At 43.4% G+C, this 72,089-nt stretch overlaps 1 protein-coding gene across 1 annotated transcript; it reads right to left on the reverse strand.

Annotated features, from left to right (window-relative positions):
• Positions 1-30,566: 30,566 nt before the first annotated feature.
• Positions 30,567-53,009, reverse strand: LOC126335747 (sterile alpha motif domain-containing protein 1-like). The gene is made up of 2 exons (XM_049999204.1): positions 52,834-53,009; positions 30,567-30,924 (listed from the first exon to the last, which is right to left on the reverse strand). Exons 1-2 carry the CDS (start codon positions 53,007-53,009, stop codon positions 30,567-30,569), a joined length of 534 nt encoding a protein of 177 aa, XP_049855161.1.
• Between the last annotated feature and the right edge of the window lie 19,080 nt (positions 53,010-72,089).

Genomic DNA, 72,089 nt, shown 5'->3' on the forward strand with positions numbered 1-72,089 from the left:
ACTTAGAACTACTTAAACCTAACTAACCTAAGGATATCACACACATCCGTGCCCGAGGCAGGATTCGAACCTGCGACCGTAGCAGTCGCACGGTTCCGGACTGCGCGCCTAGAACCGCGAGACCACCGCGGCCGGCAACCCCTTGTACAACTGTTTGTAGTATTCCACTGGATTCCTCTTCTAACTGGGTTCTGCTGTCTGCAGTGACTACAACTTATAGGTCATCTGCGTAGGCGACAATTCCGTCTGACCTGTCATCCTCATCCAGAAGTTGTAGGAGGGGTTCGATTGTTATGTCCCAGACGATGGGGCCGTAGATCGACCCTTGAGAACAGTCTTTGGTAATTCTTTTAATTACTTTCCGGCTGTCCATGTGCCATACGGCTACTCGGTCTTTACAGTAGTCTAGGAAACTGTTGTACAGTGACTGCGGTACCTCCAGATGTTTTAACCTCTGAAACAGTGCGGGCCACCAGAGACTATCGAATGCTCCGGCAATGTCAGTCATTATTGCCATGGCGTATTTCTGCTTTTCAGTAGTAACTATGTATAGGGCCTGGTTGACCGCATCATCCACTGATCTGCCAATTCTGAAGCCAAATTGGTGTTTGCTCATAACCCTGAGAGCTCTATGTGTTTGAATGCACTTACACAGTAGCTTCTCCTGAATCTTTGCTAGGGTGTTTATTAGGCATATTGGCCTGTAAGTCTTTGGATCTGAAGGATCCCTGTCCGCTGATTTCTTAATAATGACTGCTTTCCAGGTTTTCCATACTGTAGGTATCCTGCCCAGCCGTAAGGCGTCATTCACTAACATTGTTAGGAATGCGGAGATCTGGGGAGCTAGTTTTTCCAGTGTTCCTGCCTTAGCGTTCCCAGAACTAGTGGGATTTTTATCTTCTTTGTCAGTATGTTGTACGGTTCCCTCATATATTTCGCTCTGTGTTATTATAAATAGCTCCCATTATTGTCTACGCGTGTTGTATAGGGTCTGTCTGAATATGTCTTGTGCATGTCGATATGTTTCAAGTCTTATGCGTCTGTCCCTATCTGCTATCACCCTTTGATATAATTTTAGTTTGCGTCTGGCACATTGTTTGAGTCTTGTGAGTTCGTTGGTCCATGGTACTGGTGAGCGTTTTGTGTTCTTTGTTGTCGGTACTGATGTGTTTCGTGCATGTTGTATTACCTGTGTTAACTTGTGTGCTCTATAGCGTTACCTCCATTGATGTTTTCTAGATCGTGTTGTTGGATAATTTCCGTTAATTTGTTCCAGTCTGCTTTGTGTAACAGTAAGTGTCTGGCACGTGATTAGGTCGTTGTGTTCTGAGAGTGAGTTAGTGTGTATGTTATTCCATTGTGATCACTACTGGTTATGTTGTGTACAGTCCAGTTTGTTACGTATGCCACTGTTGAATTATTTGCTAGCGTAAAGTCGATATTACTGCTCGTACGATCGAACCCTGTTGGTATATATTATATGCTGGTATAGGTCCTTCTGTGTTAATTACATGTAATTGTGTTTCTTATATTAGGTCGGTGATTATGCGTCCTCTAACATCTGTTCTTTCTGGGTTCCAGAGGGTCTGAGTTCCAGAGGGTCACTAATTTTTTGCCTCTGGCATACATAACTAGGTCTCTGATGTCGTCTGCGTACGTCTGTATTTGAGGGCTGAATTGGGCATGCATGGATGCAATAACCCATGTGACGTTCCCATAATTATCTCTATGGTAACTAAGTGATGACTGCGTAACTGTGTTACCTTAATTATGTTAGACGGTCTATTTAAAATTACTACTGCAGGCTTATAGTCAGTGGTGCCTGTTATTGTGGTAGCATGTTTTGGTGGATACATTAATTTCCCATTTCTATTATTAGGTTCTTGTAAGCACATGTTACCTGCCTGCAAGTCTTGTGATATTTTAGAGATTTTCCCGCTGACTGTCGTGCTTGTTTTTATATTATGTTGTAAGACATTCATTTTCTAGCTATGTGTTCTGGGTGTTTTACGTGTACAAAGCATTTACTGCCTGTCTGTAAGTAATCGAAGTGTGTTCCTGCGTGTGCTCATACATGGTCTATACATATTTCGTCCAAGTCGAATGATTCTGATCTGCGCCTGCAGACCTGGAGCAGTGGTTCTACTGATGTAGGAATATTTTCTGTCCTTAGGATGATTCTGTCTGTCTGCTCAGTTACTGGTAAGCAGAGAGAGTCTCCCCTTGGATGGCACAATCTAACTAGCATCCACTGCGCTGTCTGAAGTATCTCTTTTTTTCTCTAACCCACTTAAAAGTAAGGTAAATTCTAAATTATCATAATTAGCTGTAGCTGACTTGCTGCTGTTGCTGGTTTTTGTTGCGGTTTCTGAGGTAGTACTAGAAGGATTGTGGCTTGGTGTTGGCCGCTGATTGCGAAACATTTTACGACCTCTTTGGGATCTCACACGGTTACACTACACTTTATCACACGCTTCTGCAATGCTTTTTACCTTCACTCGTTTTTCACTAATGGTGGTGGTGCTTGCTGGTGTGGTGTCGGCGATAGTGGTAATTTATGTAGGTCTGACTGTATGTGCTGTGTAGTCTTTGTTGATGATGGAGGAAGGTTGTTGCTAGACGCACGTTGACATAGTTGCAAATGTCACATGTGCCTCCCTCAAATTTGTCCTCATCTAATTTGTCTACTTTTGTAAGTCTGGGTCCGGTAGTTCTGACTTTTGTATTGATTTGTGGCCTGATTGTTTCGGTGTGTATTGATTCAGGGTCTACGTATCTGTCTATTCCTTGTTCCTTTCGCCCGGGGTAGAGAGTGCCTCCCGAGATAAATTTGACTGGTTTGACGTACTGTTCACATTTACGTGTATCGTAGGGATTTCCATGAGATGATGATTCTGGTTTGTGTTCATCGTGTGTGTGTGTGTGTGTGTGTGTGTGTGTGTGTGTGTGTGTGTGTGTGTATGTATGTATGTGTGTGTGTGTGTGTGTGATGTGTTGTTCTTCGGTTGGGAGAAATTGTGAATCACTATGTCGGTTTTGTTTGCACATTTTCTTGTTCACAATATATGTAAGCTCATCTTCCAGTTCATCTATCCTCTGCGTTAAAGTTATTTGGAAGTTTATCCAGTGGTGTAATTGTCTTTTAATTTGCTTTGCCACCTCGTAGTGGATATTGACACCGATTGTCATGTCCTCTATATATTCTATCGTATTAATACAGCTATCCCGTAACGTCGTTGAGGGTGTTAGGGGCGGAATGAGTTCGTTATCGTCGTAAGTATCCGGTAGAAGATTCATTTTTCTTCTCAAGGAAACCGCTCTTTGGTAGCTTCTCTGTAATGCTGACGGTGATTTGTATTTATGTGTTTTGGGGGTTTGCTTTGGATGTTCGTATTTCTTGTGTGTGTGCTGATTTTAGCTGCCACTGTCTATACTGTCCAGGAGCCGATCATGCAATTGTTTATAGGTCTGACAGTCACCTCCTTTCGTTTTATTGCAGACACGACCTCTATATTTGCAGGGGATGCAGACGCAAACCTCGGACGTGCACTCAGTGCGCTTGTGTCCTTGATTGCCGCACTTGGCACACGTTACGTCGGCCTTTCTGCAGAGTTTTGTTCTGTGTCCTAGGTCACAACACTTAAAACACTGGTTTACTACTGTACAGGTGTGGGCTGACCTTCAGTATCTGGTAACTCAAACCCCTTCCCATAGGCCCTGTTTTAAACCTTCTTTTGACTTCTCTGTTGAAGTCTTCTTTCGTGGTGTCACCGCTTAGATTCTCTTCGTAAAGGCTTTCTAGAAACTCCTCGTCGGTAAGTGTATCTGGCACGTGATATACCGCCACGAGTGGCTTGGGTTTACGCGGTCCTATACAGACAATGGTGTGAGGGTCTTTAGTCTTTTCTATTATTTTTCGACAATCCTTCTGTGTTTCCGTTTCTACTACAACTGCAGTCTGGGTGGTTCCGATTGACTTGATATGTATATTCTCTTTCCTGGGATTTATGTTCTTGGTGATTGTCTATCGAACAGCTTTGGCGTATTGATTTGCTGCGATTTGATCTATAGGGTTGTGGCCTGCTTTGTTTTAGCCTGTTCTGTTCTTCGAGCCTCATTGTGTTTGGGCTCTATTGTTAAAGTGGCAGCATCGGAAAACTGTACCTCGGCAAAGAACGTGGGGGTCGTTTGCATTTGTTAACGTGACCAATCACAGAACACTACCCGGTTATGGAAATCGGCGCCATGAATTTCTTGATGCAGTGACACATGGTGTGGTTGATACTTATGACGATGCAGTACTGTGACAGTACTACCTGCAGACATACCCGAATCGCAGTTTAATTGTCGAACACTTATCCGTGGGTTGTGGTGCACTACCACTGGTACAGCTATTTTATTAGCTTCTCCTTTAACATGTTTGCTTCGTTTCCTTTTGTGGTATCTGTACGCTGCCATCAGACATAAAGGCATTCACAACTTAGAAGAGGAATGATTGACAGAGAGCTTTCTCTGGAAAACGCTCGGCATCCAAGACAATAACAGCCTCCACATTTCTCCTACATTCTCTATAAACCAGGATCATTTCAGTTTTTGCTTCTATCGTTATAACATTCATCGTCGTCCAATTTACACTCCTGTTCTCCAAATGATAGGTAGTAGAGTTGTCGCGATTCGTGAATGAGTCGTTCATTTGAACGACTCTAAATAAAGAATCGTAAGAATCGAATTGTGATACGGACGAGTCGTCGTTCAAAAGAATTGTAAGAAGGATTGCGTGTTTTCGAGTCGTGATGCTTCCAAGTTCCAACGATTCATCGATTCTTAGTACGCTATGCTTCGAAGGCAACTTCCGAATCGTGCCGAATGAGTACGACCGCCAGATGGCAGTCAAGTGGGGGGTGGGTGTGAACATAGGATGATATGAGCCAAACCACGTCCGCCTCACTGCTAGATTTTGTTAATATAAAACAGACGTCTGTAGTTAGATACGTTCAAGCCACACAACCAAACTGGCATACCACGTAATTTTGGACCACCTTCCGCACAAATCCTCTTTCCTGGTATACTGAAATAAAACAATAGATGTAATCAAATCAAACGTGACCTTTCGTCAATTAAGGCATTACACGTATAAATCTAGAATCACACTTCAAACGTCATATGCATGTTTACTCACAAATAAACTATTTCTGGCATACCTTATCATGACACAGTTCGATTCTAACCCCATTGACACTTTCAGACATGTCCTACAATCTGTCAGTAAGATGTTGAACTTTTTTGCATTCCGCAAGAATGTTGCCATAGCAGACTAGAATGAATCGTGAACGAATCGTAGGAATCGATTCGCAATGTGAGATTGAATCGTAGGAATCGATTCGTAATGTGAGATTGAATCGTAGGAATCAAATCGGGAAAAAGAATCGTGTTGCCCACCTCTAATAGGTAGGTGTGCAGGCAGTAAAGACTGTCCAAGTACTGTAATGTTTAGAGACGTTCTACGTCTGCACGATACGCGAGATCCGGTCGCAGTGTACTGCCTGTTATGATACGTCGTAGTTCGGTACACGGCCACGATGGCGCGTCGGGTAGTCCCCTGTTCGATATGTCGGAGGTATGCAGCGTTGCGAAATGCGTTTCCGCTTATAAGTTATGACGCACTGTCCCCTCGTATCCTCGCAGCATGGAGGTGGGGTCCCATGTGTCATTCGATATTCAAAGTCATTGAGTACACGTCATAAATTAAGACTGTGTGCCCACTTCTGTCCCTCCGATTACAGCACCATGTGGGGCGAAACGAAGAAAACGCTTCAGACAGTAAAACAACGTGGGTTCCCATCGAAGAGTTCGAAGTTTCCGCGCACTATCTACGAACGGGGAGTGGTTGTAGGTCGAGTGTGGTAATTTTGGATGTCCTTATCCGAGAAAACAATTCAAAATTATAGCTTTGTTTGATCCAATACATAGTTTTCGAGACATTTCAACTCTTCAGTCAAAATGAACACCTTGTATATTCAAGGTAATCACATAAAACTTGCACCACAGATACTGCGGAAGTGGAAACTGCTATTGATGTGTGGTTTTCACAGAATGAGTGGTAGTCGGGGGATCATATTGTTAGCCTAGAGACAGATTGTAATAATACTTTGGAACTGTACTTTTAGTGCAACCATACATTTCCTTAAATGGAACAATGCCTTGTGGCATCAATAAACTAAAAGTAGGGTAATTTAGACTTTCAGTGGTGATTGTTGTATGATTTTAGTGCGAGCCGTTTACAAGATACCGTATTCTGAAAAGTTTCCACATCGTCGTTTGTTTGTGTCATGCCGGTGTAGATGTTAGGTACGATGTATTTATGGTTGCTTGCAGTGTGCTTGTGTGTATCTTGAGTGTATTAATACTTGATAGTCAGTTTGTGTGTGACAGTACAAGCTGTAGGTCGTGAGTCGACGATGAGATTTACCAGTGCAGAAAGAGGCAGACAAGCATATGGTGTATGGAGAGCAAAGAAAGAGTTCGTCTTAGTACGATGTTTGCAACAAGATAAACCTATAGACGTCAACTATATCGGCACTTATTTATCAACCTTATCAACCGTTTACGGGTAAGTAGTATTTTAACATACACATAAAGTAAGAGAAGGAAACAAGTGACGAAAGAAGAGGAAGAAATTGGTGTTGCTGCTGCTGTTACATTTGATCTGTACGTTAGCTCCCACAAAGTCGCACTAGACAGTGGTATGAGTCAGGAAAGTGTCCCACACATAGGTTCCACCCCTCTCCATCAAGGAAACAATTATGAGAGTCGTTTTAAGTCCTGTAAATAGGCATTAAGACGGGATGCTTCAATTGATTAAGCGACATTTACCGATCATGGCCATGTAAACCTCCTGTTGGTCTCTTGAATGTCCCAGTTGGCTTCGTTAGGTAAAATGTCTGCGTCCATGGAGGGTAAACGTGTGGAGTGGGACCATGAAACATCACCGTATGGACCTATTTCTCATAGGCAGAAAACTCAATGCGCGAAGGTGCTGCAGCCTCCTGACAGATCATCTTCCACCGATGCTAGAACAGGTTTGTAGACTAGGAGGAACCTCTGGTATCAACATGACAGTTGTCCAGTCCTTGTACAATGCATTATAACACTACTTCACTGATTGTTTTCAATTCGTTGGACTGGACGCAGAGGATATGAACCTTGAACGACTGTAGACGTTTTGTGTGGATAAAGCTGAAACGCGCAGTCTACAACGACATTCCAACTACATTTGACGATCTACAACGATATATTAATATAGTCTGCTCGGATATCTCCGCTGAAATGCTAACACGTGTGCAGCGATCGTTCCATGCTAGACTGGAAGCGTGTATTGCCGCTGCAGGTGGTCATTTTGACCACTGCATTTGATGGTCGGTTGTGTTGTTACTAGTCAGAACCTACATAACCAGTATATGCACTTGTGTGGTTCTTACGTGTCATCTACCACGGATATACAGGGTGGTCCATTGATAGTGACCGGGCCAAATACCTCACGAAATAAGCATCAAACGAAAAAACTACAAAGAATGAAACTCGTCTAGCTTGAAGGTGGAAACCAGATGGTGCTATGGTTGGCTCGCTAGATGGCGCTGCCATAGGTCAAACGGATATCAACTGCGCTTTTTTAGAAATAGGAAGCACCCATTTTTATTACATATTCGTGTAGTACGTAAAGAAATATGAATGTTTTAATTGGACCACTTTTTTCGCTTTGTGATAACATTCCGCAACATTCCGCCAGTTCGGACGGTATTTGCTTCGTGATACATTACCCGTGTTAAAATGGACCGTTTACCAATTGTGGAAAACGTCGATATCTTGTTGAAGTTTGGCTATTGTGATCAAAATGCCCAACGGGCGTGTGCTATGTATGCTGCTCGGTATCCTTGACGACATAATCCGTGTCCGGACCGTTCGCCGGATAGTTACGTTATTTAAGGAAACAGGAAGTGTTCAGCCACACGTGAAAAGTCAACCACGACCTGCAACAAATGATGATGCCCAAGTAGGTGTTTTAGCTGCTGTCGCGGCTAATCCGCACATCAGTAGCAGACAAACTGCGCGAGAATCGGGAATCTCGAAAACGTCGGTGTTGAGAATGCTACATCAACATCGATTGCATCTGTACCATATTTCTATGTTTGTATGCACCAGGAATTGCAAGGCGACGACTTTGCACGTCGTGTACAGTTCTGCCACTGGGCACAAGAGAAATCACTGGACGTTGATAGATTTTTTGCACGTGTTCTATTTAGCGATTAAGCGTTATTCACCAACAGCGGTAACTTAAACCGGCATAATATGCACTATTGGGCAACGAAAAATGCCCCATGACTGTGACAAGTGGAATATCAGCGATTATGGAGGGTTAGTGTATGGTGTAGAATTATTCGAGGAAGGATAATTGGACCCCATTTTATCGATGGCAATCTAAATTGAGCAATGTATGCTGATTTCCTATGTAATGTTCTACCGATGTTACTACAAGATGTTTCACTGCATGATATGCAGGCGGTGTACTTCCAATATGATGGATGTCCGGCACATAGCTCGCGTGCGGTTGGAGCGGTATTGAATTACATCTTTACTACTGCGATGTAGTTCAACACGGCACAAATAGTGAAAATTCTAGATGCCTCGAGCTAGTGATGAATGCTTGCGTTAGATACGTGTGCAATATTCGGTTGTATGATCATATCAGTCCTTCATACTCCAGCTAGGTTGGATACGCCCACATACGGCACGCGATCTCCACACGATGTGCTTACTTCATCGATTTCTTAGCCACTGGTGCCCCCAATACTTATCTTCTCACATTAAACACCTATCATCGTTCCATAATCGCAACACCAGATCGGATACGTCTATCATCTTGGCTGTACCTTTACATAACACAAAATCTTTCTCCGTGTCATTCTCCATCTCAGCCATACGACTATGGAACGCGCTCCCCTGTGATCTGCGTCTTATCCAGAACTACTCAACATTCAAGAGGGAACTCAAAACTTACATATTAGGGACAGTATAGCCACCATTCTTGTGCCCCTCCCATCTCTTTCTTTCTCCTCTCCATCACAGCTTCGAATTTTACCGTTCTATTTCTCTTCCTCTAACCTATCTACCTCTTATATATCTCTTTCACCCCATTCTATCGTCTTATGTCTCTGCTCGATGAGAATAACTCACAAGCTGCAAGAACATAACGAGAAAATTCCCAATTAACAATGGGACTGACATTCAGAAAAGAAAAGTATGTTTACTTTCATATACATAGTCATTATTATTATTATTATTACTATTATTATTATTATTATTATTAATTGTTATAATTATTTTTTATTGTTATAATTATCATTGTACTACTGTTATAATATCTATTTTTTTCTTTAACATCAATACTGCATAATAGGCTATATGCCCTTAATGTTAAGTAGAAACTGTAACTCGTTCAATCTGAGTATGCCTGGTTAGGTGTAAGAGAGGGCCTGAAGGCCCTAATCTTGCCAGGTAAAATAAATAAATAATAAATAAATAAATATTTCACGACAGGTGGATTGGTCGTCGAAGCCCGCACGTCCACCGGATCTGACGTCCCCGGATTTCTTTCTGTGGGGGAAGTTGAATGATATTTGCTGTCGTGATCAGCCGACAATGCCTGATAACATGCGTCAGCGCATTGTCATTGCATGTGCGAACATTACGGAAGGCGAACTACTCGGTGTTGCGAGGAATGTCGCTATACGTACTGCCAAATGCATTGCAGTTGACGGACATCATTTTGAGCATTAATGTGGTATATACAGGTAATCACGCTGTAACACCATGCGTTCTCAGAAATGATAAGTTCTCAAAGGTACATGTATCACATTGGAACAACCGAAATAAAATGCTCAAACGTACCTGCTTTCTGTATTTTAATTTAAAAAACCTACCTGTTACCAACTGTTCATCTAATATTCTGAGCCATATGTTCGTGACTATTACAGCGCGATCTATTACAAAGCGAAAAAAGTGGTACAACTAAAACATTCATATTTCTTTACGTACTACACGAATATGTAATAAAAAATGGGAGTTCCTATTTTAAAAAATGCAGTTGATATCCGTTTGACCTATGGCAGCACCATCTAACGGGCCAACAACAGCGCCATCTGGTTTCCCCTTTAAAGCTAGACAAGTTTCGTTCTTTGTAGTTTTTTCGTTTGACCCTTGTTTTGTGAAATCAATGGTACACCCACACACACCCACACACACACACACACACACACACACACACACACACACACACACACACACACAAACACATATATATATATATATATATATATATATATATATATATATATATATACAACATGTATCTATCGATGTTGTTAGATCGGTTACTGCTGCTACAGGGTCAGACTATTTAATTGTGTTTGAACGTGGTGTTATAGTCGTGGCACGAACGATGAGACTCAGCATCTCCGAGGTAGAGATGAAGAGTGGATTTTCCGTACGACCATTTCACGAGTGTACCTTGAATATCTGGATTCCAGTGAAACATCAAAGCTCCGACATTGCTGCCGCCCCAGAAACTTCCTACAAGAACGGGTCCAACGACGACTGAAGGGAATCGTACAACGAGACTTAATTGCAACGCTTCCGCAGATTGCTACAGATTTCAGTGCGGGGCCATCAACAAGTGTCAGCGCGGGACCCATTCTACGAAACATCATCGATATGGCATTTTGGAGCCAAAGGCACACTCGTGTTCCCTTGATGACAGCACGACACAAAGCTTTACGCCTCGCCTGGGTCCGTCAACACCGTCATTGGACTGTTGATGGCTGTAAACATGTTGTGTGGTCGGACGAGTCTCGTTTCAGATTGTATCGAGAGGAAGCAAGTGTACGGGTATGAGAAAACCTCATTAAACCATGGGCCCTGCATATCAGCAGGGGCTGTTCAAGCTGGTGGGGGCTCTGTAATGTTGTGGGGCGTGTGCAATTGGAGTAATATGCGCCTCTGATACGTCGAGATACGTCTCTGGTAGGTGACACGCACGTAAACACCCTGTCTAATCAGCTACATCCAGTCATGTCCATTTTGTATTCCGACAGACTTGCGAAATTTCAGGAGGATAGCGTCCAGAATTGCTACAAAGCGTCTCCAGGAACACTCTTCTAAGTGTAAACACTTCCACTGGCCACCAAATTCTCAGACAGGAACTTTACTGAGCATATCTTGGACGCGTTACAATGTGGTGTTCAGAAGAGATCTCCACCCCGTCGTACTCTTACGAAATTCTGGACAGCCGAGCAGGATTCATGGTGTCAGTTCCGTCCAGCGCTATTTTAGACATTAGTCAAGTCCATGCTACGTCGACTTCAGGGACGTATTCCCGACTGGGAATGGAGACAGAACGTCTTACGAACTTGTGTCTAGAAATGGAAGTTGATCGGGCAATAACTGCAAATCATCGAGGAACACAGTACAGAGCTACCTTGCGTCCACGTCAGAACTGATAGTCATATTGGCCTCCATGAACTTGCAGATAATAGGAGCGGGTTTCATGCAGTACGAACGTAAGATTACTTTAACTTACATCATTTTGGCGAACCACTTGCCTCGTGCTTGTAGTAGGTTTCGTCTCAATATCCTGTAGAACCCGGTCCTCCAAGCACGGTATACTCACAGACCGCCGCATGCTCGTCTCTCTGAAGGGACCCAGAAAGGGCTTGAAATGTTGTGTGATGTGGTTGATGTCTTTGAGGGTATCATTTTGGTATGTCCGTGCTATCTCTCGACTGTTTCCGTCTGCCTGGCCGTACACAAATGCCATCTCGTCTTGTTGTCGACTTGAATACCGGACAATCTGCTGCTCACTGCACGCTGCGTCAATCACTCAGCCTGCTACACACAAGGAACAAATGGCACGTAGTCAGAGGAACTGTCATTGGTCAGCACCGTCTACCGTGGCAAAGATGCATTACCGAGCACATGTACATAGGACCGTTTTCTCCTTCATTTCCAGTCAGGAATCCGCTCTTGCAGCTTATTGATTTTACCAGTTACGTAAGACATAACACCACTTTTATTACTGAAACGCGGTCCTCATCTAATGTTAGAACTCGGCGAGACACGTATGTTTCTGTTTTCTGTTTTGAAACAGAATTTTACACTTCTGTTAACTACATTCGATAACTCTTGAGAAGTCAGTTACAGTGATACAGCCCTTGTTGATGTTGACGTTGAAAGCGGTTCTAAACGAATTAGAGATATGTCCTAGAATGTGAGAGTATGGGCTATAATCTCGCACATGACAAAGGGCTTAGGAAAACTGTTTAACTTTCGTGTATGCTGCCAGATTTACGAGACAGGAAACAGAGGAATCAACCATTTATTGTTCAAAAATAAAGAGGTGCCATACGCTGCAAAAGTAACTACTGTAATAAATATCTAACTGTTAGAAGGAAGATTTGGCCCATATTTTCGTTCACGTGGCTGTGAGCTTCTTAGAGGGAAAATACATACTGCTTCTACAACACTGTTATAAATCCTGTCGTATGGTTTATATTCGTTGACCTAAACACTTTATGAAACAAATTTTGATGGCCTTCTGTACACCGCAGAATAAACATTCCTCTTAACGAAACATCGTTTCATGCTGAACGTAAGAGCATAATGACCGTGTTACCAGCTGCGACTTATTTAAAACTGCATTGAATTTCGTGCACCCGTAAAAGAAATAAAGAATTTACGAGCAATGATTTGCTAACAACGTAAACCACATAACATAAAATTTGCTTCCAAAAAATAACTTTATCCCTTATTTAAGAATGTATCCGAACTGTTGACCATGGAATGAGAAGCACTTTTGCGATCGCCCTTCGAAAGAACGATGAACAGGTGTAATTAAAGTGAATGATATGATAGCGATTCGACCTCAAAATCGTCTGGCGTAGTTGGGGTTTTGACATAGACTTCATCTTGGAGCGCTTCCCAAAGCAAGTCACCGAGAAGAGTCAAATCGGGAGACCTCGCAGGCCATTTGACAACAGAATTCTTCCTATCCAATATCCCGGAAAGTTATTACTCGGCCTTTGCTTTGAACCACGGGACGAGTGAGCTGGACAATCGTAATGTTGCAGTCACATAGACTTTAGAATATAAGGCGGTACCTCTTCTAGAAGAAGCGGCAGAATGTTCGTCAGGAAGTGCGGTTAGCAATGTCCATTTAGAACGTCTGAGTTGAATTTAGGACCCACAATGTAATTTCCTACGATCCCGCAACATACGTTTACGCTCCACGGCCGTTGATGTTGCACCTCACAAAGCCAGTGCGGAGTTTCGGATGGCCAGTATTGCATGTTATGCAAATTTACATTAGCATGGTTAGTGAACATTGCTTCATCGGTAAAGAGCACACGTTGAAAAAACATAGGGTCGTCTTCCAGATGATGAATAGTAAACCGACAGAATACTGTACGACGTTCTCAATCACAGTCGTTTAGTGCCTGACGTAGTGACAGACGATACGAATGGAAATTCTGTGGAAGCAGGTTGGGAGTGACATTTGTCTTGCTGATTCCATATTCGTGGCATATGTCTCGTACCACTGGGCGGATTCATTAGCGTCGTAGTTGGAACAGCTCCTTCGTGTTCTCTGTCAGTTGCGGTCTTCTTTCTTGTCCTCTTTTCAAGTTCAAGCAGCCTGTCCGCAATAGCGTCGTAATAATTCCTGCAATTGCCTGGCGCGTCGGACGTTGGCGATCCGGAGAGATAGTCCTATACTGCTTTACTGTTTATACGGCATTTTTTCTACAATCACCATATGAAAGTAGTATATCCACCTTCTCCTAATTGGTGTCCATGTCTGCACGCAATAAATGATGAAGCATAAAAGAGTGGCCTGCAATGCGGACAAGAAAACGGGTAAATGTCTTGATATTCTGGCACGACGCAGCACGAGAGCTCTGCTTGGCGGTTTTTGCACAGATAATCCCCACTGCGGGCAGCATGCTATCAATTTCTAGGTCATTTGTCGAATATCCTTACGACAGGTTCCATCGTCAACAAACGCTATAGCATTGTAATTATCTTTTCAAGAGATATCGAACTTTAACCGAACAAAACAAAAAGTGGTTCTCAACGATCTAACATTTACCGAAGAACGCCGTTTTAATATATGTAACCGTTGACTAAATTTCTTAAATTTCCCAGATTGTCAACGGTGGCGAACATTAATAAAACCGTCAACCTGCAGGGACGTATTCCTGACTGGAGATGGAGGGAGAAAGGTCCTATGAACATGTCTCATGTGTCCAGAAGTGGGCAGTGTGCGTGCAACAACAACAAATTACCCCAGAACACAGTATAGAACTACATCGTATCCCCGTTGAGCCGTAGTAGAGTTAACTTTGAAAAGCACGCCGCAGCACGTAGCGTGAAACAGTCGCCCTCCGTTTGCTGGCGGTGGCACCTTTGTCGCAATTGGAGGCTTCGGTGTCTCCCTCCAGCGAGAAAGGGGAAAAGTGGGCTGTTCGCGTGGGTTTAAGCGGTGGCTGTATGGGCTCTCGTGGGGAGTGGGCAGTCGGGGCATCAAGAAGCGACTTCTCTGCCGGTGCTAGAGTGACAGCACGCAGACCGCGGCATCAGCGTAAGCGAGGCGAGCAGCGGCTCCCTGGTATGGGGCGTTAACTGCTCGTCGCGAAAGGAATCTTCCTGACCGTGGGTCCGCGAGGGGCATAATCTGCAGTTTGGCCCTATGCTGTCGGCCGGCGAGGAGGTTCTGAAAATCGGTGCGCCTTCCTGCGTCCGTTGAAACGGTTGGCAGCGGGCGGCTCGGCAGAGCATTTGGAGGTGCTGCTTTGGTTCAGTCCTGGGAGTCGTAACGCACCAGAAGTTGAGTATTGATTTTTAGCAGATTTTATTAAGTCTAATTGAATTCAATTTACTTATTCTTTTTAGTTATACAAGCCGTATTTTTTTTTTGGGGGGGGGGGGGAGGGGGTTTCACGCCATTCATTTTCGTCTGCCCACCCGCGAGAAGTTTGTAATATTAGAAAGGGTGGTCCGTTTGTCCACCTTTGAGGAGGAAAGGGGGGAGGGAGTCAGAGTAAATTTATGGTTCGGATTGCTTCTTTTCCCTCCCAACTTACCTACGGGTTTATTCGACTGGTAGCCTCTGCCATGTCTGTGAAAGTCTAAGGCACCAATGACTGTACTGTTTGAAATGCAAAGCACTAAGACCTCATCCATTCTCTCGCCTGTCATGAATAGTGTTACTAGACTCGCGTGTTAAAGGTACTCTAAGAAAGAAGATAAATTTCTTTTGCCTCGTGGTAAGAACTAGTCAATTGCATAAAGAACTCCTGCTCATCTGGAAGCTGTAACTTACGTGAATTTGTGTTTATGTATATTTGGCTATAATACGCTAGGCTGTTAATGTATGCCGTAGTGGATTTGTTATATTGTTTCTAGTCAGAAAAAAGTGTTGTGTGTATTTCCAATTCAATACCTTTTAAGGCTTTTACTCAACGTGCTTATGTGTTTTATACAGGTACTTCGTTATTAGTGTGTTTTCTTGACATGAGAAAGTTTGACATTTCACTACGGGTAGAAATTGTTGCCTTGAAATGAGAATGTTGTAAAACTTCGCAAGGCTTACCTGGCGAGCGTATGTGTTTGCCGTAAGTTAACTGGCAGAAATTTGTAAAATTTGTTTTGATATATATTTTGGAAATGTTAATGTTATTAACTGTGAGTGTCCCCCCCCCCCATGTGCATGACTCATGCGTTTTGGTTTTTTTATTTTGAAAGTTTTTGTAAACAGGATTGTCTTTATATGTTGAGACAAGTTACATTCTGCGCTATTTAATGAATGGAGTGAAACTCACCTGTAATTTAGCTGAACTTGAAATATTATACAGCGTCGCGTAGTATATGTTAAATTGCTTGCCTGTACTTGCCTTTTACTGGAGTGAAATTTTTTATAATAATTTAATGGTCTTTTCCTATCGTAAATTGTGACTTATTTGTTAAATGATTGTTGTATTTTTAAAAAAAATATCATGAAGTCTTGTACCAAATTTGAATAAAAAGCCTTACTTAAAATTGTGTGTAATTTTACCAGTTATTCCTTGGCACATACTTTCACTTTACATTTTGTGTACTGATTGTGTAATAACCTCTGGTGAACCAGTAGTAATTTTACGGTTCACACGTCACAAGAGATGATCAGTATGGCCTCCTTGGAATGCAGTGATGCAGGATGTATATAATCTGACTTTGGCGTACAACATGTTGGCGAGCCACTTGCCTGGAGTTTGTAGTAACATTCGTGTCAAGATGCTACAGAACCTGGTCTTTCAAATCCAGTGTCCCCGCAGTTTTCCGCTTCCTTGCACGTTCGGTCTGCCTCAAATGATCCATGGCCACTCAAAAGCGCAAAAAGAACTTGAACTATAGTGTGATGCAGTTGGTGTTTGTGACAGTACTTTTTTTGGTAAAGCCGTGCTGCCTCTCGAGCGTTTCTATCTCCTGGCCGTACACAAATACCAACTTGTTCCCGACATGAATACCGGACCACTCTGCTGCTTACAGTTCACTGTGTCAGTCACACGGCCTGGAACACACAAGCAACACACGGCAGGTGGTCAGAGGAACTGTCATTCGTCAGCGCCTATCTACGATGGGAACGATGCATTTCCGGGCACATGTTCATAGGACCTTTTTTCCTCCGTTTCCCGTCAGCAATCTACTCCTGCATTTCGTCGTTTTATTTATGTTCAGCTCGTACGTGTCAAGTCCCGTAAGCACACAGTGTACCCTTAGTGAAGTCATGTTTAATGCTCGCACCATTGACACAGGTGGCTCTTGAACTCACGAAATCGCCTTCACTAGATGCTGTCACTCTCCTGACACCGACACCAAGCAGGGTTGCGAGCTAGGACGTGAACTCCGACCTCTCAACGTAGGGCCATCAACCTCACTGATTACCAAGGGTAGGTCACTTGAAGAACTCCATGAATTTCGAGTGTTATCAGGTGAGATGAGTACCACCTGTGTAGTAAAACAATTGTCACTATCGTAAGTAATTCAAATTTCGCATGATTGTGTCACAACTCCTTCACTACGATACATAAGGCAGGGGAAGAATACGATTCACTTGTAGCTACGCCAGGACTACGCGGTCACCATTTCAAACCTCACTTGCAAAAGTGATTATCTACTTGTGCATCGGTTACACTTGTCATTGTGTTGTATCATACATCATATGCTGTGTAGACTGTTATCGCATTATAACATTTCTACAGTTTCCGAATCACGTATTTTCTCTATTGAAAAATATCAGATGTTTACCGTAATGATGACTGGAGACAAAGACTGTGCTGTAAGCTTTTAACTCAGTCTATTTTGCAAATTCCCACGACATATTGACAGGATACGAAGGAACCAAATTTTCCAGTGCGGTTGGAAACGTCAAAATATGTTGTTCAAAATTCATATCAAATTTATTCACCCCGATAGCAGTTACTCTACGACACATTTAGAATATACGAAACATGTGACCAATCAATAATGTTTTATGGCGAATCGAATACTCCTTCACCGGTTCCTGACACAAGGTGGAGCAGCTAACTGTGTGTAAGCAACTCATCTTACTTATAAACGTTAGCTCGTACCTGACGCAATGTATGCAACCTCACACGTTCAGCGGAACGTATTACATGCATTGAGGGATCCAGATATACCATGTGATAACGAGGACGAAATAGTGATGAAAAGGGAGAGAGAGGAAATCAATTTTCATAGAAGAGGTTGCAATACTATGTGGAGCTTCTTTATCGACTCAATAACTTTAATTGCACGCGGCGTTGCTGTGCCCTGAGTTACTTGGTTGACTGTGTTGTATTTCATCACACGTAGACAACCATGAAATATGAAAGGAAACCTTGACGTCTACATATGACCTTCGCTACTTACATTCTTGCTTACATCATATTCGTTTTACAACGAATGTACAAAACATCACGAAGTAAGAAAAGGACCTACACTGAAATGACAACCACATACGGTGGTCATCGCATACAAAAGGTATAAAACGGCAGTGCATTGGTTGGGCTGTCGTTTGTACTCAGGTGATTGGTGTGAAAATATTTCCGGCGTGATTATGGCCGTACGAAGGGAATTAACAGCCTTTGAACGATGAATGGTAGTTAGATCTGGACGCATGGGACACTCTATTTCGGAAATTGATGTTGTTGTTGTTGTTGTCTTCAGTCCTGAGACTGGTTTGATGCAGCTCTCCATGCTACTCTATCCTGTGCAAGCTGCTTCATCTCCCAGTACCTACTGCAACCTACATCCTTCTGAATCTGCTTAGTGTACTCATCTCTCGGTCTCCCTCTACGATTTTTACCCTCCACGCTGCCCTCCAATGCTAAATTTGTGATCCCTTGATGCCTCAAAACATGTCCTACCAACCGATCCCTTCTTCTAGTCAAGTTGTGCCACAAACTTCTCTTCTCCCCAATCCTATTCAATACCTCCTCATTAGTTACGTGATCTATCCACCTTATCTTCAGTATTCTTCTCTAGCACCACATTTCGAAAGCTTCTATTCTCTTCTTGTCCAAACTAGTTATCGTCCATGTTTCACTTCCATACATGGCTACACTCCAAACAAATACTTTCAGAAACGACTTCCTGATACATAAATCTATATTCGATGTTAACAAATTTCTCTTCTTCAGAAACGCTTTCCTTGCCATTGCCAGTCTACATTTTATATCCTCTCTACTTCGACCATCATCAGTTATTTTACTTCCTAAATAGCAAAACTCCTTTACTACTTTAAGTGTCTCATTTCCTAATCTAATTCCCTCAGCATCACCCGATTTAATTTGACTACATTCCATTATCCTCGTTTTGCTTTTGTTAATGTTCATCTTATATCCTCCTTTCAAGACACTGTCGATTCCGTTCAACTGCTCCTCCAAGTCCTTTGCCGTCTCTGACAGAATTACAATGTCATCGGCGAACCTCAAAGTTTTTACTTCGTCTCCATGAATTTTAATACCTACTCCAAATTTTTCTTTTGTTTCCTTTACTGCTTGCTCAATATACAGATTGAATAACATCGGGGAGAGGCTACAACCCTGTCTCACTCCTTTCCCAACCACTGCTTCCCTTTCATGCCCCTCGACTCTTATTACTGCCATCTGGTTTGTGTACAAATTATAAATAGCCTTTCGCTCCCTGTATTTTACCCCTGCCACCTTTAGAATTTGAAAAAGAGTATTCCAGTCAACATTGTCAAAAGCTTTCTCTAAGTCTACAAATGCTAGAAACGTAGGTTTGCCTTTTCTTAATCTTTCTTCTAAGATAAGTCGTAAGGTCAGTATTGCCTCACGTGTTCCAACATTTCGACGGAATCGAAACTGATCCTCCCCGAGGTCTGCATCTACCAGTTTTTCCATTCGTCTGTAAAGAATTCGCGTTAGTATTTTGCAGCCGTGGCTTATTAAACTGATATTTCGGTAATTTTCACATCTGTCAGCACCTGCTTTCTTTGGGATTGGAATTATTATATTCTTCTTGAAGTCTGAGGGTATTTCACCTGTCTCATACATCTTGCTCACCAGCTGGTAGAGTTTTGTCATGACTGGCTCTCCCAAGGCCGTCAGTAGTTCTAATGGAATGTTGTCTACTCCGGGGGCCTTGTTTCGACTCAGGTCTTTCAGTGCTCTGTCAAACTCTTCACGCAGTATCGTATCTCCCATTTCGTCTTCATCTACATCCTCTTCTATCTCCATAATATTGTCCTCAAGTACATCGCCCTTGTATAAACCTTCTATATACTCCTTCCACCTTTCTGCCTTCCCTTCTTTGCTTAGAACTGGGCTGCCATCTGAGCTCTTGATATTCATACACATGGTTCTCTTCTCTCCAAAGGTCTCTTTAATTTTCCTTTAGGCAGTATCTATCTTACCCCTAGAGAGATAAGCTTCTACATCCTTACATTTGTCCTCTAGCCATCCCTGTTTAGCCATTTTGCACTTCCTTTCGATCTCATTTTTGAGACGTTTGTATTCCTTTTTGCCTGCTTCTTTTACTGCATTTTTATATTTTCTCCTTTCATCAATTAAATTCAATATTTCTTGTGTTACCCAAGGATTTCTAGCAGCCCTCGTCTTTGTACCTACTTTATCCTCTGCTGCCTTCACTACTACATCCCTCAGAGCTATCCATTCTTCTTCTACTGTATTTCTTTCCCCTATTCCTGTCAATTGTTCCCTTATGCTCTCTCTGAAACTCTGTACAACCTCTGGTTCTTTCAGTTTATCCAGGTCCCATCTCCTTAATTTCCCACATTTTTGCAGTTTCTTCAGTTTTAATCTACAGGTCATAACCAATAGATTGTGGTCAGAGTCCACATCTGCCCCTGGAAATGTCTTACAACTTAAAACCTGGTTCCTAAATCTCTGTCTTACCATTATATAATCTATCTGATACCTTTTAGTATCTCCAGGGTTCTTCCACGTATACAACCTTCTTTCATGATTCTGAAACCAAGTGTTAGCTATGATTAAGTTGTGCTCTGTGCAAAATTCTACTAGGCGGCTTCCTCTTTCATTTCTTAGCCCCAATCCATATTCACCTACTATGTTTCCTTCTCTCCCTTTGCCTACACTCGAATTCCAGTCACCCATTACTATTAAATTTTCGTCTCCCTTCACTAACTGAATAATTTCTTTTATTTCATCGTACATTTCTTCAATTTCTTCATCATCTGCAGAGCTAGTTGGCATATAAACTTGTACTACTGTAGTAGGTGTGGGCTTCGTATCTATCTTGGCCACAATAATGCGTTCACTATGCTGTTTGTAGTAGCTTACCCGCATTCCTATTTTCCTATTCATTATTAAACCTACTCCTGCATTACCCCTATTTGATTTTGTGTTTATAACCCTGTAGTCACCTGCCACCGAACTTCACTAATTCCCACTATATCTAACTTTAACCTATCCATTTCCCTTTTTAAATTTTCTAACCTACCTGCCCGATTAAGGGATCTGACATTCCACGCTCCGATCCGTAGAACGCCAGTTTTCTTTCTCCTGATAACGACATCCTCCTGAGTAGTCCCCGCCCGGAGATCGGAATGGGGGACTATTTTACCTCCGGAATATTTTACCCAAGAGGATGCCATCATCATTTAATCATACAGTAAAGCTGCATGTCCTCGGGAAAAATTACGGCTGTAGTTTCCCCTTGCTTTCAGCCGTTCGCAGTACCAGCAAGGCCGTTTTGGTTAATGTTGCAAGGCCAGATCAGTCAATCATCCAGACTGTTGCCCCTGCAACTACTGAAAAGGCTGCTGCCCCTCTTCAGGAACCACACGTTTGTCTGGCCTCTCAACAGATACCCCTCCGTTGTGGTTGCACCTACGGTACGGCCATCTGTATCGCTGAGGCACGCAAGCCTCCCCACCAACGGCAAGGTCCATGGTTCATGGGGGGAGGCGGAAATTGATAGGGAATTCAATATTCCGAGAACCACAGAGTCAACAGCATGATGATAATACCGAATTTCAAATATGACCTCTCACCACGGACAACGCCATAGCCGACGATAGAGAGCAGCGGCGTTTGCAGTGAATTGTCAGTGTTAACATACAAGCAACATTATGTGAAATAACCACATAAACCAATGTGGGACTTGCAACGAACGTACCATTTAGACAGTGTGACGGAATCTGGCTTTAATAGGCTAAAACAGCCGACAACCGGCACAAGTGCCTTTACGCGATATTGCCTGCAGACCCTCTCCTGGGCTCGTGACCATATCGATTGGAGCTTAGACGGACGTGTGCCGATTAGGCGACTCAGATTTCGGTTGGTAAGAACTGATGGTGCGGTTCGAATGTGGCGCAGACACCGCGAAGTCGTGGACCCAATTTGCCAACAAGGCACTGTGGAAGCTGGTTCCATAATGGTGAGGGCTGTGTTTACATAGAATGGAAGGGGTCCTCTGGTCCAACTGTATCCATCATTGGTAATGGTTGTGTTCCCCTACCTGGAGACCATTTGCAACCATTCATGGACTTCTTGTTCACAAACAACGATGTCGTGTCACTGGGCCACAGTTGTTCATGATTGATTTGAAGAACATTCTGTACAATTCGAGTGAATGATTTGGCCACCCAGTTCGCCCGAGATGACTCCCTTTGTAGGGGAGCAGCCTACTCACGCCACATAGAATGCATATACTTTCCACGGTGTACCAGCCTAATCCGCTGTAACTAGCTATGTTACGCAATGCTACGCAATACCTTAAAAGTAAAGTAAATAATCTGAAAAGTTAATAGCATGACAGGGGCGATGTTAAAATGATAATGTGTTAAGTTTCAGTTTAATAGCTTTAACAGTTTTTCGAAATTTGGACGTTTTACGTAAAAGTCATCGGCGCAGCAGGAAGGAGCTAGATACTCCAAAATTTATATTCGGTTCCTTATTTATTGTAATTTAATGGAAACAACATGATGGATCTCACAAAATAATAGTTTGGTTGAAAGTAATGATATTCTGTTTTTTTGTGTCCTAAAATACGAAAGCAAGATAGATTAAGTAAGTGATTAGATAAAGTTAGTATGTTAAGATTTAGGTAGAATGGAGATACGCTATAATAACAAAGATGTGAGAAGTTTCCAAAAGGTAACTATAAAACTATAGCTGTAGCGTCACTCCAAAGGGCCAGTTCAGAGCTCATCTATTGTGTGCAGTACAACTAAAATAATTCTCTCGCCAAAAGTATTTTACCTAGCTACATCAGAATTTTATTATAGATACTTAACTGTGTGCTGATTGTACAATTAAATTGAGAGCTTTAACGGCCTTCAGCGAATGAAGCAATTAATTATGTAGTAACTTGATCTGGTGCTCTACTAGCCTCACCGATTAGTCAGGAAGGCAAATTTTGTCGGCTGCGCTTTCGGCGGTCCGCACCGCGGCTATATAAATAAGAGCGCTACGAGCTATATTCAGGCCCCAGTTCTAGATTCGTATCAGCGCGCACTCCGTGTCGGAAGCTGCATCGCGTATGTACAGCTGTAAGGAACAGTCTTGTATGGCGTATTAAGTAACTCGGTATGCATGTAACAATGAGTTCGCATTGTGATAAAGTGTTAATTTCGGAAAAACCTCAGTGATTTATTCTCAGTTTGCATGTGCCGTATTTTCGTGTGTCACCACAGGACAGACCTTCTATTTTTACTAGTGTGGCGTTTGATGAGTCTTAACATCAAATTTTGGTGAGCATTCACTTTGAACATTTAAATCTATAAAGATTATTGAACAGTTTCGTTATCTATGAATAATAGGATCCGTGCAACAGGCTCTGAACAGCTCTGATAGTACATTGCTTGGGTAAACTTCTTTCTAGAACTTTACACTTCATCGTTTTCAGAATACAGTGAAAATTGTTAAGTAAACTACATTTTCTATGAATCCCAGACATCATCCTAAATCCTCAGCGTAATAAACTTCAATTATCAATAATTTCTCCATCAGAGTGGGCACAATGAACTTTAATTACAGGCATCACGTTTTTGCTAATCACTTTCTGGTTTGCCAACATTTCAGTGAGAGAGCCTGTGTTGAGAATGGCATAAGTAGAAAATTGCTACCCGCCGCCCCACATATGGTGCCAATCGCCCGGAAAAATACTGTTAAACTGAGTGAAAGTGATTTTAATTATGCGGTAACCCGAGGCCTGGCCACTGTGTACCCCTCACCACCACCGAGCCTGTGGGGCATAGGGAAGTGGCAGACACAGGAATCAACAGAAGTGGAAAGCGTTGTTGTTGTTCATTTATTTGCATTGTGTTTTTGTAATATTCACTATTATCCTGAAATTACGTGGAACACATCGTCCACAGAAAAAAAATCTAAATGAAGGGTAAAGAAAAAGAAAAGGACAAGGAAAAAACAAAGAAATAAAATTCCCGCAATCTGTAACGCGCTCTCCCATCCGCCGAGGTAAGAGGTAGAATCTATCATGAGTGGCTTAAAATCAGACACCGCTGTGGGAGGAGGGGTAGGTGCCCTCTCGGCTAGGCACCCCACAACTTAGTGGTGGTCTAACAAAGACCTCTCGAAGATAGATAGCAAATAATGTTCGGTAACGTGGCGTGTTTTCGAGAGCCGCATGGGCTGTTCGTAAATCGGTCCAGAAGTCGAGGCAGGATTTAGGTCCGACAGCCCACCCTTTGAACTATATAATAGCATGACATTTGGTGGCGGGAAAATGTTTGTCCTCCAGGTATAGAAACATTCGAGGTTCAGTTGTGTCTGGGGGCACTCGGAGATAGCAGGCAATGATTTGCGGCACGAAGTGCCATACATCTTGCGAAGAGGCGCATGTCAGACGGTGGTCATCCGTGTCCAGTTGCTGGCAAAGGAGCCAAGGAGGGGATTCTGACAAGCCAATATTGTGCAGTCGCTGTTTCGTGGCTAATTTCCTGTTGACTGTGTGATACCACAGTGCCCGGTCGTTCGTAGGGAGGAAGGGCTGGTGGACGGTAGTCCACACTGTGGCCCACTGGATGGAGGGATGTCTGGTCCCCATCACATTCCGAGGGCAGGAGCAGGCTCTAAAAATCCTTATCCTGGGTAGGTGCGTATCTGAGAGACTGGTATGTATGTAACTGTAGTCGAAGAAAAAGGTCGAAATTTGAGACAAATAAGGCACGATATGGCCGACAGACAACGGTGGTGAGGAGGAAGATGGCAGGAGGACCTCAAGCGTGTTAGAGATCTGCCCCGGTCCACTGTTTTCTCATGGTACTCATGCAAAAGGCTACAGCTCGCATACAGACACTGACGAGCCTGAGGCCACCAGCCCGTGGGGGAGGGTAAGTGTCTCATAACGGACTTTAAACATGGAACCAGCCATGTGATAATATCCAAACGCTGTCTGAAGGTTGCACCCAGTTGCAGTTGGCAGAGGAAGAACTTACACGATGTGGACCGGTATTGATGCCACATTAAGATTAAGAAACTCAAAGTGTTGAATTCTGTCCTGGCGGCGCAAGAGGTTCTGGCGGACGTCGTTGGGGATGACGTGTAACAGGCGACGGAAATTCGTTACCTCTGTGCGTGAGACCGTGGGGGTAAAGGTAATGCCCAGTTACCGGAAAGACCGCACACCTTCCTGGAGGCCTCGTCCAATGTGCATTGTAGAGGATTTGGCGACAATAATAGCACTGCCAACGGCAGCCCCATAATGGGTAATCAATTCGAGGACTGTTCGAATCTCAGAGGCGGAGCGAATGAGAAGGAGGAGTTCATCAGCATATGCCCAACGGCGAAAAGTGTGTTGGCGTAGGGTGAGGCCAGAGAGCTTCGTTGTCAAGCCTCCAATGAGTGGCTCAAGGGCAATGGCATACATGTTGGTAGAGAGGGGGCACCCTCGCCGTATGGAACGGCAGATGGGTACTGGCCCTGCTAAACGTCCACTGACTTGAACACGTGAACTGGCACAGTTGTAAAGACGCCGGAGGACGTCGAGGAACGGAGGGGGGATGTCGATTCGGGCCGCCACCGAAAACAGGAAACAATGGCGCACTTCAGCGAAGGCGCTGTCGAAGTCTATAGCGACGATCGCTGCACTGAATCTGAAGGCCGCCGCCATCGCAATTAAGTCGCGGCATTCCCCTGTGGCAGTCTGCATGTTAACCTGTCCTTCAGGCTTCGTTTGCTCTGGGGAGAGGATATGAGGTAGTATTGTTCGGAGCCGCATTGCCAGTAAGCGAGCGAAAATCTTGTAGTCGGCATTGAGTATGGTGAGCGATCAGTAACTCATGACCATTGAACCATGGGCTGGTTTGTGGACCGGAATGATGACGCCCTCAGCACAGGAGGGTGGGATTGCTTGGTCAGATGTCATCAGTTCTTGATACATAGTCGTCCACTGTGGTGCCATGAGGTCCCAGAAGGTACGGTAAAACTCAGTCGGTAAGCTGTCAAAGCCAGGCAATCTATTGACTGGACTCTTGTCGATTACATTGTCGACTTCGTCTCGCGTGACTGCCACTGTCAAAGCATCCGCCTCCGTGTAACGGAGGGTGCTCGTGACGTAACGCAAAATGGAGTTGTCGCTGCAGTTTCAGCATCTTCTTCACTATAAGTACGATGGTAGTGTTCGACGAATGCGTGGATTCTTTGTTGTTTTTTCGTTTGACGCATATTTCGTGAGATATTTGGCCCGGTCACGATCAATGGAACACCCTGTATATTCCCAAAACAGTATTTACATCTTCATTTCTTTATCTATCTTCCGTTGTACATCATTCTGCTCTTCTCAAAAACATTATTTCTTGACGCCTTGTTGTTGGCATTGCTTCACTTTCTTTTTAAAGTGTGCAGGGTGGATTTTTTCCGCATATGGTAATGATGGGAGGATGCGTGCAGTACTTGTTGGTTTCCTGTATACTCTATGGCTCAGTTAACCATGAGGCTTCCTGTTAACTTCCACTTCGAGGAAAGGCAGCACCCCATTATTTTCTATCTCCATAGTGAATTGGATTCTGCTGTGCTGCCGGTTGAGTTGTTGGTGGAAATTTCATAGGTCTTCCTCTCCATATGGTCAGCTAACGAAAGTATCGGCGACGTATCGGAGCCAACATTCTGAGCGTAATTGTGCGGGCTGGATCGCTGGTTCTTCAAATGCTTCCATTAATATGTCTGCTGCAGAAGGCGAGAGAGGGGCCATAGCTACACCATCTGTCTTCATAAGATTCCCCTTTACACCTGAAACAGGTGGTTGTTAAGCAAAAACACCCTGAGGAAGGTACCTTGTAACAGGGACCGAAACGTCGATAGTTTTATGTATGGTGACAATGCGGTCACAAACCTAGAAAATTTTTTATTGAATTAATGGGATTTTTATACAGGTCTTGAAAACTTCGTGCTTTCTGTTAATTGCTGATTCCATCTCTGACGTTCAAATACTTAATCCTCTCTATTTCTTGTATTTCCTTTAGATTCCTAGAACGTCATTAGCTATGTTTGAATCAGTTGTTATTAACTTTTTCCATTCTTACAGTTTTAAAAATGGCTGTTACTCAGCAGCTGTACATGAGTTTCAATATAGGATTATACACCAACCGGGTGCAAATAGCATTTATGTACAGTCGTGGACAAAACGAGCGAGACCCCTCGCCTTTTCGTTATGCTAATCCGCACAGCTTTAAAGTCTGCTACACATTATAAGAGGCTAGGCGACGAAGCGCTACCAACATACTATGCAAGTTCGCTCAGCCGATGTGCTGAGATAGCTAGCACTGGAGAAACTCGCGCTTCGAAGACGCCACAGCATCGTTTGCCACCATTTCGTGGGAATCGAAATACCTCGAGTATAGGCCAATGTGTTGTATTCGCATATCTGTGACTATGACTTGGATCTAAAGTGTGGTTGTGGATAGTACGTATGCTCAGATTGCGAATCTAAAATCATGAATAAAGACAAGGGGAAATGAATTAGGCGTCCTTCCTCATCCGTAACATTAAATATGAACTGCTCAGAAAATCATTCAACAAAAGTGAATAATTTTTTAGTAACACCAGATTATAGCTGGCCGGGCTGGCCTAGCGGTTCTAGGCGCTACAATTTGGAACCGCGCGACCGCTAGGGTCGCAGGTTCGAATCCTGCCTCGGGCATGGATGTGTGTGATGTCCTAAGGTTAGTTAGGTTTAAGTAGTTCCACGTTCTAGGGGACTGATGACCTCAGAAGTTAAGTCCCATAGAGCTAGGAGTCATTTGAGCGATTTTGAACCAGATGATATTAACAGCTTGCTGGTACTGATTAGCCGTGCGCTCAACGGCGTCATATCGCGGACCGCGCGGCTCCTTGCGCCGTCAGTTCGAATCCTTCCCCGGGCATGGATGTGTGTTAGGTTAGGCAGGTTGAACTAGTTCTAGATCTAGGGGACTGATTATCTAAGCACTTTGGTGTCGTAGTTCTTCCATTTTTTTACCTTTCGCGTAAATTTTCTTTACATAAACGGCCGTATGTTTAAATTACGTTAATATAGCTCTCTTTTTTTACACCACCAAGGGACCGTATACCGCAGGAAGTGCGATACGTTTCCGCTTACTATGTCCACCTGTACTCGAAGTAAACGGGTTTTAAGGGATGAGTATACAGATAGACGGTCAAGAAAGTGAGACCAGAAGGGTTCCATTTTTACCGATTAAGGTGACAAAATCCTAACAGCGAAAATAGCTACCACAGTTACTGAAGATGAGTGCCGCATAATAATATCCCCTACTCTTTATTCGAAATGTTCCAGTTCCAGTCGATATAGCAGCATATTAATCGTAGCTACGCTTTCGATCCAAATCAAGTTTACAAGAATGGAAATAAAATCCATTTGCCAATACACGTTGTAACTCAGATCCCACTATTAATGCCATCACGTTTTAGATGTGCGAGCATTACCATTGCTAGCTACCTTAAGGAACATTTCGGCTAATGAACGTTTTCTGGCTGTGGCACGTCCAATGGAGAATTCGAAACGTTGTAGAATACGTTTGTCAGCTACGTCGCAGTTTATTTCCTGGGATGATGCAGAATTAGCCTACCAAATGTACTCGCTAATAACAGTTTTTTGTTATTTCGATAAACATCCCGAATGATTGTCATATAAGCGGTGACATAAAGGTAGACAATTCATGTTTTTGAGTCCAGAAAGGACTATGCAACAGAAACTGCAGATGATTTTGCCATTTTTTGCGAAATTGACGGCTTATCATGTCTGGGGTAATAATAGAGGGCTTTTTACCTGGGTTGTCTGTTAGCGTAGTGAAAAGTGCCAAGGGGGGTCTGGTTCTAATCTCGATGGCGGCAGACAGACTACCAGTAAAGGAATGTTAAGAAATTCTCGCACCCCCAATACGTTGTATTGCTACCTTTATTGCATACCGGCGCCCTGTGGAAGTCGATATGAAATTCTTGTAGAATTTGATACTTGTTACTGCCTACTTTTTCCGCTTCTGTCAATAACTGAATTGACTTACGTGTGGCATTGAATGATTTTTAACTGAATTTCGTTATGAATCTTTACGAATTGCTAAATTTGCATATTTTCATGGTAGGTCAGCAGCGGTAATATAGTGTGACTGGTCTGAACGTTGACACAGACCGTTTCGCAGCTGAATACGCATAATAATTTGCTAATTGTAACGATCTGGGGTACTTTGTCTTACTAAAATAGTTATGTTGTCTCGATAAGCTGAACTTCATTTGTATAAGTACAGTTCATACTAATTAGCGTTTCTTCTTTCATTTGTATCTTATATTTAGGTGTTGTGGTTAACACACTAATCAGCATTAGTATAGTCTTACACATGATTGAAAACAGTCTGACAAATTTCTGATAGTTTTTCAATTTGACGCTTGTGCATAGTATGTTGGTAGCACTTCGTCGCCTTGCCTGTTATGCTGTGTAGCAGACTTTAAAGCTGTGCGGGTCAGCATAACGAAAAGGCTAGCGGTCTCGCTAGTTTTGTCCACGACTGTACATTGACCTAGATTCGACACCTGCTAAGGGTGTCCTCATCAGAATGAAATTGGCAAACACTATAAGATAATACATAAAAGATTTAGTATAACAAAAAACACATTAACCGAGATGACAATTGTCATGACGTGAAAACGATATTTACGTAAAACTGTATTGCGAAAAAGCAATGGCGGCCGGTGTTGCCGAGCGGTTTTAGGCGCTTCAGTCTGGATCGGATCGTGCCTCGGGCATGGATGTATGTGATACCCTTAGGTTACTTAGTTAAGTAGTTCTTAGTTTTAGGGGACTGATGACCTCAGACGTTAAGTCCCATAGTGAAATGAAATGTCGCGTGACGAGGGCCTCCCGTCGGGTAGACCTTTCGCCTGGTGCAAGTCTTTCGATTTGACGCCACTTCGGCGACTTGCGCGTCGATGGGGATGAAATGATGATGATTAGGACAACACAACATCCAGTCCCTGAGCGGAGAATATCTCCGACCCAGCCGGGAATCGAAACCGGGCCCTTTGGATTGACAGTCTGTCGCGCTGACCACTCAGTTACCGGGGGCGGACAAGTCCCATAGTGCTCAGAGCCGCTCAGAGCCATTTGAACCACTTGAAAAAGCAATGCTGGAAAATTTGAGCAGCTATGCTGAAGTTAAAAATAAAATAAAACTGTCCAGCCTTTGCCACGTGCGCCAAGCTAGGAACATCAGACTGGTCGGCCCGATGTCTTGCATTGCTGCCACGAAAACTATACAAGCTGCGCCGCCTGTCGGGTGAAAGCGACATGTGCCCATCTTAAACATTGTAACAGAAGTAACTGAAACAACGACACGTAATTTTAGAAAAGAAAAATGTATTTTAGAAAATTCTTCCAGGGGATATAGGTTGATCTGAATCTGGGGTAAATGAAACATCGTGGGTTCGCTTTTCCTCGCCGAATAGCTGCCACTGTCAAGGCTGTTAGCTTGATGTCTCTGCCGGGTGAGTAGTTTCTCGTACGGTGTAAACAGCTGAGCTGTAGTTTCTTCGGCGACCAGGATGACAGGTGTGGCGGCCGCTCGTACTTAGCGCGCGCCCCGCTGCCGCCGCCGCCGGTGGCGAGACGCGGCGACGCCCACGCAGCAGGCGGGCGCCCGCGGGAGCGGCCTTGGCGGCGCTCACAGGCAGCAGCGGCGGCGCGACGCGGCGCGAGCCTGGCGCGCCGCGCGGCCGCAGGGGGCGAGCCTGTGTGGGAGCGCGGCGGCGCGTCTGCGTGGCTGTGGCCGGCGCGGGCCGGGCCGCTGCCGCTGCCGCCGGAACGCCAGCACCAGCACGTGGCCTGTGTAGTTAATGGAAGACACCAGTGTAGGTGCGTGAGCGAGAGAGAGACAGAGGGAGAGACGAAGAAAGAGAGAGTGCGTGTGTATAACCATGTGAAGCATGATGCAAGGAATGGGAAGGGCGGAGAGTGTCCTGTGGTCTAACAGTATCTGTTGGCACCCTCCTTTATAAGCAGGGCTAGCCCCAAAATTCTCTGTTTACACCGTCTGACGGAAAAAAAAGAAGCAGGAACACATGAAGGTAATATAAGAACGTAGCCTTCCGCGGCCGGTGTCGTAGTGGATGCGAGAAAATACGGGAGGCGATCGAAATAGTTAAGCAGCCTGACAACATCAACAGAAAAGATGGCTACAAACCCCGGGCGTCCTGGCTGCCGGCCATCCCAGTGCGACGGGCCGCGAGCGGTGGCAGGGCAGAAGCTAAACGGGACACGGGCGTATCTGCACAAACAGCTGTAGAGCAACTGTCAGTCCACTTCCGTGCACACGAGGAGGAAAACTTGCCGACCAGAAGCCGGACGCTGATTGGCGGTCAGCTACCAATCGTTGACGACATGTACATCTACGAATAGCCTCTTTCCTTCCACCTTCCCTTACGTCATGCCTAGCCAATCATATTAGAAGGCCAATTAAAAGTTTTACAACAGTGACGTCTGACATCGATAGTCTGTAATAAATAGAAGAACATATCCTCATGCAAAACCAATCGTGCCCTGAGAAAGGCCGTTGCAATTCGGTCGAAACGTCGGTTTCAGTTTACTATTGTTAGTTTTTAGCAATAACGCGCCATACTACCCAGAAGAATTTTATTCAATATGAAGGTAACTTTGTACACATATACACCGTCGCTGGCGTTCCAATTCTCTGTAACAGGTATAATGTCTACCAGAGTGCATTACTGTTGTTCGTGTTTGGTGTTGTTGCTAGACGTGATAGGTTGTGAATCACCTAAGGCTAGCATCGCAGATATTGCGAAAATGGGAAGTGCTACAGTTGTTCGGTTTTCGCAGAATGGATTCTTAGTCAGGCGCGCGAATTGTTAGACGGTAAATAGAATGCAATAATATTTAGGAAACGTATTTTTGTGCAAATATACTTTTTTCAAACGGACCAATACTTGTTCACACTGACAAATTAACATTACATTACATTAGAATGTCAATTTTTTGTTGTTGCAGGCTTGTAGTATGCGGCGCTTATGAGGTATCGTATTTTGGAAACTTCCCTCACCGACACTTTACGGCAACAAAAAAGAACCAATAAAAGTGAGATTCATACTTTCATCCTTCTTTACCTCGTCTGAATTACTGCAGATGATTTGTCACTGAGCACATTTGTACTGTGCATGCAGTACACTTGAGGTGCCTAGTTGTTTCCACTGCCCTGTGTGGAATACGTAACTACTTGCACACTTCACTAACCAGCTGTCTTCATGATGATGATGTCTCCAGCGCAGAAAACAGCACGCAGGTCGTGGATTCTTTACTTGAGGCTGAAATTAGCAACTGCTGCTACTAATAAACTCATTTGGGATGCCAGTCGTGTTTTTATTGATACAGACACGAGAAACTATTCTTGATCACAACGTACAGAACATATCTTTCCACAGTCATTATATCTGGCTAAAATAACATGAAATACATCCTGCCACAGACAACATGTCTGTCTAATGGAACCTTCCGATCTGGAGAATAAAATTACATGAATAAAATCTACTATTACAGACAACATGTCCGTACCTAGAGACGGCCGGAACTGCAGTAAATAAAATTGCATGAAACAAATACTGCTATAACAGACAACATGTCTGTCTACTGGAACGGTCAGAACTGGAGAGCCGGACTGCTCGAGACATTTCGCGCGCCAAGCCAGCAAGACGTGGCCCGAACGCCACCGAAGTGCATCGGCAGTAATATCGTCAGTCTTTTGTTTCAGTAATACTTTGATTTTAATAACTTTGAAATTACTGATTGATAGCTGGCTGTTGAAAGATGTTTATTTAAAAAATGAAGTAATTTTTATGACAGGTTTAATTAATAATAGCAACTAAAGTTTAACGTTTTGGCACCCTACCACCGGACACAGCAGCCAATCACAGAGGAGCAGCATCATGCAGGCGGTCTTTCTCGCGGGAATGGTACCGAATCTAACATCTGTCACCGGTACCTCATCCCACATTGCGTCATCTCTATCCTTCTTGCATCTACACTGCCCTGCGAATAGCTTCCTGGAGCCTAATATGATGGCTGAATAAGCCAGAAATATTACAACTTTTAATTGTAAAATGTAGATTCACACACTCTGTAGCGCAGTTGTCATTTGCTTGCTCTGAACAGCCAACCACGTTGGCCGGCGTGGCCGAGCGTTTCTAGGCGCTTCAGTCTGGAACCGCGCGACCGCTACCGTCGCAGATTCGCATGGATGTTTGTGGTGTCCTTGGGTTACCTAGCTTTAAGTAGTTCCAAGTTCTAGGGGACTGATAACCGCAGATGTTAAGTACCATAGTGCTCAGAGACATTTGAACTATTTTTGAACAGCCAACGACCTTTCGTGGCAACCTAATTAGTGTGCAGCTGCGGCCTATGACGGACCAGCGGAGAAGCAGGTTACATAATTCGCTTTCTCTGTACTTTTTCGTAATTCAGTTCTTAAATCCTTGCGTGTTTTTGTATTTAAGATGTGTAACTTCGCGTTTTAGTAATTGTAGACTCATGCTTTCTTGGTCATCCTACGTGTCTTACCTGTCGGCTCGCTGTATGCTACTTATTGGGGACCAGATCGAACCACCCTCCTCCGTTTGTACCGGTCCCTTGACCATTCGAAACTCGACTATGGGTGAAGATAGTAACTGTTCCGGAGGTACAGATACCAATGATGACCACGCAGCTTCTCTAGATAGAAATGATAATTAATCGAAACCCTCAGCTGCCAACAGGCGTTGTTGATATGCTTCAATGGGGACAGCTGAAAATGTGCGCCCAAACCGGGACTCGAACCCGGCATCTCCTGCTTATATGGCAGACGCTCTATCCATCTGAGCAATCGAGGGCATAGTGGATAGCGTAACTGCAGGGACTTTTCCCTTGCACGTGTCCCTTGAGACCCACATTCCCGACAGTCCACAACCTACATTCTTTCTAGAGAAGCTGCATCGTCATCATTGGTATCTGTTCTTTCGGAACAATCCTCATATAGTTAAAGGCTACCCGGCCATTGACGTTATTCTGTGCGAATGCGCACACTCTTACGGGAATCGTCACATGAGTTGGCGCGAATAATGCGTGAATGGGCAAATAGCCTTTAGAAACATTAAGAATGTAGGTTGTGGACAGTTGCGAATGTGGATCTCACGGGAATCATGCAAGGGATAATTCCCTGCAGTCGCGCTATCCTCTGTGCCCTCGATGGCTCAGTTGGATAGAGCGTCTAAGCAGGAGATCCAGGGTTCGAGTCTATCGTGGCACACATTTTCAGCTGGTCCCATTGAGGTATGTCAACAACACCTGTTGGCAGCTGAGAGTTTCGAGTAATTATCATTTCTTTCGACTATGGGTGTTTCGTTAATGTATATGCACATTCGTCTCTCTTACGCCGTCTCAGTACTATCCACCATCGCGGCATCTGTTTGGCTACAGACGCCTTTTACACTAGCCCGGTTGAAAGACTGTATGCAGAAGCTGGCGAACTATTGCTGTCCTACCGCCGTGACTTTCCCCTCAGGAGGTGTGCCTGCCATTTGTCAGCAACGCGTAGCCAACCATCGCCTCCTTCTTCGATGACTCCTTTGATCGCCAGTAGAGGGCGCGTCCCTCTTTTCTGTTACCTCCTGAAGTTGGCTTTCGGCTCTTGCTCCGGCAACTTCAGGCTACCTGCCACTTCGATGATGGGGGTGACGTCTTCTCCATCTTGGCTTCGTGCGGCGGCCCGTGCTCACTTTGGTCTTCATTCGTTTCCTAAGGAAATTACTCGCACGGAACATCGCACTGATAATTCTCGGACTGACCAAGTGTCAAGTGTGCCTTCATATTGGCGCCGACGTTTTTTGATATCGGCTTCCTGAACACTGCTCAGATATCTTCGCCCTGTATGAGGCCACGGAGTACATCCAGTGACACAGGTTTTTCAATTGCGTCATTTGCTCCGACTCTCTCAGTAGCCTTCAGAGGTTCTGTGTGCTCTACAATGTCACTTGCTCACTCTTCATGGAGGCACTGTGATGTTTATGTGGGTTCCTGGTCACGTCAGTCTGACAGGAAAAGAGGCCACTGACGCTCTTTTCAAGGCTGCAATCCTCGTACATCAACCAGCTAGTTCGTATATTCCCTCAGATGATCTATGTCTTTCCGTCTGTCAGTAGGTGGTGTCACTTTGGCATCACCACTGGTCCTCTCTTCATGGGAACAACCTCCGGATTATCAAGCCTCTCCCAGCGGCTTGGACGACCTGCTACCGGCCCTCTCGTCGTGAGATCATTTCAACCAGCTTGCGTGTCGGGCATTGTCTTTTTAGCCATCACCATTTGTTAAGTGGTGCTACCCCACCACTTTGTGCTCATTGCCCTCATCCTTCGACGGTCCGCCATTTTCTGACGGAATGCCCTTCTTTTTATCCACTTACGTTCTCATTTGTATTTACTCTCTTAGTTATCTGCCATTTTACCGAACGACGCTCGGGCTGTAGACCGCATTTTACTTTTTATTCATCGTAGCAATGGCGAAGGACATTTAATCTTTAGTTCAGGACCTCCGTTTCTCTTCGGCGTATTTTATAGACCATTTATAGACCTTTACTGTTTTGAGCTGCCTTCTTTTCCGGCGATCGGGGTTAACGTATAGTGGTTTTTAACTCTTTTCTTTGTCTTCGTGTTCTGAAGTTCTGGCATGGGCGGGTATGACTCTATTTTTTTATCCGCCCAAAAACAACACAAAACAAAACAAACGCTTTTTGTAGCACAGTTATTATTTCTACTCTCCCCGCATGATGAGAGGACAGTAGCAATGCGTTTGCATCTCTCAAGGCTGGCCGTCTGGCCTCGCCCATTCACCCTGGGAATGGACAACAGGTCCCAAGGAGGCAGACAGAGGGATGGGTTTGCTAGTTTCCTGGAGCTCCAATATTAGGCTCGTCATGGATCTCATGAAGAAACAGTGTGCAAATGCAATTACAAATCCAGTGTGCATTTAATGTATCTGTCAGGGTCCTAATCCTAGCTGCGCGACTATCGGGAGTGCAGAGTGCAGGTTTTGGTATAGGTACACTAATGATATCTTTTGATTGGGTTCTGAGGCACTGGTGGGATGTGGGGAAGACTGCTGATCTCGAGTGCGGTGTAGCAACGAAGCTCATTTTGCAGCATCGCTCCCAGAACTGATCGGGGTCCTTTTGTTTGTAGCCGAATAGAGGGATTTTATTAAAGTGTCTATCGATTCAGCAACGGACTTGGCTGCAGACTATACGGAATTATTGGATGGAAGATTGTAGATTCCCCTAAATAGTTCGGGGGTGCAGAACACAAAAGAAGCAGCTTGTCGGGTAGCACAGTAGTTGTGGAGCGCACATGGGTATTTCTTAAGCTAGGTGTCAGTTTCAGGTCTTATTACGTATACATGGGAATTTCTTAGGTTAAGTGGTAATTTCATGTCTTCTGATGAGCACGCGCCAGTCAGTCTGCAGAGAGTGAAATCAGACCGCGTACGTAATGAAGACGCTTCGACTGTCAAAATTTTAACTCTTAATCGTCACTGCATTCGCAATAAAGTTCCTGAATTCACTACCCTCCAGGAAAGTTGTTGCACTCGGAACCGAGAAGTGGCTCAACCCCGAAGTCGAAAGCCCTGAAGTATATAGCGAGGCATAGATCAGCTGTCATGGAAGATGGAGTGTTCATTGCAGTCGACACAAATTTTGTGTCCATCGAGGACAAAGCTGATTCTGACTGTGTAGCTACCTCGACACGTCAAAACAGGTCAAGGTGAACTCAAGAAAACTGCCGGATGTTTTTACCGGCCACATGATTCCACTGTTACAGTTTCAGAAAGATTCAAAGGAATTCTAGCTTCAGTAGCGTGAAAATACCCATGTCATCCAATATTAGTTGGAGATAAATTTGACCTGCAAAGTATAGACTGGGGCTTTTATGGATTCATTGCCAGTGGTTCAGACAGGCAGTCTTGTGAAGTACATGTGATCACCTTGCATCTATAGTAAGCAACCTGACCTTATCGACTGTGGGAGTGTACGACCATGGAAGAGCGATCATCTCATTATAGCGACGATGGTTACGAAACTTAGTAAATCTGTCAAAATGGCTGGAGAGAGTATTTCGCTAGAAAGAGCAGGTAAGCTGTTGTTAGCATCCCACTTTGAAAATAAATGTACATCAGTCAGTTTCAGTATGATGGGCGTATAGGAATTACGTGCAAAGTTTGAACGGATTGTAAATCGCGTTCTGGAACACTAAGTGCAGAGTAAATGTATTAAGGAGGAAAACGCTCCACCTTGGTTTAATAACGAAATTCTGAAACTGCTGAGAAGGCAAGATTGTTTAAAAAAGATACTCGAAAATGACGACAAAGTTAATAGAAATTCGGGCGTCTGTGTAAAGATCGATGAACGAAGCCTACAATTACCACTGTCATACCATAGCAAAAGATCTTGCTGAGAACCAGAGAGGAATATGGTCCTATGTAAAGGATCGAAGGGTCGAAGGATTACAGCCAGTCAGTCGTCGAAAAGTGTGGTTTAGCAGAAGAAGGCAGCAAAAAGAAATCTAATATTTTAAATCACGTAGCTAAGAAATCATTCACCGTCGTTTGAATGTTATACAGGCTCGTATAGAAGATGTAGTAATAGGCAGCCATGGTGGAGGGAAGAAACTGAAAAAACAAGTCGGAAGGTCCGAATAGACTTTCATTTCGGCATTGGCCAGCGCTTAGCCCTAAGCGAACGGAAAAAAGCACAGGTGACGCCTGTATATAGGAACGTTGAAAGAACAGACTCTCAAAGTTACAGGTCAATATACTTAACACTGGTCAAAAAAATATTGTAAATTTTCTTGATGCAGAAGAGCTTGTATCCACACGCCAGCATGGTACTAGAAAGTAACATTCGTCAGAAATTCTCTTTTCTCACATGATATTCTACGAAACACGGATGAAGGGCAACAGTTAGATTCCATACTCCTTGACTTTCAGAAAGCGTAAGGCACGGTGCCTCACTGCAGACTGAACGAATGCACGAGCATACGGAGTAGGTTGCCAGATATGTGAGTTGCTCGAAGAACCCAGTGCGTTGTTCCCGACGGCGAGTGTTCATCTGGCACAAGGGTATCGTCAGGCGTATCGTTAGCGAAGTGTGATAGCACTGCTATTATTCTCTATATGCACAAGTTATCTGACGGGCAGGTGGGCAGGAATCTGCGTCGTTTTGCTGAGGTGTACGGGAAGATTTCGTCTTTGCGTGACTGCACGAGATACCAATGACTTAGGAGAAATGTCTAGTTAGCGTGATAAATGGCGGCTTGCCCGGAATGTAAGTCATTGCAGTTGAGTACGAGAAACAATCCTGTGATTTTCGAACACAACATTAGAATTGACACATTCACGTCGATTAAATATCTAGTCCTAACGATGCAAAGCGATATGAAACAGGAGATTGTAAGGATTGTAGTAGGGAAGGCGAATGTTTAACTTAGATTTGTTGGTAGGAAAGTGTGGGTAATCTGTAATGTAGAATGCGTATAAGCCAATAGCGCCATCCATTGTTGAGTACTGCTCGAATGTTTTGGATTCCCACTATGTCGGAATAAAGGACGACATTGAAATCCTCGTCAACTCAAAAGCAGAGACACTCTTCTTATGGGACGCTATGGAGAAAATTTAGGGAGCTGGTATTTCATGATGACGACATAGATTTCTCGTGAGGGCGGCGAAAGTAACTGAGAAAAATTTATGCTCTTACGGAGACATACGGGTAATAGTTCATGTAGTGCGCTGCTTGAGAGTGGAACAGGAAAGGGAGTGAATGGTAGTGGCACAAGGTACCATCCGCCACGCGCCGTACGCTGGATTGCGGGTTGTATAGGCAGATACCGATGTACATGTACACGTACATGGCTTCTTACTGAAACTTTCTTTGTAGACTTGTATCAACATTGTAAATAATATTACATACACTCTCAACCACTGAATTATCAATTCCCCTCCCCTTCCGCGTGCTGCAGACGTTTTCTCAGGCAGTGTACGGGGTGTTTTAAAAAGGACTTTACAACTTTAAAATTTCATATGAATTAATTCATAGTACCTACAGAGGTGATTGTGTTATCAATTTGTAGGGAAATACATCAAGTTTTGTCTCGCGTAGTTCGCTAGTGCCCAATCTCACCGTAAGGAGCGCTAGTGGCAGTTGCGTTGAAGATGGATACCTTCACTGCACCCGAGTGTGCCTGCTATGTGTTTTCGTTTGAAGAATCGAAGTCGGCGACAACAGTTTAGCTCTATTTTCGTACAAAGTAGGCTAAAAATCCTTCTTGTAGGACTACAGTTTATGTGTGGCATAGATGTTTTGTAGAACCAGGTCTCAATGACCACTTTCCATGTCAATGGATTGGCTGTGATGCGCCAATTGCAAGGTCCCCACGTTCCCCAGACATGACACCACTCTATGTTTTTTCTCCTGTGCTTCCCTACCTGAACTTACAGCAAGAATTTACGCTGACACTGAGCACGTTACACCTGCAACCCTTAAGCAATTTTGGGAAGAATTGACTTCCGATAGGATGTGTGCAGGATAACCAGCAGAACCATATACAACATCTTAGTTTAAGGTAAAAAGCTGGATGTATCTCCCTACAAAATAACACGGAAACCAGCTCTGTATCTTCCTTCAATAAATGTTCACAGAGAAAGACTGCGCTGTAGTTCCGTCTCTAGATTGTCGCACGGATGACGAAATGGTAGATATCGAAATAGACGACAGAGGGATAGAGACACAATTAAAATCGCTCTAAAGAGGAAAGGCTGCTGGACCTGATTGGATACCAGTTCGATTTTACACAGAGTACGCGAAGGAACTTGCCCCCCTTCTTGCAGCGGTGTACAGTAGGTCTCTAGAAGAGCGAAGCGGTCCAATGGATTGGAAAAGGGCACAGGTCATCCCCGTTTTCAAGAAGGGACGTCGAACAGATGTGCAGAACTATAGACCTATATCTCTAACGTCGATCAGTTGTAGAATTTTGGAACACGTATTACGTTCGAGTATAACGACTTTTCTGGAGACTAGAAATCTACTCTGTAGGAATCAGCATGGGTTTCGAAAAAGACGGTCGTGTGAAACCCAGCTCGCGATATTCGTCCACGAGACTCACAAGGCCAAAGACACGGGTTCACAGGTAGATGCCGTGTTTCTTGACTTCCGCAAGGCGTTTGACACGGTTCCCCCACAGTCGTTTAATGAACAATTGTGTGATTGGATTGAGGAGTTACTAGATAACAGAACGCAGCACGTCATTCTCAATGGAGAGAAGTCTTCCGAAGAAAGAGTGATTTCAGGTGTGCCGCAGGGGAGTGTCATAGGACCGTTGCTATTCACAATATATATAAATGACCTGGTGGATGACATCGGAAGTTCACTGAGGCCTTTTGCAGATGTTGCTGTGGTGTACCGAGAGGTTGCAACAATGAAAAATGGTACTGAAATGCAGGAGGATCTGCAGCGAATTGACGCATGGTGCAGGGAATGGCAATTGAATCTCAATGTAGACAAGTCTAATGTGCTGCGAATACATAGAAAGATATATCCTTTATCATTTACCTACAAAATAGCAGGTCAGCAACTGGAACCAGTTAATTCCATAAATTACCTGGGAGTACGCATTAGGAGTGATTTAAAATGGAATGATCATATAAAGTTGATTGTCGGTAAAGCAGATGCCAGACTGAGATTCATTGGAAGAATCCTAAGGAAATGCAATCCGAAAAGAAAGGAAGTAGGTTACAGTACGCTTGTTCGCCCACTGCTTGAATGCTGCTCAACAGTGTGGGATCCGTACCAGATAGGGTTGATAGAAGAGATACAGAAGATCCAACGGAGAGCAGCGTGCTTCGTTACAGGATCACTTAGTAATCGCAAAACCGTTACGGAGATGATAGATAAACTCCAGTGGAAGACTCTGCAGGAGAGACGCTCAGTAGCTCGGTACGGGCTTTTGTTAAAGTTTCGAGAACATACCTTCACCGAAGAGTCAAGCAATATATTGCTCCCTCCTACGTATATCTCGCGAAGAGACCATGAGGATAAAATCAGAGAGATTAGAGCCCACACAGAAGCATATCGTTCTTTCCACGAACAATACGAGACTGGAATAGAAGGGAGAACCGATAGAGGTACTCAGGGTACCCTCCGCGACACACCGTCAGGTGGTTTTCGGAGTATGGATGTAGATGTAGATGTAGATATACGAATTTTTAAAATTTGTAAATCCTTTTTGAAACACCTTCTGTATCTTTGTCAAGTTCTTTGAGGCCATGAGGGCCAAAACTGATTAGTAAATGTGTAAATAAAAGAAACTAAAGAATTTTTAGGGATGGACTAAAGCCTTAGCTATAAACTAAAGGAGAAAAGATGAATGGTAAGCAGAGATCTTATGAAATATATCATGCCATTTTTATCTATGAAATCCATAGACCTTTAGGCAAGGGCGCCCAGGTTGGTACCATTTTTTTCCACTTTAGAAGAGATTCTGTAGAGTTCAACACGTCGTTTAGTGAGCAAAATACGAGCTTCCGAGTGTTAGCTCACAATTTTGATTGAACCTTACGCTTCGTAGGAGAGAGAACTCAACAGGGCTTTCTTAACAGGGTGAAGTCCACAGTAGTAAAGGTAATTTGGAGAGTACCCCAACGGAGTGTTATTGTTCTGTTCACAGTATTTAGAAATGATGTAGTGGATCTCGTTGGGATCTCTGCAAGGCTATTCGCAACTAAGCCGTTGCCTATGATAAGGTTGTAACAACAGAGGACTGTACCGAAATTCAGGAAGATCTCTAGAGGACTAGGCGTAAGCTCGGGCTTCGATTAACATGAACAAGCAAAGAGACCGACTACTGCTCCGGTACCCTACTTTCGGGAAACCTTTGGAAACAGTAGCAACGGTGAAATACTTATCAATAACCTTCTGGAGCTTCCTAAAGAGGAAAGACCACATGAAACTAACTGTAGTAATAACAGACGTCAGCCTAAGATTCATTCGAAGAAAAGATATGTAGTTCATGTACGAAAGAAGTGGCTAGCAAGACACTTCTTCAGCCGGCTCTTGAATTGATAGTCTGTCTGGGACCCTTGTCAAGTTGGATTAATAGAGGTGCCTTGATATGACTAGAGGTACGAATACATAAAGCACGCAAGAACATTGTCGAACCCGATCGTTTTGGTGGTCTATGTCTTATGGTGTGGGGAAGCATAATGTTGCATGGGCATACTGATCTCCAAATCTCTGAACACGGTACACTCACCGATAAACATTATTGTGACACTGTACTCCTTCCACATGTGCGTCTTTTCAGCGTGGCTTTCTGACCTGATTTCATTTTTATGGATGGCATGGCGCGATTGCATTGGACAGCGTAGGTGGAGAAGGTCTTAGAACAAGAGGATGTTCGACGAATGGACTGGCCTGGCCGACTTAAATCCCATGGAGCAAGTGTGGGGTGCGTTGGGGAGAAGTATTGCAGCACGTCTGCATATACCAACTGCAATCCTGTAGTGGTCCACCTCTCTGGTCGAGGAACTGAGCGCCCTACCACAGGAACCTCTTACCAACATAGTGAACAGTATGGGATAACGTGGAGGAGAGTGCACCGTCATCTGCCGTCATCACACGTCCTATTAAGAAATAAGTTCACCTTTCGAAATGTCCAGTGTACCATCATAAATCGCATTGACTTGGCTGCAATTACTGCCTTTGAATGAAAGTGTCATTTCTGTTCGCCTCATTGTGTATTTCTTTCAGTTACCTTCTGTACTATATTGTAGCAGTTCTTCCTATGTAGTGCAGTTGTAGTTTCATCGAGCTATTTTACTTGGTAGTGACGTATCATGCGAAGGTCTCTATCTTCCTTAAGTTTCGCACACCAGGGTAATGTTTTATTCTTATAGTAATTAATTTTCAGGTCTACTTTCAAATTTGTCTGTTGAACCACGACCTATTAGATGGAATTCACTATACATCGTGACTGTTTAGTATGAGGTATATTTCAGGGCATAAACTGTGTTAATAATCTTGCGTGAGCTCTCGTGTCTAGTTTCAAAAGCAGAGCCAGTTTACACTTTCACACTACTGAGTTGTTTCATTAGTAGTTGCAGGTGTTTGCTCAGTAGCAAGCTTTGTGTGTCACTTCTCTTTGTCCCCCAAGTCGGCTGCCCCAAAACTTCCTTTAGGTTTAATGAGAATACTTTTGGTAATATGGAATTTCCTCGTCAGTCTCTTGTGTCTATTCTTAATTTCCAATTTCCCGCTTTTTTCTACATATAGGAGATACTTTATAAATAATGTGTGTTTTAAATATCCTGGTAGATGATAACCGGAATACGGGCTCGGAACCTTCGCAAGTGGCGCTGGTGAACTTCTGTGGATTGTACAAGATGGCAGCCAGTCAAGGAATATTTTAGGAATTGGTTTAAAAAATTTGTTTCAAAGGCCCAGTGGAATGTTTACAAGTTTTCTCCCAGAGTAATTTACGCCGTATCTACGTGACACAAGTCTCTTGTCTTTCAAAACCGAGGCAGTTCTGTCCAGTTTAAGCTGCTGACAGGAGATGCCCTGAGCCCTCTGCCGAAACTGATAGCAAATTCACGCCATTGGTTTTAGCCAACAGCGTGCACGGGATCCCGATCACGTGCGTGGACGCTGGAGTCTTCTGCGGTGCCGAACAGAGTTGCCTCGCTCTCTTGTAATCCAAATCTCGAGCAGAACAGACGTCTTTTTGGAAGGCAGAGCCTCTGGCTCTGCTTTTCACGATCGGCCACAAATTTAAGGTAATATGAACCGCTTCCCCCGTTGCACATTTTAATTAATTGTTCAACCTCCTATACTGGCCTAAACCTGCCAACTTCCGACCCTAGGCGCACCTTTTGTACGCCGTATATCGAAATACACCCTCTTTATTGTACTTAATTCCCTGTACTTTTATTTAATGACAGCCTTGGATACCCACTATTAAATCCTGACCGCTCGATCCCCTGCACACTGCCGCCACGAGGCATATTTATCAACCTTTCTCCCCCTTCCCTGCCATTTTATACATTAACATTGATGTCAGAAGTTTCTCACCCCGTCCCAAAACCACGTAATCTTTTACATTTCGTGTCAGAAGTGGATTGTAACAATTATATCCCCCCTTCCCGGCACGAACTCTTTTACAGATATGTGGAATGTATGAGATGAGGTAACAGAAGGAGTAAAGCAGTATGGACAGGTCCTGAATAGTGCTCGTGTAGCTAAGTCGCTACACCGTTTCGAATGTTAAAAATGGAGTACCGGGGTACGAGTCCCGGTCTGGCACTCAGTTTTAATCAGCCTGTGAGTGTCTTATCAGTGTACACTCCCCTGCAGAGTGAAAAATTCATTATGGAAATGTATGTGTCTTAACATACCACTGAAAGAACGCCTTGGGCACCTAATGCATATTTTATAGACACTGAGTCACTGCCCGCATCTCGTGGTCGTGCGGTAGCGTTCTCGCTTCCTACGGCCGGGTTCGATTTCCGGCGGGGTCAGAGATTTTTCTCTGCCTCGTGATGGCTGGGTGTTGTGTGATGTCCTTACGTTAGTTCGGTTTAAGTAGTTCCAAGTTCTAGAGGACTGATGACCTAAGATGTTAAGTCCCATAATGCTCAGAGCCATTTGAACCATTTTTTGAACACAGTCACTGGGAAAACGTTAATTTATGCATGTCGTTCCGTTTTATAATTTCGTTTTCGGTTTACAAACTGCCGTTGTGCTACATCTATTTGTAATGGAAGCCCCCATTCCTGTCCATGATAATTTTACTGAATTACGAAACTGAGGGAATGTGTCTATAATTTCATACACTGTCGGTCTTCTATCTTATGATGTATAGCTGTTACAGTACTGTTTGCTGTTTCCTTTTGTGATGCACTTCTTCCAGCTTTGTTAAAATTGAAACACTATCATTTCCAGGCCTCTTCTATTTCTTCATACCTTATTGCACCTTCTTTGGCTCGCTACTGCCTTTATCCCTCATTGGGCTCAGGATCGGCAGGGTTAAGGACGAATTTGGCATGGTTAAGGTAAGGGGGGCCGAATGCCCTTCCTGCTGCCACCACATATCCCCTTGGACGGAATTAGTGTACCCCAGGCTGTTTGCGACTAGTGTAAATCGTGAAATAGTGCGAATGTGTTTCAAATGACTGCGAGTCGTTTAACAAAGGCGGGACGTGGGGACCAGGCCGGTAGTTACCTAGTAGGATGTGGGAAACCGTCTAAAAGCTACATACAGGTTGGCCGGCACACCGGCCGAATCTTTAATCTCCTGGGCGGATTTGATCAGGGGCCGTTGCGCCTACCCGAGTCCAGGAAGCAGCGCGTTAGCGCTCTCAGCTATCCTGGCTGGTCTTATACCTTATTGCATCTGACCTCGAATAATTTACGAATTATCTTTACTTTCGCTATTTTATATTCCAAGACGTCTAATTTGTTAGAAATATGACTATTTATGCAAGCAGTAGGATTTATTCCTAATTTAGTGCTAAAAATAAACTAATGACCGAAGATCAAAGTCGCAGCACTGTCTGATTTCGATAATGAAAAATGAAGTTGAATAAGTAGCTCACAGTTTTAATCAAATGCCACCGAAGTATAAACAGTCAAAAATAATTGAATTGGAAAATCACCCGAAAGATCCCATCTAAATCGACACGTTTAATAGGGTTCAACTTACAGCAGACCACTGCGGAATGGAGACGGACGCCCCTTCCTCTAACCACAATACCGCAACATGAAAATGACTAACTGCTGATGATACTTCTCCTAGTTATTTGAATGATGTTCCGCTTAGAAAACAATTGTACAGTTGAAGACAAACAAACGACGCACCTCGATGAAATTATCTGAATGGGACGGAAATCGGTGGAAATGATGTACAATCATGCTGAAAAGTATCCGAACGACCTGAATTACCTTAACCTGATTCGCATGCAACCCACATAACGCAGATGTCCAGCAGGTCCTCTAATCGCTCCTCGGTACAGTCGTTTGACTATTGCAAATGGTTCCAACAAGACACCACTAGAAAACACTGCTCTGCATCGCAATAACTCAAGATGTAAACTAATACCGCGATACTAAAAATATCAGTGACCACCTTATCACAGATAACACTGTCCTTAAGGTTGTAGGCTCACATTCATTGGAATAAATGTCATACCTGAAATGTTACCACTCTCATTATTACGTGAGATAGGTAATGCACGTAGTAAGCAGGTCGTATTCATGATTTCCTTTTCAAAGTAACGTACTGTACTTGTTATTTAACAAAATATGACACTATTAGAGCGCCATCTATCACAAACGAAAAAAGTGGTCCAACTAAAACATTCACATTTCTTTACGTACTATACGAATATGTAATTAAAATGGGGGATCCTATTTTTTTTTTAAACGCAGTTGATATCTGTTTGACTTATGGCAGCGCCATCTGGTTTCCCTCTTCCATCTAGACGAGTTTCGTTCTTTGTAGTTTTTTCGTTTGATGATTATTTCGTGAGATATTTGGCCTGGTCACTATCAATGGACCGCCCTGTATAAGAATGCCTAAAATTTTCAAATTCGATCACTTCAAAAACGGTTGAGAGTTGCGTCTTCTTGTTTACATATGTTGAGGTCCTAGTACTGCCATACACACGCACCCTGTCATCACGAGCATTTCATTGAGGGGATGTTTGTAGGGTCCCGTTCTCTGTGTGTACCTATGTTTCGACAAAGACACGATGTTATCGTAAATGACTTTGTTAACTACATATTTTTAAAAAGTTATAATTACTACGGAATATGTTCTTAAGTTAATTTTAGTAAATATCTTAGAAACTAAAATTTAAAACTGAATTTTTCCCATATTGTACTAAGTGGCTTACTCACTGGTAATGCTATGTTTACACAAGATGTTGATTATATGCAATATCTAGAAAATATTTTTTTATATGAAACATTTAAATTCTAAAATTATTTCTTCGAAAAAAAAGACATCGTTTTTAAGGGACAGATCTACACATCAACTTTTCTAAATATACAAGATGGCTAAATTAACACCAGGCACACGGAGAACCGTTAGATTTGAATCAGGTGTAGAAACCACCTATGCAGATTGTACTGTAATGGATCATCTGCAGGTCGAAAACGAAAACAAGTAACGGAATATGGGAAACAAATTAACACTTCGTCAGGTATTCACAGATTTCGGGCGTCAGTTAGTTGTTTCTAGGTAAAATCTGCACTCACAGCCCTTCCTGAAGCAGGCACCAATTTACAGGTGCCAGTGTGTTTGTATTGATTTACATAAACTATTTTCCGATATTTTGAAATCGCAGTAGTAGTAAATTACGTTCTTCGTTAGGGCGATACCAATAGCATTTAAACTGGTTGTGTTATTAATCGCTAGCAGAACTGTTTCCTAGGACTCATTCTGCTCGCGATGCTCATTCATACAGTGATAATGCAGGCTACAGGACGTCAATTTCACGGTTACTTCCCAAGAAAACTGTAAGGTCATCGGCATGTCAAGTGATAATACCCTGCACCTTTATATTAACTGTAGTACAGCAACTGTCTTAGCCACAGGATCGTATCAGTACGTGTAACATTCCTTACAATACATTTTGCATAGGCGATACCCTATTAGGTAAACTATCTGGCAGAACTAAGGAACTTCCAGCAGATAGAACTCAACATGTCAATCTCAAGGGGGTAAACAGACAGCAGGAAAAGTAATTACGAGTCTATTGCAACGAAGTAATACCAGCCCCTTACTGTTTTCCATATACACTTCTGGAAATGGAAAAAAGAACACATTGACACCGGTGTGTCAGACCCACCATACTTGCTCCGGACACTGCGAGAAGGCTGTACAAGCAATGATCACACGCACGGCACAGCGGACACACCAGGAACCGCGGTCTTGGCCGTCGAATGGAGCTAGTTGCGCAGCATTTGTGCACCGCCGCCGTCAGTGTCAGCCAGTTTGCCGTGGCGTACGGAGCTCCATCGCAGTCTTTAACACTGGTAGTATGCCGCGACAGCGTGGACGTGAACCGTATGTGCAGTTGACGGACTTTGAGCGAGGGCGTATAGTGGGCATGCGGGAGGCCGGGTGGACGTAGCGCCGAATTGCTCAACACGTGGGGCGTGAGGTCTCCACAGTACATCGATGTTGTCGCCAGTGGTCGGCGAAAGGTGCACGTGCCCATCGACCTGGGACCGGACCGCAGCGACGCACGGATGCACGCCAAGACCGTAGGATCCTACGCAGTGCAGTAGGGGACCGCACCGCCACTTCCCAGCAAATTAGGGACACTGTTGCTCCTGGGGTATCGGCGAGGACCATTCGCAACCGTCTCCATGAAGCTGCGCTACGGTCCCGCACACCGTTAGGCCGTCTTCCGCTCACGCCCCAACATCGTGCAGCCCGTCTCCAGTGGTGTCGCGACAGGCGTGAATGGAGGGACGAATGGAGACGTGTCGTCTTCAGCGATGAGAGTCGCTTCTGCCTTGGTGCCAATGATGGTCGTATGCGTGTTTGGCGCCGTGCAGGTGAGTGCCACAATCAGGACTGCATACGACCGAGGCACACAGGGCTAACACCCGGCATCATGGTGTGGGGAGCGATCTCCAACACTGGCCGTACACCTCTGGTGATCGTCGAGGGGATACTGAATAGTGCACGGTACATCCAAACCGTCATCGAACCCATCGTTCTACCATTCCTAGACCGGCAAGGGAACTTGCTGTTCCAACAGGACAATGCACGTCCGCGTGTATCCTGTGCCACCCAACGTGCTCTAGAAGGTGTAAGTCAACTACCCTGGCCAGCAAGATGTCCGGATCTGTCCCCCATTGAGCATGTTTGGGACTGGATGAAGCGTCGTCTCACGCGGTCTGCACGTCCAGCACGAACGCTGGTCCAACTGAGGCACCAGGTGGAAATGGCATGGCAAGCCGTTCCACAGGACTACATCCAGCATCTCTACGATCGTCTCCATGGGAGAATAGCAGCCTGCATTGCTGCGAAAGGTGGATATACACTGTACTAGTGCCGACATTGTGCATACTCTGTTGCCTGTGTCTATGTGCCTGTGGTTCTGTCAGTGTGATCATGTGATGTATCTGACCCCAGGAATGTGTCAATAAAGTTTCCCCTTCCTGGGACAATGAATTCACGGTGTTCTTATTTCAATTTCCAGGAGTGTATGTAACCGGACTGTTAGTTAACGTCTGATGTTCCGTGAGACTGTTTGCAATGATCCAGTAATGTACTGACAAGCCACAAGTCTAAAATAACGGCAGAAAAATGTAATAGGACCTGCTGAGAGTTGATGGTTAGTGCAGGGATGACCAGCTGGCCTAAGAGATCACCTTATCCCGTTTCTCCGGACGTTTTCTATCTGGGGTAGAAACTGATACGGTCGAAAAAGTGCAGCCGCAAATCGCACAGTATTGTCAAGATTTTCGAAATAATCCTGGGGTACTGACAGGAATCTTAACTCACGGCAGAGACGAGTGTAGTATAGAATATATATGGGAGGTCAATATATGGAACACCTCCTTTAAAAGATAAAGAGTTCACAGCAAACTACAACATGCGTCGTGGGAAAGTGGTATTAAATTTATTGTGAAGAAAGTAGATCGGTAAATTAGAGCCTAGTTGGCTAGACTAGTGATCTAAAAGTTTACCATACCAGACCACGGTTTTCCAGTTGTCTGGGCTACAACTGATATGGTCACGAACCTGGTAGTGCTTTTAAGCAAAGGCATTCGGATCGGTCGTCTACTTCCATAGCCCATTAACGCCACATTTTGCTATAGTGTTTAAAGGATACGTTTGTCGTTCGTCTCACACTGATTTCTGTGGATATTTCACGTATTGTTTCTTATCTATTAGCACTGACTACTCTAAGCAAACACCATTGTCGTTGGTCGGGTACTGCATTGTTCGTGTTGAGAGGTGATGGCTGAAATTTGTTATTCTTGGCACACTCTTGACATTGTGGATCTCTGAATATTGAGTTCTCTAACCATTTCCAAAATGGGATGTCCCATGCACCTAGTTCCAACTACCATTCCACGTTCGAAGTCTGTTAACCCCTTTCGTGCAGCCATTATATACTGCCTTTTTGTCTCTTGTCCACTCGATATTACCGCCATCTGTATATTTGCATATCACTATTCCATGACTTTTGTCACCTCATTGTATGTGGATTATGAGGTGGTGATCGATCATTGTATCCCATTCTTGTTTACTCCGTTTTATTTGCTAGAATACTGGTAGCACAGTAGAATTAGCCAGTGATTCCTTATCCTGATGTCATGAGATTTGTACAAACACCGTCCGCAATGCTTGACGATCCATGTCTCTCAATATATGAGGTCCGCCTGGTCTTTGTTTGGCTGTCGTTGCTCCTTTCCGTTTCAATTCAGTCACATCAACTAAATAGGCGCCGTTTGCCAGTCATGATTCGACACGCGTCGCGATTACGTGTATACATATGAGTTATTTAGAATTTTTCATATCTATAAAGACAAATATTCATAATATACATTTGGAAGATGAAACTTTATTATTTTCACCCTTCACTGTTATCACTACTGATTTCTCCAGTGGAATATAAAGGACACGCCTTCAGATTTTGAGCAACTTCCCTTTTGAATGGTCCTGGTGACAGCGATTGCACTTTTAGGGACAAAGTTGAGCAGTTTTAACGCAAGCACTGGAAAACTAACTTGTATTACAGACTGTCGACAGCTTGGTAAATCAGTGTTCCTCTTACTGCACGTGTCATGAGTATGTATGTCTTGCCTCATGCTAAAGAATTCTTGGTTTTGTTTTACACTGATGAACCGTTTAAACAAGTACTGGTTGAGGATTTTAATCATTCCTAACTGGGTGAATACACGCTTGCAGTTGTCCATTGTTTTGCTTGATGCTACGAATCTGCCTGCCTTCTTTTGTAGAATTAATATGTCCTTGCGATCTCCAGTGTGTACCCGTAACGGAAGGCCATCATTTATGTGCTATGAAATAGTGTTAATACGCCTTTTAGTCTCCTCGGAAAGTATTTTACAGGGGAGAGCTTGAAGTTCACATAAACTGTGCACTCATTCATTGAGTTTGCTTTCACTCATGAATTCCAGCAGTTTGACTACAACCATATTATCGTGGCATACAACATTTCTAAGGCTGTGTTAGGATGTTGTTCTTTCTTCATTTTCATTTTCTCAGCGAACCATTCGTTGATTTCAAATAGCTCATTTGCTGCTTGCAGAGGTTGTGCAACAGCTTTTTCTTTTGCAAAAAGAGAGGTGTCATCAATACATTTTAGTACTTAGTTGTTAAAATCCAGATCGTTGACGGAACTCAGGAACAGGAGAGGACCTATGATGGACCCCTGGGGTACGACGTGCTCCAGGTTTTGTTCTTGGGCGATTGCACCATGAACTGATACTACCTGCTTTCGGTTAGGATTGAAGGATCGCCAGAATGACACGTCCAGTACCATAACAGTTTGATTTCCTAACCAATATTTTGTGCAAGATGCAGTCATAGGCCTTGCTGGAGTTTCAGTGTGTCAGTGCCACACATTTCCTATCCTCCATCCCAAGCCTTATCTTCCTAATCAAGCCAATTACTGCTGTAACCGTCGACTTTCAGTTGCGAAAACTCTACTATGTCTGCTGAAAACTTTTGTCTATAAAGTAATTTTGTAGCAACGGCTGGTGTGGGTACGTTTAGGAGGGCTGGAGTGTCCCTGATGGATTTGTTATTCAGATGACATCCAGCGTCAAATTCACGTTCGAATTCACTGACCTCTTCTGACTGACCAACCCTTCCATTTCTCTACTGACTCCCCGCCCCCTTTTACACTGGCGGGTCCATCTCTCGTGCCAGTACCGTTATACATAGGGGGGGGGGGGCAGATAATTTTGATTAGATATTGCATTGTATTGTATTGTATTTTAACCGGATACCTAGAAACGACGCAGAGGCTCCGTCCCCGCCGTAGCCGCAGTGGTCCACAACCCTACGACGACTACCGCAGTCCACTTCACCCCTCCGCCGCCCCACACCGAACCCAGGGCTATTGTGCTGTTTGGCCCCCGGTGAACCCCCAGGGAATGTCACACACCACACGAGTGTAGCCCCTGTGTTTGCGTGGTAGAGTGATGGTGGTGTACGCGTACGTGGAGAACTTGTTTGCGCAGCATTCGCCGACATAGTGTAACTGAGGTGGAATAAGGGGAACCAGCCCGCATTCGCCGAGGCAGATGGAAAACCGCCTAAAAACCATCCACAGACTGGCCGGTTCACCAGACCTCGACACAAATCTGCCGGATGGATTCGTGCCGGGGACCAGGCGCTCCTTCCCGCCCGGAAATCCGTGAGGTTAGACCGCACGGCCAACCGGGCGGGCACGAGATATTGTATTGTAGATGTTTATTTGTTAATTGTGGGAGTCTACGTTTTTGCTTGTAACAGATGAAACCGCAGCCCCTGAACTTCCAAGGAGATAGATTCGAACAGTCGAGGATGTATGTTGCGGGTTGCCCTCTGCGCCTGCTAAGCGACAGTTAAAGGGAGGACCGTGATGCGCTCAACGGCCGTGTGCTGCTTGGCCGCGTGTGACCTCCCGCTGGGCCGTGACACTGGAGACGCCGGCCTCCGCCGTGGGCGTCGCACCTGCTGGGCGCCGCGGCGTGTCAACAGCGGCGGGGGCCCCACGTGGGGCCCGCAACCTGCCACCAGCCTCCTTTGTCGTCTGCACTGCGAGTGGTCGGGCCAGCTGGCGCACTCGTTAAACATTCGAGGAGACAGCCTTTCAATTTCACGCCTAGCTGTCAAGCTCTATGTTTTCTATAGTTTGACCAAATTTTGGGATGGTCCCTTTATATGGGCAAGACTACTTTAATTCGCCGATGCTGCTTATTCTCAATCTCGAATGACCTCGCTGTCGGGATGTTACAGCCACTCTTTCTTCCGATGCTGCGGTAACTAAGTCAAGTCGTCAACACTCTTTTTGACTCAACAGTCTACATGTACTTCTACATACATACTCCGCAATCCACCAGACGGTGCGTGGCGGAGGGTACCTCGTACCACAGCTAGCATCTTCTCTTCCTGTTCCACTCCCAAACAGAACGAAGGAAAAATGACTGCCTATATGCCTCTGTACGAGCCCTAATCTCTCTTATAATATCTTTGTGGTCTTTCCGCGAAATGTAAGTTGGCGGCAGTAAAATTGTACGGCAGTCAGCCTCAAATGCTGGTTTTCTAAATTTCCTCGGCAGCGATTTACGAAAAGAATGCCTCCTTTCCTCTAGAGGCTCCCACCCGAGTTCCTGAAGCATTTCCGTAACACTCGCGTGAAGATCAAACCTACCAGTAACAAATCTAGCAGACCGCCTCTGAATTGCTTCTATGTCCTCCCTCAATCCGACCTGGTAGGGATCCCAAACGCTCGAGCAGTACTCAAGAATAGGTCGTATTAGTGTTTTATAAGCGGTCTCCTTTACGGATGAACCACGTCTTCCCAAAATTCTAACAATGAACCGAAGACGACTATCCGCCTTCCCCACAACTGCCATTACATGCTTGCCCACTTCATATCGCTGTGCAATGTTACGCCCAAATATTTAATCGACGTGACTGTGTCAAGCGATAAACTACTAATGGAGTATTAAAACTTTACAGAACTCGTTTTCCTATTCATCTGCATTCATTTACATTTATCTATATTTAGAGTTAGCTGCAATTCTTTACACCAATCACAAATCCTCTCCAAGTCATCTTGTATCCTCCTACAGTCAACGACGACACCTTCCCGCACACCACAGCATCATCAGCAAACAGCCGCACATTGCTATCTACCCTATCCAAAAGATCATTTATGTAGATAGAAAATAACAGCAGACCTACCACACTTCCCTGGGGCACTCCAGATGATACCCTCACCTCCGATGAACACTCACCATCGAGGACATCGTACTGGGTTCATTTACTTAAGAAGTCTTCGAGCCACTCACATATTTGGGAACCAGTCCCATATGCTTGTACCTTAGTTAGGAGTCTGCAATAGGGCACCGAGTCAAACGCCTTCCGGAATTCAAGGAATATGGCATCCGTCTGATTCCCTTCATCCATTTTTTTTGTCATCAGTCTACTGACTGGTTTGATGCGGCCCGCCACGAATTCATTTCCTGTCCTAACTTCTTCATCTCAGAGTAGCACTTGCAAGCTACGTCCTCAATTATTTGCTTGACGTATTCCAGTCTCTGTCTTCCTCTACAGTTTTTGCCCTCTACAGCTCCCTCTAGTACCATGGAAGTCATTCCCTCATGTCTTAGCCGATGTCCTATCATCCTGTCCCTTCTCCTTATCAGTGTTTTCCGCATATTCCTTTCCTCTCCGATTCTGCGTAGAACCTCCTCATTCCTTACCTTATCACTCCACCTAAGTTTCAACATTCGTCTATAGCACCACATCTCAAATGATTCGATTCTCTTCTGTTCCGGTTTTCCCGCAGTCCATGTTTCACTACCATATAATGCTGTACTCCAGACGTACATCCTCAGAAATTTCTTCCTCAAATTAAGGCCGGTATTTGATATTAGTAGACTTCTCTTGGCCAGAAATGCCTTTTTTGCCATAGCGAGTCTGCTTTTGATGTCTTCCTTGCTCCGTTCAGCAGATCATTTAATTCTTCACTTTCACTCAGGATAGCAGTGTCATCAGCGAATCGTATCATTGATATCCTTTCACCTTGTATTTTAATTCCACTCCTGAACCTTTCTTTTATTTCCATCATTGCTTCCTCGATGTACAGATTGAAGAGTAGGGGCGAAAGGCTACAGCCTTGTCTTACACCCTTCTTAATAGGAGCACTTCGTTCTTCATCGTCCACTCTTATTATTCCCTCTTGGTTGTTGTAAATATTGTATATGACCCGTCTCTCCCTATAGCTTACCCCTACTTTTTTCAGTATCTCGAACAGCTTGCACCATTTTATATTGTCGAACGCTTTTTCCAGGTCGACAAATCCAATGAACGTGATTTTTCTTTAGCCTTGCTTCCATTATTAGCCGTAACGTCATAATTGCCTGTCTCGTGCCTTTACTTTTCCTAAAGCCAAACTGATCGTCACCTAGCGCATTCTCAATTTTCTTTTCCATTCTTCTGTATATTATTCTTGTAAGCAAGTTCGATGCATGAGCTGTTAAGCTGATTGTGCGATAATTCTCGCACTTGTCAGCTCTTGCCGTCTTCGGAACTGTGTGGATGATGGTTTTCCGGAAGTCAGATGGTATGTCGCCAGACTCATATATTCTACACACCAACGTGAATAGTCGTTTTGTTGCCACTTCCCCTAATGATTTTAGAAATTCTGATGGAATGTTATCTATCCCTTCTGCCTTATTTGACCGTAAGTCCTCCAAAGCTCTTTTAAATTCCGATTCTAATACTGGATCCCCTCTCTTCTAAATCGACTCCAGTTTCTTCTTCTATCAGACAAATCTTCACCCTCATAGAGGCTTTCAATGTATTCTTTCCACCTATCTGCTCTCTCCTCTGCATTTAACAGTGGAATTCCCGTAGCACTCTTAATGTTACCACCGTTGCTTTTAATGTCACCAAAGGTTATTTTGACTTTCCTGTATGCCGAGTCTGTCCTTCCAACAATCATATCTTTTCGATGTCTTCGCATTCTTCCTGCAGCCATTTCGTCTTAGCTTCCCTGCACTTCCTATTTATTTCATTCCTCAGCGACTTGTAATTCTGTATTCCTGATTTTCCCGGAACATGTTTGTACTTCCTCCTTTCATCAATCAACTGAAGTATTTATTCTTTTACCCATGGTTTCTTCGCAGCTACCTTCTTTGTAACTAAGTTTTCCTTCCCAACTTCTGTGATGGCCCTTTTTAGACATGTCCATTCCTCTTCAACTGTACTGCCTACTGCGCTACTCCTTATTGCTGTATCTATAGAGATAGAGAACTTCAAACGTATCTCGTCATTCCTTAGAACTTCCGTATCCCACTTCTTTGCGTATTGATTCTTCCTGACTAATGTCTTGATCTTCAGCCTACTCTTCATCATTACTATATTGTGATCTGAGTCTATATCTGCTCCTGGGTACGCCTTACAATCCAATATCTGATTTCAGAATCTCTGTCTGACCATGATGTATACTTTTCGAAGTATACATCCTCCTCTTGTGATTATTGAACAGGATATTCGCTATTACTAGCTGAAACTTGTTATAGAACTCATTAGTCTTTCTCCTCTTTCTTTCCTTCTCCCAAGCTCATATTCTCCTGCAACCTTTTCATTTACTCCTTCCCCTACAATTGCATTCCAGTCGCCCATGACTATTAGATTTTCGTCCCCCTTTACATACTGCATTACCCTTTCAATATCCTCATACACTTTCTCTATCTGTTCATTTTCAGCTTGCGACGTCGGCATGTATACCTGAACTATCGTTGTCGCTGTTGGTCTGCTGTCGATTCTGATTAGAACAACCCGGTCACTGAACTGTTCACAGTAACAAACTCTCTGCCCTGCCTTCCTATTCATAACGAATCCTACACCTGTTATACCATTTTCTGCTGCTGTTGATATTATCCGATACTCATCTGACCAGAAATCCTTGTCTTCCTTCCGCTTCACTTCACTGACCCCTACTATATCTAGATTGAGCCCTTGCATTTCCCTTTTCAGATTTTCTAGTTTCCCTACCACGTTCAAGCTTCTGACATTCCACGCCCCAACTCGTAGAACGTTATCCTTTTGTTGATTATTCAATCTTTTTCTCATGGTAACCTCCTCTTTGGCAGTCCCCTCCAGGAGATCCGAATGGGGGACTATTCCGGAATCTTTTGCCAATGGAGAGATCATCATGACACTTCTTCAACTGCAGGCCACATGTCCATACTCTATGTTCATTAAAATGTTCGCTCCATTCAGCAGATGCTGCAGTTCTTTACTTTCACTCAGCGTAACAATGTCGTCACAGATATCCTTACACCCTGACTTTTCCATTTCATTCTTACCTTTTTCTTTTTTGTTTACTTCATTGTTTCTCCGATGTTTAGGTTGGACAGTAGGGGCGAAGGACTGCATCCCTGTCTTACACCCTTTCTAATCCGAGCTCTTCGTTCGATGGTTCTCCACTATTATTGTTCCCTCTTGGTGTCGTGTATATTTTTTCATTATCCTTCTCTACAGCTTACCGCCATTTGCTTCATTGTTGAGTCGCGTTTCGGACTAAGCCCTCATTAACAGTGAAGACGTGTCTGGAGAAGCTCCAGATAGTGGTGGAATATTAGCGCGACTATCGCTTAGTATACCACCTGACAATCGCGAATGGTCTGGATGCCATTTCATTTCATTACAGGATTCCTTTCGAGACATCCGCGGCAACCATACAGCGCAGTGATACGTCGACGATATTTTACTCCCGTTTTGCAGCCCTTCTTGATAAGCCATCCTATATTACAGCAATATAATGCCCTTTAAAATAATGTAAATTCGTGTGGCATGAATGGTTGGGAGACTCCAAACATCTGGTTCAGCCGTCTAATTGGAAAGGTTTTCCCTGTCCTTAGCGTCCACTGCATCTTCCCTTGGCAAAGAATGAGAGCTGCCTGCGTATGTGTATCTGTTAAGTGTAGGTGCCTATAATATGTGTATGTGTGTAGTGCCATTGTCGTTTTGTAGATGATGAGAGATGGGATTGGGTGGAACCTGATGCCGGCACATAGCCTGCTCCTCTCGAGGAGCACGAAGGGTAACGCCGAGCTTAACGTCCCCATCAACACTGTTGCATCACCTCACTTCATTGGACACAGTGGAGAGGTTTGAAATTGAATCCAGAACATTTGGCGCAAAGACTAGTGATCAGAGAATTCACACCCCACACCTCTTACCCCTCCACCGTAAAGGAAAATTGGAAAATGTTAACAGTGCGCGACGTTCCTGGACGGTCACTCATCCAAGAACTGACCACGTCCGACTGAGCTTAACTTCGATGACCTGAAAGAAACAGGTGCATGCAACTTGGTACGGCCGTTGACACGTGGAAAGAGTTTCTAGTACTTGTTCTCGTAATTATCGAACCATATCTGCGCCTGCAATGGCGCCAGATCATTCCCCAGTTAAGAACGTTTGAAGTATGATGGAAAGGGCCTGTCTAAGGATTTTGCTTATTCAACGTGCCAGCTGGACAGAATTTGGCATGCTGTCCCTCAAGAGGACATCCAACGATATCAATTAATTTCAGGCCGAATAACTGCTTGCGTGAGGGCCAAAGGTGGAACAACACGTCATTGGCCTGTTCAATTTGCGAAGTTCTTTCTCTTGAATAAATCGTACAATTCTTCTGAAACCTAACTTTTTTTTGTTTTCCTAGAACATAGTATACGTTCAATGCGACACGAGAAAGATATCGCTTGGTACCAGAATACGATCTATGAGGAAAAGCAGAGAAGCAGGATATGTGACTATTCTGTGCAGAATGGGTTGTAGTGTTTTCACGGAACGATAACAGGCCCTTGGATAGTCTCCCAAGACACTTCGTCTTCCCAGCTTCCTGTAATCTCGTCAGGAGATTTCCGCACTACGCTCCTGCTACGATTTGCTCCTGAGGCATAACCTTTCTGAATCTTACCACGGAAGATTCGAAAAGCATGCAGCTTCACTTTGCACAGTGGCGATTGAGTCTTTGCCTTTTCTGGCGATGGCGAATCCACGTGTTTCCTTTGCTTAATTTTGTCCTTTTCTTTCGCAGTCTAATTGACGCACCTAGAAATTGTCCATGATGATCAAGTGGCTAAAGAAGTCACATGCATCATCACGACACAGCTACCGTCTCGGCCTGTGTATTTTTTGAATGAGACACATTAGTCGCGGATGCCAGCAAGCGGTGACCATTGCCATATTCAGTGTGTCATGGAAGATGCTGAAACCTGTCTGTGAGCAATTCCCAATTTTTTACTATAGTCTCGGATTTGGTAGTCCGTCTTTGAGCACCTGGAACATGCGTCTTCCAGTTCTTCACTAATGGTATCAAACTTACTTATTCGTCTTATAGATTTATTTCGCCACATTGGAAGCTTCTGCGCCTAATAACGGTCTCTACTGCGCCAGGATTTCAGATACGTGAAGGCTACTCCCAGTGTAATATGCGTCGATACAAAAACCTGAAATTTTCGACCGGTACTCTTGGAAACTATCTAGCTGCGAATGACGGCCTACGTGCGCCCCGACAGTTTTCGACCAACGGAAACGTGCCTCTGAGGAACGGTGTACCCACGTTCCGACGCTACTAATACCTAGATTTATACACTGAACATCCAAAAAGCTTGTACACCTGCCTAATATCGTGTAGGGCCTCTGCGAGCGCGCAGATGTGCCGCAACACGACGTGACATGGACCCGTCTAATATCTGAAGTAGTGCTGTATGGAACTGACACCATGAATCCTGCATGGCTGTCCATATGTCAATAGAATACGAGACGTGGGAGATCTCTCCTGAACAGAACATTGCAAGAAGTCTCAGATATGCTCAATAAAGTTCATGTCTGGCTAGTTTGGAGGCGAGCGGAAGTGTTTAAATTCATGGGAATGTTCCAGCAGCCATTCTGTAGAAATTCTGGACGTGTGAGGTGTCGCGCATTGTCCTCCTGGAATTCCCCAAGTCCGCCGGAATGCATAATTGACATGAACATACGCTGGTTATCAGACAGGATGCTTACGAACGTGTCCCCTGTCGGAGCCGTATCTAGACGTTTCAGGGAACCCATATCACTCCGACTGCACACACCCCCACACCATTACAGAGCCTCCAGCAGCTTGGATAGTCCTCTGATGACATGCAGGGTCGACGGATTCATGAGATTGTCTCCATACCCGAACACGTCCACCCGCTCGATACAATATGAAACGAGACTCGTCAGAATAGGCAACATGTTTCCAGTCATCAACAGCCAAATGTCGGAGTTGACGGTTCAGGCAGTCATCAAGGGTCGTGCAGTTAACAAGGGTACACGAGTAGGGCTCCGGCTCGGAAATCCCATTTCGATGATGTTTTGTTGACTGGTTCACACGCTGATGCTTGTTGGACCAGCACTGTATTCTGCATCAGTTTGCGAAGGGGTTGAACTTAGGTCACATTGAACGATTCTCTTCAGTCGTCGTTGGTCCCGTTCTTACAGGATATTTTTGCGGCCTCAGCTATGTCGAAGATTTGATGTTTTATAGGATTCCTGATATTCATGGTACACATCGTGAAATCGTCATGCGGGAAAATACCCACTTCATCCCGACCTCGGAGATGCTGTGTCCCATCCCTAGTGCGCCGACTATAACACCACGTTCAAAATCACTTTCATCTTCAGGACCTGCCATTGTAGCAGCAGTAACCGATCTAACAACTGCGCCAGACACTAGTTGTCTTGTATAGGCGTTTTCCACCACAGTGCCGTATTCCCCCTGTATTTGATGCATGCCTACACAAGTTTCTTTGGCCCTCCTGTTCATTTATGCTTTTTGCTCAGTTAAACAATGTTCTCAGCTTTATTTCTTGTGAAGTTGGCTGTGCCGCCTTATCGGAGAGGTGCCGACGTCACCGTGCAAATGCTGCCAGCAGAGAAACGGCAGCAACGGTTGACATAACTCAGCTCCTCACCTGACGGTCAATTTTCTGAGTTCGGGAAATGGTAGTAGTAGACCGTTCCTCTATATTTTCTGAGCGCAAATTTTAGTGACCACGGATTACAGGATACTGGAGATTTATGTGCATGCCAGGACTGCAAACGGGTACCTGCAAAAAAACCAAAAATTAATTGAAGACTTTGAAACGTCCCCAGAGAAAAATTGTACATGACCGTGCTTAAACTGACACACAATATTTTACTGCAACGCAATCTGACTTTCAGAAATACCTACAAAGAAATAGCCTTGACTAACATTAACCTATACTTTCACAAGTCACTTACCTCACAAAAATCTTGGTTACTCGAACTACTGCAATACAGCGAGCGCCACTACTGCCAGCTAAATAAAAGATTCAAACTACTGAAGGCACTAACTACTGATAGACATAGTTAGCAAATGAAAGATTTTTATAGAGAACAAACAATGTATTTACCTCAATAGTGTTCAAAAGTCATAATGTATATAGCAGTTCATGACATCCAGTCTTAGAAATTTCAAAACTCCGCCATCTCTCTCCCCACATCCACCACTGCTGGCGGCTCACCTCCAACTAACGCAACGCTACGCACTGTTAACATCCAGCTGCCCAAAACTACAATCGCAAGTATTACAACAATGCAAACCAGCCACTGACTGCACACAGCACAGCCGTGATTTTCATACAGAGCGCTACGTGGCGTTACCAATATAAAAAACGTAAACAGCCTACTTACAGCTTTATAACAAAAACAACCCTTATAAGTTCTTTTCGTTTTCGCGATTTCAGCGCACTCATGTAGCAATTCCCGAGACAGACGATTTTTTCTTTCTAAAATGACAGAAATGGCTCTTATCCTGAGGTATTGCAACTCAAAAATTTTATTGTTCTACAAAAATAGTCATTGGCAACGTAATTTTTGATGAACTGTATTTGACAAGGGCTATTTGTAAGTGAAAGTAGGCGACAGTACAAACTCAATGTTCAAAGTCGACTTCTTAGCACTTGTTGGATTACTTCAGTTTTTCGCAAGTGGTGATTCCGTGTCTCTGATTCTGTGCTGAACTCCGAATGCAGTGTGCAATGGCCTAAAAAGAATCGATGTCAAGAAAGAAAGGAAGGAAATGTAATAAGGGAGGAGAAGCTGATGGGCGAGGAACACATGAATTACGTCGGAAAAAATGATCTCTCCAAACGCCATAACGAAGTGACGTCTTTAGTTTCATTACTTGAAAAGTACTCTGGAGAGTAATTTAGTTTTCATTTCGGAGGGAAGCACTGATCGGAACGAAAATTTTGTTATGATGCATTTTCTATCTAATGCTAGTGCACAGTCTGAATATGTTCGACAGAGTAACCTACATCCTTTCCGCGGGAAGCAATCCTCCTTTGCTCAATGATCAGAATTTCTCCTTAGTTTCACGTAAGAAACAGAATCAGGTCACTGAAATAGCTCATGATTTATTACCTCTTCTCGGAAACTTCCAACACATTTCTGCTTCAGCGAAGTAGACCAGCCAGTGATATACGAAGTGCATTCAAGTTCTAAGGCCTCCGATTTCTTTTATCCGGACTGGAAAGAGATAGAAACATGCGTATTGTTTTAAAATGAGGCCTCGTTCATTGTCAATACGTCCCAGAGATGGCAACACCGTACGGCAGATGGAATTTTACCGCCAGCGGCAAGAATGAGAACTGTTTTAAATACTTAAAATGGCGACGTTTACCTTACTTGAACAGCGTGCAAACATTCGTTTTCTGAATTTGCGTAGTGTGAAACCAATTGAAATTCATCGACAGTTGAAGGAGACATGTGGTGATGGAGTTATGGATGTGTCGAAAGTGTGTTCGTGGGTGCAACATTTAATGAAGGCAGAACATCATGTGACTACAAACCTAAACAACCTCGGGCTCCCACAAGCCGGTGTGACGACATGATCGAGAAGGTGGAGAGAATTGTTTTGGGGAATCGCCGAATGACTGTTGAATAGATCGCCTCCAGAGTTGGAATTTCTGTGGGTTATGTGCACACAATCCTGCATGACGACCTGAAAATACCCCAAGTGTCATCCAGGTGGGTGTCAAGAATGCTGACGGACGACCACATGGCTGCCCGTGTGGCATGTTGCCAAGCAATGTTGACGCGCAACGACAGCATGAATGGGACTTTCTTTTCGTCGGTTGTGACAATGGATGAGACGTGGATGCCATTTTTCAATCCAGAAACAAAGCGCCAGTCAGCTCAATGGAAGCACACAGATTCACCGCCACCAAAAAAATTTCGGGTAACCGCCAGTGCTGAAAAAATGATGGTGTCCATGTTCTGGGACAGCGAGGGCGTAATCCTTACCCATTGCGTTCCAAAGGGCACTACGGTAACAGGTGCATCCTACGATAATATTTTGAAGAACAAATTCCTTCCTGCACTGCAACAAAAACGTCCGGGAAGGCCTGCGTGTGTGCTGTGTCACCAAGACAACGCACCCGCAAATAGAGCTAACGTTACGCAACAGTTTCTTCGTGATAACAACTTTGAAGTGATTCCTCATGCTCCCTACTCACCTGACCTGGCTCCTAGTGACTTTTGGCTTTTTCCAACAATGAAAGACAGTCTCCGTGGCCGCACATTCACCAGCAGTGCTGCTACTGCCTCAGCGATTTTCCAGTGGTCAAAACAGACCCCTAAAGAAGCCTTCGCCGCTGCCATGGAATCATGGCGTTAGCGTTGTGAAAAATGTGTACGGCTGCAGGGCGATTACGTCGAGAAGTAACGCCACTTTCATCGATTTCGAGTGAGTAATTAATTAGAAAAAAAATCGAAGGCCTTAGAACTTGAACATGAAAGAATATTTTGACCACTACTCCAAATATTCAAAAAAAATTAAAACAAAAGAGCTAACGATCCATAAAAGTGAGCCATCCACGATTACCATTTTCAGGGGGACAGTTGTAAAGGACTTTTGTGTACTGTTGCACTTCGGAACAACGTGAAGCTTCCTTATGAGCTAACTTTGTCAGATTTAGAACAGAGTACTAAGGATTAACAAATCGAAAGCTCAAGACATCTATGCGATTTTTCATTATTTGACGAGTGACGGCCCATTTTTTTAAAGATACTTATTGCCTTTTTAGAGGAAGAAGATGGGCCGAACTGGGATATGACTGAATATGACGACAGCAGTGGAGAGGACCAGTGTATCTTTAATGTAATTTAATCATTTGTTCTGTAAAAAATTAGGATAGTATCAGGTTCATAAATTATAATTAATGGATCCATTGAGTCACTCCTTTTTTACTCCCAGCTGTATTTTCTGACAAACAGCATATGTCAGCGAAGAATGTAAATTGATAAAAAATGTATTACGAGCTACACTGAAAGATAAATTAGTACAGTGTTATCAAAACGATTGAGACTCTCCCAAGAACCCACATAAAAAGACGTAACTGACTGCAAGATGCTATGCAAATATTTAGAACGCTTATTTGCTCTCCTGAAACATGTAAATCTTTGACAATGGCAGTTTTTGTTATGAAGTCCTCACTTACTTGATATTCATTATTTTATAATCCGTCCGAACATGGCTCAGTGACCGACACGTTTGCTTCACACATATTTTTCTTCTTCTTCTTCTTCTAGTGCCTACCCACTCCGGATTTTGATGACCATCATGGCTAAGTCAATTTTGCTTTTTCGAAAGACTTCCTCCCTCACGTGTGAAGATTATGTCAGTAAGATACTGAGATAAGAAGCTCTTCTCTATTACCAGACATCTCTCCTTGAATACTATTTTTCAGCAATTTATACGTGCTAATCTAGAACGAGCAGTTTCCAGGGTGATCTCGAACTCCACCGACAAATTTTCGGAGGTTCTTCAGAGACAGTTGAGTATTTCCGTATAACGAACCCGTAGTCTCAGGTGACACGTTATAGAAAATTAGGTAATTATGATTTATTCGGTGTAACACCCCAGTTAGCTTTGTTTCTGTGCAAAAACCTTCTTAGCGATGAAAGATCCTGTAATTTGCAATCAACAAAACACAAAACACAAAAAACAAACTTCAAATGCAGAAGTACTGCAATGTAGCCGTCGTAACTGCCTGAACAGCTCAGCAAAATGGTCGTTCAGTCCTTCTACTGCATTTGGCGAGCCATATACATACTGACCAAATCTTCCTCAAAAAACCAGTACATACTACCATATATGTCTCTTAATGTAAAACGGTTCTTACACTACCATAAAAACAATCTCGAAACAGAACCGAGCAGTAGTGAACACAGGCACCTGAGTGAAGAGTAAAGTGTGCAAATCCGTCAACAGAAAGTACAGCGAGTGAATGGAACATTTAGCACACGGAGCATGGCGCCGGCTTTTACACTTTTCTGCAGAACTTTTCAGTGTAATACAGAAACGAAGATAAATCGGGATAAAAAATCAAACGAAACAGAATTACTGTGTAACGAACCACCGGAGACCAAGGCTCCTTCGTATCAAAATACTCAGAAAATACCCCTGAACAACATCCAAATTTTTGCGATAAAGAACTAAAAATCTGCTGTAAGTGGTCTCATAGGTGACATATCATGAAACTCCAGTTTTCATTCATTGTTGCGTCAGTTTTCCGTATTAGTTCAGTGACGTCTACTAACAAATGATCGCTTTTGGCATCGTTATGCACTTTCTTTTTTGCTGTCTTGAACGAACGACCGAGAGAATTGGCACCGTGGTTAGTACACTGGACTCGCATTCAAGACGACGACGGTTAAAACCAGCCATCCTGATTTAGGTTTTACGTAATTTCCCTAAATCGCTTCAGGAAATTTCCGGAATGGTTCCTTAGGAAGGCCACGGCCGATTTCCTTCCCCATCCTTCCCTAATGTGGGCTTGTGCTCCTGCTCTATTGACTCCGTGGTCTACGGGACGTTATACTCTAATCTCCTGTTCTTAAACAAACGACACCGCTGACGGTCAACATCTTCGTCACGTTCGCTCCGTAGAGGACTCAGTCCCACAAATTTCACGATCCGTGCCAACAGCTGTGAGGTTTTTGGCCTTTAAATCATATTATAAAACGGACTACTTACTTGACGGAATTTTCGATTGAGACAAGTGCAGTAGGCGTACGAGAAGCAACTTGAATTCTCTCTGTAGTTTACCTAAGAATGCTGAATTTATAAATCACTATTTTCCACGTTATACACTTTCCACTAATTATGAAAAGGGACGTTGCTGAACTGATATTTCTCGTAAATGAGGGTCTATATAGCCTGAAAAATTGAAATAGCTGAGTGTAACGAAGACGATGTGAATAGAATTAGACGAGGTACGGTATGTTGTCGTCTCCTCATTCCCCTTTCTTGTGCAGGAGACAGTAAGATGGATATGAAGGTTAAATGGGAACTCAATTTTCCGTCTGCACTTTATCCAGTAATAACAGTTCCAGCATTATTTATTAATTCTATTCTGTAATTTTTTTGTTTTGTTTGAACGTTCATTTCTTGATATAGCTATTACATACCACGTCTTCTGTCGACGATAAGCAAACAAAATAGAATCCTTTTGCTTATTTCCGCACATAATGCTCGTAATTGTGCTTCGTTATAAGAGTTCGTTAGATTTAAGTACGGTATTTATTGTTAGTGGCTTGTATATACAAAACTATGTAAACATATTTGTGTGTCCTTTATTTCATGAATCAAAACAGACCATATTAGCAGGAATCCGGTGAGGCTAAACAGAAATATTAAAATGTTTCAAAACATATTTAACACTACAGTGTTGGTTGCTAATATTCGCACTTGACTGCTAGTTTCGATCACACAGTGATCATCTTCAGATCTTAAAATGAAATTAAATATTAATAGATAAATACTTCCTTGGATGAAATAGGTATAAAAATATTTAAAACTGAAAGATTTAAAAGTGTACCTGAATTTTGACGTTACATGGATTCAAACTGTCTAAAGCATAAAATAATAAATAATTAAACACGAATAGTCATGCAATAAGTGTAACAGCACAAAATTGCATTTGTGAGAACATTGCACGGCATCTAGCACTGTATCTGTGCAAGTTGTAGATTCATATTTCATCAATGGTGGATAAGAGAGGGAAGAATGTGGGAAATCAGAAGGAATACTCATATACTGCAGTATGCCAACGTTTTTCCACATCTTAGCGCATGGAGGCATTTTGCACAAAAATATAATGAACACACCTCATGCTTTTCCTCTCTGTGTCTTTCTACCTGTGTCTGATCACCTCATCCTCCCATCTCTAGATTCTTATCTCTTCCTCCCCATTCTGTTTCTTCATCTCCTTCTCCTCCCCCTCTCTTTCTTTCTGCGACCCTTCTCTCTGTCGATACTTTATCCCCTCTCTCTGACCATATCCTACTCCTCCTTTCTCTTTCCATCTCCCCCTGTGCCTCTCCACCTGCCCATTAACACTCTACATCTTCCTCCTGCCACTGCATCTCCTATTTCTCTCATGTCCAGTTCATCCTCCTCCCTCAGTCAATCACCTATATGTCTCGATGTGTCCCCAGTCGACCTCACTGATATCTAAGATCCTGCAATTTGTTCAATAAAGGAAGCTGATACTATTCCACAACATGCCTGTTACACAGAGCAGGCTATAGATCAGGGGCTCGAAATTCATTTATTTGCTCCTGTCCTACAGGCCACTGCACAAATCAGGTCGATAAAACAGGCCAATACACAACATGCCTGCCATGCAAGGCAGCCTACATCTCAGGACCCAGAAAACATTTCTTGCACCTGACGTGGGATTCACTGGAAAGCAGGTTGGTTTTGCAGCCTGATGTCGCTCTACAGAACATATCTGTCATGCAGGGCAGCCTATACCCCAGAGTTTGGAAAAAAACACGTTTTTGCCCCCATGTCTGCTCGTCTTGTAGCTAGGTTATACATACTTACAGTGCTGATACTTGTGAGGCCTACTATTTCCATGCCAAATTTATTTGAAGTCAATCTAGGAGTTAGGACGAAATCCCATTGACCTTAAGAAGTAAAATAGTTAATACATGTAACACTAACACAAGAGATGTTAAGATTATAACTAAAAGACCGAAGTAAAACAATGCCCACAACTTCCACTTTTGGGAATTTGAGATGTGTTTATGTTCATGTACATAGAGCTCAGCCTTTTTGCAGCCATGCTGGTCCTCAGCCACACTGCCAGGAAATGCAGCCATCTGCTAAAGTCTTGTGCTAAACACTGGGACTATAAAGGAATTGGTAATTCCTGCTGACTGGTACCTTTACTTATGTCATCAAACTTCTTGTAGTACTCCAAATACACAGATTTTTGTGCACGACGTTACTCTTTTAACATAATGGGATCTGTTCTCCATGAGTGCTTTGTTATAATTTTTTTTAAAAGTTCCGGCTTACGGTGGCCAGCTTAAGAATCGATATTTCATTTTCCGTTTCTGATTTTGTGGTAATTCAAGCAGTCTGTCAACAAAAATATGCGATTTTATATTCAGAGAAATGCCATGGTGTAGGAACTACAACGAAATCTGTGCAAGTAGGATTCCTGTAAATGTTGAATCTATGTCCACCATCTTCTTTAGAGACAGTTAAGTCTAAGAAATTGATTACCTCTATATACTCATGTTCAACAGTAAACTTTACTGTTGAATGAAAAGAAGTAAGCTTTGCAGCAACCACATTTATTTACTTTATATTCGCTTTCACAAACAAAATTGAATCATCAGTATATCGGTAGAAGTACTTCTTTGGTTAGCTAATTCTGGATATTCACTGATAAATTTCTGCTCTACATAGTTCATGAATATTTCAGCCATGATACCAACGAGGGCGTTAATAATTTTTAAACCTTCGTGTTTGGGGTGAATTTTTGCATTAAGAGTAACTGCAGACTAAAGTTAGTTGCGCTATTAACTCCATCTTTTCTCCTTCAGGCACTGTTTTTGGAACAGTTGAATGTTTTTAATTAAATCGAGGGTTTCACAGGAAGCCACACTGGTACACAAACTTACTGTGTCAAGTGACGCAAGCGGTGCATCTACTGGTATTTCGATACGATTCACGCTATTGGCAAAGTCAAAGGTTATATCAATACTAGACTGTTGATTAAATATTTCTCTTTGAATGCATTGTTGGAGATACGTCTCTTGGATTTGTCTTACTTGTGAAGCAAAAACAATACGGAAGAAGTTGAAATACATGGACGTCACCAGAAAGAACGAAATGAAATACTTAATCTACAATGTGACTTCGAGGTACTTGGAGAATTTTTATGATGCCCGTTCAGCTGCATCTCAACACTTTCCCTGCCGCCCCACTCGGCAGAACAAGACTTTAGAAATGTAATTCTTCAGGCCTTCCCAGAGAGGAATTTTCATGTTGAACAGTATCAGACAGCACCTGAAGAATAATGCAGGTGACGCAGTTTTTTCTTTCTTTTCTTTAATTTTAAATATCGCGCAAGGGCGAGGTAAATAACCGACAGAAGCCCAGTTGTTCAACACAGGACTTCACCAGTTTGCCGCACTCGTTGATGGCCTGACTAAGGGCCAGTGTGACGCAAATGGCTTGAGCCCAGTGAGCACGAGCACAATACACCTAACTTCTAAATTAATTATAAGTTTTAATAAGATGTGCCATGTATTAATGTCAAGTGTGTTATCCGAGATGCTTATTAACGTAAGATTAATTGTATTACATCTTTTATACAGTTCTTTAATATATTTTAGTTACGCACAATATCGGCGTTTTTCTCCCTCCTCACCTTTCCTCCCCCACCATTATCAATCACCAATGGATCTGCATATTGCGTAATGAGATCACTTTAATGCTAGATACCACGGAATGTTCTCACTACTGCAGTTCTATATTGTTACCCTTATTGTACGGCTTTGACTAAGTTCTCCTTTTTGAAGAATTGTCACTAGTCAACATTCGGTATTAATCAGGTACTGTTGTATGTTTTAAATAATGTCATCTGTGTAATTTCAGTACTCAGGTACAAGTTTAAATGTTTTAATTTTAAATATTTTTCTACCTACGTCATCTGAAGAAATAATTATTTATTAGTGTCTGAATTCTATTTTTAGATGCGAATATTGTCATTACTGGCGACTGAGACAAGTAATCAATTTGGAATATTAGCAGTGAAGACTGCACTAAAAACGTTTTTTAAATAATTATTTGAACAATTACGGAGTCTCTAAGACACTATGTCACACATCATTTAAAAATATCTCCGAGGAAATGTTACTCAGTATGTCGTGGTCTTAGGAGACGTAAAGAATAACAAAAGCATCATATTAGGGCAAGCAAGAGCCTATTCAGCAAAAGGCAGTAAAAGAAAACGTTATGACTCTCTCTTACTTGAAAGTGAGCAACACCTGACAATGGGTTCTTAGAAAATAATAAATATATTGTAATGTAATTCACGAAAGTACGCAACAAGTTCCTATTTTGTTTATCGCCGAGGGGCGCAGGCAGGTAAAAGCATCTAATTTCTTGTTAGTTCGAATCTTGGCAGTGCAAGAAATTTCATAACTGTAATCGTATTAACGATAAATGATGGTGAATATAACTCAATGTAAATGTGGCAGTCGCAGTAATGGTAAAGTAGTAGTTATGATGGTACAGTAAGACTTATGATTTAAATACGTCACTACATTAAGAAAACTTCAATTTATTGCTAGGAGAGGAGGCAAAATTTTTTCTCGCAGAAATGACCCTTCTGCTACACAGGGTGATATACGCCTACAATAATCGGCGTTTTTTCATAAATCTGAGATCGACTGCGACAAGTCAATCTAATCCAAGTAGGCTACTTGTAATGAAAATCGATTTACATTAAATTCATTCGCAGTTGCGAATATGGAAACCACACATGTCCGAAGGAACACTACATCATACTTCTGAATAACACAGGGACTACAATATCGAAAACTGCTTTGTTCGTTATAGACTAAATTCTATGTGATAAAATTTTGATCTGGTGTAACATAACAAACACTTTCGATCACTACTCAAAATCGATCTGTTTGCTAATTTTTACGTGATCAGCTTTCTTCTTGTGTTTCAAGGTTACCTATTTCGTTTGTCTTTAAGAAGTTATCTGTAGCTTTGTAGCGCTGGACGTCACAACCACCTCGAGCTCTCGTTAATGTAATCGGTGTTGTGGGCGATATCTCCTAGCAACTAATCCCGAAAGGCATGCTATAAGAACGTCGCTCATCCTAATCTTACTTTTTAGTAAATGCCTGTTGAATCAGCTGATGTATTCCAGTCAAAGTAGATAAAAAAAAGATTTTGATACTTAATTATGCCTAAAAGACTACACAGTAATTGCTAAATATAACCCATGGAACATAACGCATAAAGCCATAAACCATCATCCATAACCTGTACACCTAACCAATCATACACAATATTTACTCATAACCAATAAACTATAACCTGTAGCCAACGCACTTATCCAGTAACCCTTTAACTATAACCAAAACCCATAATCCAAAATCTGTAAACTACGACTCATAACCTTGTAACGAAATCATCCATAACCTGTAGCCCTTTAACTTACACCAATATGCTGTAAACCCATCAACTATAGCCCATAACCCAAATTTGCTATCGATTAATTACTATTAATTTATTGGAACATCAATAAAGATACAGCGATAACTTTTGTAAAAGAACAAATTCCAATATCAGTTTCTTAATTGTCTGATCAATCTGAGTCATTTGGTATGCGTAGTAACGTTATTCAGTTTGATTTTTAAATTTCAGTTATTTTTCATTTTGTACGTTTTAGGCCTTCCAAGCCTCTGGAATCCTGTTTAATTATTATATTACTAACACAACATGCACATGACCAGAACTGGCCAGATGTGAAGGTCTTCCAGCATCATTTAGATGCCTTGAACACTCTGTATAATTGGCCATCAACACAAATTAAATTTACGTGGTTCTTAATTTGATTTATAAGACATGTAATTCTGATGCAGCGTTTGTTTAACGTCGTGAGAAAGGCATCACAAGTCGCCAGAATAAGAGGAACGGCCTCAATTGAAGGGGTGGAGGAGGAGCAGTAGCACATGGGCAGTTATGTAACCGATTGTTGTGCTGTGTCCAGCCACGCTGTCGACTGTTACCGTTGGGCATTTGTTTCAAAATAGTGCTGTATG

This window comes from Schistocerca gregaria, chromosome 2, assembly GCF_023897955.1.
Source record: "Schistocerca gregaria isolate iqSchGreg1 chromosome 2, iqSchGreg1.2, whole genome shotgun sequence".
In the NCBI taxonomy this organism is placed as follows: Eukaryota; Metazoa; Arthropoda; class Insecta; order Orthoptera; family Acrididae; genus Schistocerca; species Schistocerca gregaria.

Excerpts from the sequence above, each read along its gene's own strand:
- LOC126335747 (XM_049999204.1), bottom strand. The coding sequence starts at position 53,009 with ATGTTTAACGAGTGCGCCAGCTGGCCCGACCACTCGCAGTGCAGACGA. Across the intron at positions 30,925-52,833 it reads GTGTCACGGCCCAGCGGGAG|GCCACGTGCTGGTGCTGGCG; the intron begins GTCACACGCGGC and ends TTAACTACACAG.